The sequence below is a fragment of the Metopolophium dirhodum genome, chromosome 1 (assembly GCF_019925205.1).
Source record: "Metopolophium dirhodum isolate CAU chromosome 1, ASM1992520v1, whole genome shotgun sequence".
Taxonomy (NCBI): Eukaryota; Metazoa; Arthropoda; class Insecta; order Hemiptera; family Aphididae; genus Metopolophium; species Metopolophium dirhodum.
In genome coordinates this window covers 14069495-14130442 of record NC_083560.1, presented here as the reverse complement: position 1 = coordinate 14130442, position 60948 = coordinate 14069495, and the positions used below count along the sequence as shown (strand labels likewise).

Here is a 60948-nt window from a genome sequence, read left to right as displayed (position 1 = left end):
TCATCAGATATTTTTTGTATTTTTTTATTTCATTCAAATAAAGTTCAACACTTCATTCTTCACATGAAAGTGGAAATTATGTCATTAACTTAAAATATTAAAATGTTATATTTCAACATAACATCAATTTGAACGAGCGTTGCGTTTATTTATTTCATCAATAATTAGCAAGCAATTAGTGTGAACTTGCATGACTAATTTTGCAATTTGTACGATATCAGTGTCCTCGGAAATGCAAAAATCTAAAGGTGGTGCTAACAAAATTATTCGCCAGCACCACTACACCAAAAAAAAAAAATATTTATAATTTTACATATCCTTCATTTACCACGCATTTAGCATGAATTTGCACGACTATCGTCGAAATCCGCACGATCGTAATTTCCGTGAAATGTCGTCCCTAATAATTTGCGCGTTTATGACTCGTTATACGTTAACGTGCTATCCACTCCGTAATTCATAACCCTAATTAATATTGAATAGCATTATTATATTATTTTATAAGATTATTGCCACTATTCAGTAGGCTGTATCAAAAATTCGACGTCAGTTAAAACCAGGGTTGGTAATATACGCGTATAAAACGGTTTATACGTTACACATATAATACTCTACGTTTAAAACGTATAAAATGACTAAAACGTATATGTTTTGATTTTGAAATTAACTCTAAAACAATTAAAAGTAACCTTACTCTTCCTATTCTAGATATTAAGTTAGGTTTTTAATTTTTATAATTTGTAAAAAATAAAAATATCAAATATATTAGGTAGGTAAAAATGGTAATATAAAAATAAAAGTTATAAAATAATTAATAAATATTATAATATATTATTACATTTATATTACAAAATATTAAAATACAAAGTAAACTTTGAAATTTAAATGTTGCCAGTATAGAATATTTGTATTTTGTATTTTGTGTACATATAAAATAAAAGTTTTTTTTTACTTACTTTGATATTGATATTCTTTATTAAATAAAACATATTAAGTAAAAACAAAATTAACTGTGTACTATGACTTAAAACTTAAACTGAAATATTAATATTATGAACTATTGTTCCACAATTGAACCACTGTGTATTGGACGACCATTCATTTTTGTTTGTTAAGTTAAAAATTAAAATTGTTCGTAACAAATTAAATTTCGAAATATTGTGTCTGTGTATTTCGTACAAACGCGATGAGAACAAGGCACACACTATTGACTATACCAATTACTTAATGTCTTGTGATAAATTTAAACAATTAACGGTCCACAAATAATAAATATTAAGTGTTATAAATATCACAGGTACAAGGAATTTAATATTTATTAATTGTATTATAAATATTACATAAATACGTTCTCGATAAGATAACGATAATCGTTAATAAATAATAATAGATTAATATTTAATAGTGCCACAATTGTCTATTTATAATTTATATTTCCTTATTTAATTGTAAGTTTAAATTTAAAGCTTAAACTTTAAATTACAAATGTATATTAAATTATTAAATATTAATTATTTATTACTTGTTTATTAGGGATTTAATTTTTATACGGTATAAAACGTTTATAATTTCGTGTATTATACTATACAATTTATACGTTTTATACGTGTTTTATACTATACCGTATTATACGTTTCAACCCTGGTTAAAACACATTGTTTTGGGTCTGGTCATACAGATGGTCCAGTGGCGCAATCGGTTAGCGCACGGTACTTATAAGACAGTAGATGTGAGCAATGCCGGGGTTGTGAGTTCGAGCCTCACCTGGACCATAATTTTTGTTGAATTTTTCCGTAGGCATACATAATCGGCCACCCTTCGTTCGACTGCGTTATACATACAAGTAAAACCACGTGACACGGAATTAATGAGCGTCTTTGATATTAATAATAACACTGTTCATTTTCATTACAGTTAATATTATTATAGAATTATGTTTGTTAGACTTTATTGAACTGAAAAAATCATCAATTATTCAACAAATTATATTATTATTATTATTATTAATATTTTTAATAAGTACCTATACTATAATATTTTGATTAACTATGTCATAATATTTGTATAGTTAATACTTTGGAAAATTAACCATTCGGTACATTTAGACTACTTATAAAAGATTTTTTGTGGAGCTAATGTATGAATTTTACAATGATTTGTGTTTTTTCTGTCAGCAACATTTTGGTAGTAAAAATGCTTTGATAATAAAACAAAGCATTTTCAACTAAATCTTTTTTGATAGAAAATTGAATCTAGTTAGTACTTTCGGTAGGTCAACTTTCAAAATTCCAAGTAATTTTACAGAGCGTAAAAAAAATTTGAAAAAGTGGTAATTTTTATGCAAAACCTATTTTTGAAAGATTCAATTCAATTTTTTTTTGCTGTAACTCAAAAATAATAACCGTAGACTTTTGATATTTTCACTAAATATTTGTATTAGTATTTTTTATAAATGTTAACATTTATTAATACTTTTTTAACAATTTTTTGAATTTTGTAAACAATTGGTATCTTATTACATGTAAACTAAACACAAAACACAACATGTTTTAACTAAAATTGGTTTACAGTTGGCTGTTTTCAAATTTATTTTATAATTTGGTATTTTTGTAATCAGAATAAATATAATTAGGTACAATACTACATTTTCGCATTATGTTAATATTAAATACGTTCAATTAATAACTTGTATCATTTTTGTTCTTATGAGTTATCAATTCCATGTTGTCACTTAGTATATATAATTTAAAATTTTTATTGTATTCAATTCTGTCAAACTATTCTGTGAATGGGACGTTTCGGCGCATGACTGTTTCGGCGATATGGCAATAATTTACTTATCTGTAACATTGTCTCGCCGTATGGCTTGTGGTATAGAAATGTTATCTTTATTACTATAAGTTATTGTTATTATTACTATACGATAAGGTGGTCACGATTATCAATATGGATGATCTGATAATTTTAAATAAGACCTTCATTGCGAATCTCAAAAAAATTCAAGCCGTGCGTGACACGTACTATGAAAATCTTGTGTCGGGAAATAGTCCTCCAAGGAAGTTGAAAAAATTTCAAGACACAGATAAAAGATTAGTTAATAATTATGATAGGCAAAATAAAATGATATTTCTAAGAGGCAGTGCCTACAATTGCGTGTAGTACGACACACTTTGTGTAGTACGAAAAGTGTATAGTGTGTAATACGAAATTGAAAAGTGTTTTATTCTAATTAAACCTTAATAATATTATAATGTAAAGTTTTATATCTTCACATTTTTTTATATTTTAATGGTTTTTTACCAAACCAAATTTTGATTATTATCTACTACACAGACACACAGTAAACAATATTTTGTGTTGTTACGAATTATACTCTTATTATAGTTATTATTATGACGAAATAACTATTAAATAATTATTTCGTCATGGTTATTAATATTCATGCTTAGGTATTAAGAGTAGCTATTTTTATTACTATCAGCTTAGTAGTGAACGGTGGTATATACATATTATACTAGTGTTTATCTAGAAATAATTTAGATTTTACCGATTTGGGACTATTATGTGTGTAGTACGGAAATTTGAATATTTTAGGGACTGCTAATAGGTATAGTAAATAATATTGCTTTAAAATAAAATTGTAAATAATTTTTTTATTTATATTCTCTAAATTATAATGTTATACCTATATGTTTAACTGTATTAACTAGGTATAAATAATTATTATTATTTTGATTTATTTATTTACGATTCAAAGGGACTGTGGTATACATATAATATATACATTTTACTATATTCAATTATAATATATAACTATAAAGATTTTTATTTATTTATTTATTTATGATTTAAAGTGACTGTGGTATTTATATATTTTTAACTGTATTACCTATAAATAATTATAATTATTTTGACTAATTTAGGATTTAAAATTACTTAATTTTTTTTTTTACTATTAATTTTCGCCGAAACGGATATCGTCAAAACGTCTGCGCCGAATCACCCGCGCCGAAACGTCCTAGATCCTACTATTCTATATGTCCGTTTTCACAATATCTCGTTTCTCGTTTCTTAAAATGTAAACATAAACTATTTTTTTTCTTCTATTTTATTATTCAGCAATAAATTAATTAATTATCATTTTGTTAGAATTTATTAAATTCAATTTAATTATCTACTTCACCACAAGCTATTAGCTTAATGGAATACATTTATATAATTGCATTTATTATATTTGTCATAAATGTATTATAAATAAATGAAATCATTCAATCAAAAAAAAAAAAAAAATAATAAATAAATAGTGTTAATTCAATTTAAAAACAATTAACTTAATTTAAACTTGAAAATTTATATTGATGCATTAATACGGTTGTAGTGAGTCAGCTGTACACCATATTTGTATAATTGTCATTCTTATTATTATTGTCTTTTGCTACTATTTATTATTATTGTTCTACTACTAACACCTTAAAGTAAGCCATTTATATATGTAAGATATTTATTTACAGTATTCATTGCAAAATATTATTATTTATTTTATTAAATTTGTTAGCGTTGTTATTATTATAATCATCTTTCTCTGTACCTCACAGTGACGCCATCAACGATAAAATTATATTTATCGCATGGCCAACAATTTCATTATTTATTAACTTGGTACGCATCAGTTAAAGCGTTTTCATTATTAAAATTAGTATAATTTTCTACTCAAAATTCCATATTAAATTTGTCCATATTACTATGAAAATTTAAATTATCCAATTTATTATTTAACGTTGTACATTCAGACTCCATCCCGGTATCCATAGTCTCCATGTCTATTTCTAAGAGGCGATGCCTAAACTTGTGTGTAGTACGAAAAGTGTATAGTGTGTAGTACGAAATTGAAAAGTGTGTTATTCTAATTAAACCTTAATAATAATAATAATAAATAAAGTGTAACTCACCAAATACCTGGTTCGAGTTTTAGCTGAACGATTTCCGGCGAATTGAACGTATGGCCTGAAACACGAAAATAATTGTTTACTTAAAATCAACTTACGAACTAATGACCACCGATGTTTCCCACACTACTATAACATCAGCAGCAAAAACGTTTGTGAAACACATAATATAATAATATAGTGATTATTAATGCGATGAGTAAATATTGTTTACTGAAATTTGATGGTCGGTGCACTTCCTGTTAGCCGGGAATCTAGGACAAAATATCCTATACTAAAATATCCAAGTCAAAATATCCAAGGTTAAAATATCCAACGGATAAAATATCCAGGGATAAAATAATCAATGTATAGGACAAAATATCCAAATAAAAGAAAATCATAAAAACGTATAAATCTGTACTTACATGATTTTTTAAAAATTTTTTCTGTATTTATTCTTTAGATAAATATTCATTTTTAAATCATTAATAATACTTCATTATATAGTAATAAAACAATAATAGTAAAAATAATATGTTACATTGTATAAGATAATATCTATACTCTATTAGGTATAATAACGATAGGCTTTAGTTATCGGTGTTACATAGCAATTACGTACATCATACCTGTAATCTATATCGTAGTGGACATAATAAATTAGTACAAGATGACAATCTTATCTAAAGTTATCTGCTTTCATCGGTGTAGAAGCAAAGTATTGATTGCAATTATTGCAGTTTACCGTTAACTATCGTAGAATTATTTTGTGCAGTGTGTCAGTGTGACTTTTATAATATTTATTGTGCTATAATACTTGTTAAGTCATATTTATAGTTAATATTTTATTTAATTTATTTTGTATTATGGAATTAATTAATTCAAATAAAGGGGGATTAAAGGCATATTTAAATGGCTATATGTACGTTATAAAATATAAAGGAAAAGAAAAAATATCATGGCAATGTGTGAAGTCAAATAGCTTAAAATGTCCAGCTATTTGTCAAACCACATTAGATTACAGTAACCTACGTATAGCAAAACAACATTTGATGGTATGTAAAAGTAATCAGAATGATGTAGATGTCACAAAATGTTTAGATATTATGCTAAAAACCATTAAAACGAATGAAATAAAACCAGCTGAAGTATTTGCCAGAGAAGTTGCAAATTTACCACGAGAAGTTCAAGCACGAATACCGCCGGGGTTTGTATCAACGAATTGTTTTTCTCAAAAATGGATAGTAACTGTTCATTTGGTCCTGCCGATCAATACCACTCATAAATTTATTATAATTTGCAATCGGTTCTGGTTTTAGTTTTTCCTGACCCTTTTTATTTTTTGCAAGTATCAAATTATTTTTGAATTCGGTAGAAATATACATAAAATCCCGTTTGTCCTTCTATTTACCAACTAATACACCATAAGAGTACATTGCTTTTGTTTCCCCAGGTTTTAATTTTGATTTTACTACGGCCTCAGGAATACGTTTTCGGTTAGATCTTAATGTGCCCGTACAGTATGTCTTTTTTTGTAATCATTGTTCAGCTAAATCGATGCTATTATAAAAATTGTCCATATACATTGAATGACCATTATTTAATTTTTCGGACATCAGATGTAGTACTACGTTTGCAGCATGACCTTTACCTCCTAAGTCATCTAAAACACCCGTATATACAGCGAATTTTATAATATGTCCATTTGGTTCGGTAAGCATATACAATTTAACACCATATTTATGGCGTTTATTTTGTATATACTGTCGAAAAATAAGGCGGCCTCTCCACAATACCATTTATTTACCATTTATTTATACTCATCGAGTGAAAGCTCTTTATTTGGGTAATAAATATTATTCATTTTGGTATTGAAATAATTTATAAGAGGGTGAATTTTGAAAAGTCTATCAATAGGAGTATTTTCAGAATGGTCGGTAGGATTCTGGGCGAAATGAAAACATCTCAAAAGTAATATAAAGCGATCGCGACTCATATAATTCGAAAAACATGTAAAATTAAATAAATGATGTGTTTTCCAGTAATCGTTTAATCGATTTAGTCTGATTGTGCCAGTGTGAATAACTAAACAAATAAAAGTTATAATTTCATCGCGGTCCGTAGGTTTCCATTGAGATATACGAGAACGCTCTGCAGCACCAACTCGTAAAAATTCAGACTCGGCATAGTTATTTGTTTCTGTAATTAAAAGTTCAAAAAAATCCTCATCAAACAGCATGAAAAAAAAATCTATAGGTTTTCCGTTTTCGGGTATTGGAACGAGTAATCCTGGGTGTTTATCAAACGTAAAATTAAAAAGATTAATTTCGTTTTTTGTCCAAGTGTTATTAGTTGTTATTGTATTGGGAAATCGAAATTTGGTTCAGTAGACATTTCATTATTTACGATATCCGAAGTCGACGAAGAATCGGAATCACTTGCACCCAAATAATCACTGCCAGAATCAGAATAATCAAAATTTTCGTCATCAGATTCAAAAAGAAGTCTTTCAATTTCATTTTGAGTAGAACGGAGATCAATATTTGTACTAAGTCTTTTGGGTCGAGACGAATCAGCATTATCAGAATTATTCATATTTATTTCAGTAAAATAACAGCATAAAAAAAACAATGAAAAATAAAATTTATATACGTCAAATCGATTTATAACAAACGTAGTTACGTAGGTATCGTATAATAACAAAGATAACACTACTCACTTTATTGGTACACGTCTATATTGGCTGAATAACCAAAGAGAAATAAACTAAATAATATAAATTTACTGAATGCATACGATCGATATCACGATCGATACTAAAAATAATATGTCTATACTCTATAACATACAAACATAATTGTGCTATGACGATTACGGGTCGTCATCAACTGGGTATGCCTGAATAACATAATAAAAGTAGGTAATAGGGAATATTATTGAATAGTACGTAAATACTTAACAAATGGTTATTTTTAGAAACGGTTTTCAAAATGTTTAAAAATGTTTGTAGATAACGCTGACAAAAAATTAGTGCACAGGTTCTAACGCTGACCGGAATATAAGCACATAATAATCGGTATATCAGATGACGCCAATTGGCGTCGACCGCACATAGAGAGTGACGCTACTGACGCCAATTGGCGTTGTACGCAGCGAACGTGTTAACGTTGTACATTCAGACTCCATCTCGGTATACATAGTCTCCATGTCCATTTTTATGTAGAAACGTATGGTAAAAATTATTTAGTAATATTGTCTAATCATTAGAGACCACGAGGCTCTAATGGATCCGTTCTTTTTTCCATGTATTTTTTGACTGATTAACGAAAATGCAAAACGATATAATGTTATAATACGTGGTTGTCGTATGATACAATAAAATTATCTTAATCGTTACTTAACTATCGCGGCTCAGGTAAGTATTAAGACTAATAAAATATTAATTACCTAGTTAAAGTAATTTAATTTAATAATACGTTTTGGTTTAATACTTATTATAATATTTATAGGTTTTTAGTGATTCGATGACTAAAGGTATCGGATTTTATCGAGACCATGAAGGCATTGATTCATTAAAAGATAGCCATGTAACACAACAATTTGTAGACATTTTTAATAAAACATTTGATGCACTCAATCGCAAATACCCAGCTGAAAGAATCAGAATTATTAACAGTCATGATTTTAATGTTTGTTTATTTATATACAATTTAAAATTTAAAAATGTGTACATAACTGCATGATTATTCATAGGTATTAAATGAAACATACACTTGGATAAATGTATGGGAAAGTAATGTTAAGAATAAATTAATTTCAGAAGAGGAATATCTTACAAAAAATACAGCTGAGGGATTAAGAGTTACAATAAGATCTACCATAGAGTTATCTACATATATTTTAAAAGAATGTGGATTTAAATACGTTTTATCCTATAGATTTATTTTACCCATATCAGTTTTCTTGGAATGACACGTCAAGCAACAGGACCGAATGACCATCCAACAGTTCCTACATTTTTGCAAGTCTATAAAATGCTTTCTCTATATTCAATTTTAAAATTCCCAAATACTGCAAACTGCAAAATTTTAGAATAAAAAACCAACAATTACAATGGATGATATAAAAAGTATTTTTGTTGAAGATAGTGTTAATAAATCTGAGAAAATATTAAAATTACAAAATAAGCTGGATAGTATACTAACAGTTGAAGAGTTGGAAGTTGAAGATGTTTTTGAAAATGATATACAGAATTATTGCACTCCATATAAAGCTCAAGTCTCAGATTCTGTAATATATTACATCAGTGGTTTTGTGTTTAAACATATTTTTAAACATACAAAATGTGTTGTATGTATAAATGCAATTAAAGGTTAGTAGACATTATCGCAATTGTTTATTATCTAACTTAAAATAATTCAAAGTAAAAATGTATTATTCCTTTTTTGTATATTAATTAGTTAATAAAAAAATTTCTAGGAAAAACGTATTGAAGTAAATCTGAAGAAGCTTTTACAAATATAAAATCAAAGGGAAAATTAATTTATCCCAATGAACATTCCTATCGACTAATTTTGGCTACAACACGTTTGGGTGTCTTATCCCAAATTGCGACACGTTTGGGCACTAAAATGTAAAATGTATATTGCTTTGTTTAAAAAGTATATAAGATATGTACATACATACATAATATATATATACAAATATACATATATATCAAAATAATATAGGTAACATATAAAGCTAAGTATATACTGTATATTTGTATATACCTTTAATCCAGCGCGACGGTAGTGGCGCGAAGCTAAGTAAAAGAAAATAGCGGAGCGGTCACTACCGTAGTACATTACACGAGCACGATAATAATAACCACATTCGGGACTTCCTACGATAGTAAATATTATAGTAGAAAGCTATAAAAAGCGTAATCACGTTATTGAAAATATCGAAAATCTATTTATCTGTATTAATAGTGTAACAAAATGCAATTGGTGCCTATCCATATTTATTTCACCATAAGTCCATATCAGACAATTAGTCCGTAGTCGCTTGTCGAGAACACAAGTACACAAGTGCTAAAGTAAATATTCCTACCATGAACTCCATAGATGATATATTTGTAACAAAACGAGGAAGACGATGTGTTCTGATACAAGGATATAAGCTAAGTGAGAATAAACAATTTAAGAACCGAGCTTTTCACTTCAGATGTACAAATCGTAAATGTAACGTAACAGCAATCATTTGTGAGAAACTTGATTTAATAATTTCACAAAAAAATGATCACAATCATCCAGCCACTTCTGAAAATATTTTAAATCGACAAAAAATAATTTCTACACTTAAACGAAAGGCCATTAATGATGTGTTTACTAAACCAAATAAAATAATCAGAAAAGTACTTAAAGATCAAACTATTGTTAATATAAGTCATTCAGATGTGCGTTTATTTAGGAAATCTATGTATGAAGCTAGGCGAAAACTAATATTACCTAACTATTCCTAAATCAATAGACGAGGCTAAGCATCAACTGTTTTCAAATCAAAACTAATAATAACGAACAATTTCGTTTTATGAAAAATAATGAAAGCATACCAATATTCACTTGTTATACAAATTTAGTTATGTTGTGTGAAGTATGTGAAATTTTTGCTGATGGTACTTTTACATATTGTCCGTCATATTTGTATCAACTATATACAATCCTCATATTACAAAACAATTATTATCTGCCTATGATTTATTGTTTTTTAAATTAGAAATCAACTGATAAATATAAGGAAATGTGGACATTAATTAAAGAAATTTGTAAAAAATTAATTAACAAAGAAATACAAATTAACAAAATATATTTGGATTTTAAAAAAAATTGCACATATTGCAATCGAAGAATCGTTTCCAACTGTATACATTATTGCGTGCCAATTTCATTTGGGTCAAAGCTGGTATCGTAAAATCCAATCAAATAATTATTTACTTAATCAGTATAAAAATAATACATAATAGGGTTATGGCTAAAATATTTTTTTTGGTTTAGAATTCTTACCACCTCAATAAGTTGATGATGGTTTTGTTGAGCTCATTTCTATAGCTCCTACAGATAACCATACGTTTACTGATTATATTTTAGAAAATTATATTAATAAAGAGTATCAATTTCCACCAAATATTTGGGCAGAAACTCCCATAAATAATACTAGGACAACCAATGGACCCAAAGCTTTCCATAAACATTTCAATGCACAACTTTACCATCCGCATCCAAACACACATCATGTATTAGACGTTCTAACTAACATTCAGGCAGAAACTGCATTAAAAATAAAAAGTATAAAAAAAAATCAATTCAGTTACTCTAGAAAAGAGGCTGAACTTAAAAGGAAATTTTTGATTGATAGTTTGAATGCTTATGACAAAGGAGACATAACACTAATTGAATACTTAAAAATTATGGGAATTCGTTATCAAGGAAATTAAATATAGATATTATAATTTACATAAAATATTTTTTTTTTTTTATAAAACTTGATGCCTTCATTATTTTGATTAATATAATATTACTATTTTTATTTAACACGAGTATAAATAACTTACGTATTTTATAACACTTTGTAGCTACATTATTATTTATTTTATTGGTACTTATATTATTTTGATTATTTTACAAAGTAAATAGTAACTTACACTTTATAAAACTTGTTACCTATATTATTTTGATATACATAAAGGTATATATATTTTACATTTTAGTGCCCAAACATGGTATTTTTTTAGGGATATAGAGTGCCCAAACGTTGCTAGGTGCATTGTAGTATGAAAATATATAAAAAATCGTACCTGTTTTCTATATAAACCTAGTTGTTTAGTGAAAAAACCCATGGCGATTACATTACAAATAGTATGAGAAACATCATGTTGGAAATACCATATACATTTTATAAGAATTGCCAGATATAGACCTAATATCTGCAACTAACCTAGATGATATGCATTTGACTTGCTTAGGTATATGAATTTTATTTATTAACTGCAATGACTAAACATAGATACATAGTACATACATAAGATATTTAAAAAAAAATACATAATTTTTATGAGATTGGTATTTAAAATAGTATATTTCTCAAGGCATTTCAGTATTTTAATTTACCTTACTAAAAAACAGAGCTTTTATAGTTTAAAACCTTTTAACTTATAAATATATATATATGTATTATATATATAATAAATATATATATTTATATTAAATATCTATGTTTAACAGACATAGATTATAGGCTGATCCGATACTTATATTATTATAATTATTATTATTAAATAGCTTCTATAGTATATTATTATAAAAAGTCTTTCATTGTGTTTAGGAGTAATGAAGAAACTAATTACTTTATGGATGCATAAAGGAACACTGAATGTCCGTTACCAAGCTTGGTAATAAAACAACTATCATGACTTTTACTATTGTTACGTTAGGTATATCCTTGCGAGTTTGCCCGAAAACCAAAATCTTTGAATGAATTATCAAGGTTTGAAGCTACAGAGTTAAGGAAGTTATTTATTTACACTGGAAAAGTAGTGTTTAAGCCATTTTTAAGTGAAGATTGTTTCAATCGTTTTATGACTCTAATTATTGCCATGGTTATTTTATTAAGTACGAATATGAATGAATATATAAACTATGCTAGAAGTCTCTTACAGTATTCCGTTAAATTTTTTAAATTATTTGGTATTTATGGTAAACATTTAGTTATTACAATGTGCACGGTCGACTTCATATTGCTGGTGATTATAATGAATGTTCTAAAACACATTGCTTTCCAAACACTAAGTTCATTTTCATACATCAAGTAATTTAAAAATGTAACTTTTATTTTGCATTTTTTTTTACATTTTTAGTTGCATTTTTATGTTTTTAAGTCATTTTTATATAGAAAATGCGTTGCGGTTTATTTATTTCATCAATAATTAGCAAGCAATTAGTGTGAACTTGCATGGACTAATTTTGCAATTTGTACGATATCAGAGTCCTCGGAAATGCAAAAATCTAAAGGTGGTGCTAACAAAAGATTATTCGCCAGCACCACATACACCAAAAAAAAAAAAATATTTATAATTTTACATATCCTTCATTTACCACGCATTTAGCATGAATGTGCACGACTATCGTCGAAATCCGCACGATCGTAATTTCCCGTGAAATGTCGTCCCTAATAATTTGCGCGTTTATGACTCGTTATACGTTAAACGTGCTATCCACTCCGTAATTCATAACCCTAATTAATATTGAATAGCATTATTATATTATTTTATAAGATTATTGCCACTATTCAGTAGGCTGTATCAAAAATTCGACGTCAGTTAAAACCAGGGTTGGTAATATACGCGTATATAAACGGTTTTATACGTTACAACATATAATACTCTACGTTTAAAACGTATAAAATGACTAAAACGTATATGTTTTGATTTTGAAATTAACTCTAAAAACAATTAAAGTAACCTTACTCTTCCTATTCTAGATATTAAGTTAGGTTTTTAATTTTTATAAATTTGTAAAAAATAAAAATATCAAATATATTAGGTAGGTAAAAATGGTAATCATAAAAATAAAAGTTATAAAAATAATTAATAAATATTATAATATATTATTACATTTATATTACAAAATATTAAATACAAAGTAAACTTTGAAATTTAAATGTTGCCAGTATAGAATATTTGTATTTTGTATTTTGTGTACATATAAAATAAAAGTTTTTTTTTACTTACTTTGATATTGATATTCTTTATTAAATAAAACATATTAAGTAAAAACAAAATTAACTGTGTACTATGACTTAAAACTTAAACTGAAATATTAATATTATGAACTATTGTTCCACAATTGAACCACTGTGTATTGGACGACCATTCATTTTTGTTTGTTAAGTTAAAAATTAAAATTGTTCGTAACAAATTAAATTTCGAAATATTGTGTCTGTGTATTTCGTACAAACGCGATGAGAACAAGGCACACACTATTGACTATACCAATTACTTAATGTCTTGTGATAAATTTAAACAATTAACGGTCCACAAATAATAAATATTAAGTGTTATAAATATCACAGGTACAAGGATTTAATATTTTATTAATTGTATTATAAATATTACATAAATACGTTCTCGATAAGATAACGATAATCGTTAATAAATAATAATAGATTAATATTTAATAGTGCCACAATTGTCTATTTATAATTTATATTTCCTTATTTAATTGTAAGTTTAAATTTAAAGCTTAAACTTTAAATTACAAATGTATATTAAATTATTAAATATTAATTATTTATTACTTGTTTATTAGGGATTTAATTTTTATACGGTATAAAACGTTTATAATTTCGTGTATTATACTATACAATTTATACGTTTTATACGTGTTTTATACTATACCGTATTATACGTTTCAACCCTGGTTAAAACACATTGTTTTGGGTCTGGTCATACAGATGGTCCAGTGGCGCAATCGGTTAGCGCACGGTACTTATAAGACAGTAGATGTGAGCAATGCCGGGGTTGTGAGTTCGAGCCTCACCTGGACCATAATTTTTGTTGAATTTTTCCGTAGGCATACATAATCGGCCACCCTTCGTTCGACTGCGTTATACATACAAGTAAAACCACGTGACACGGAATTAATGAGCGTCTTTGATATTAATAATAACACTGTTCATTTTCATTACAGTTAATATTATTATAGAATTATGTTTGTTAGACTTTATTGAACTGAAAAAATCATCAATTATTCAACAAATTATATTATTATTATTATTATTAATATTTTTAATAAGTACCTATACTATAATATTTTGATTAACTATGTCATAATATTTGTATAGTTAATACTTTGGAAAATTAACCATTCGGTACATTTAGACTACTTATAAAAGATTTTTTGTGGAGCTAATGTATGAATTTTACAATGATTTGTGTTTTTTCTGTCAGCAACATTTTGGTAGTAAAAATGCTTTGATAATAAAACAAAGCATTTTCAACTAAATCTTTTTTGATAGAAAATTGAATCTAGTTAGTACTTTCGGTAGGTCAACTTTCAAAATTCCAAGTAATTTTACAGAGCGTAAAAAAAATTTGAAAAAGTGGTAATTTTTATGCAAAACCTATTTTTGAAAGATTCAATTCAATTTTTTTTTGCTGTAACTCAAAAATAATAACCGTAGACTTTTGATATTTTCACTAAATATTTGTATTAGTATTTTTTATAAATGTTAACATTTATTAATACTTTTTTAACAATTTTTTGAATTTTGTAAACAATTGGTATCTTATTACATGTAAACTAAACACAAAACACAACATGTTTTAACTAAAATTGGTTTACAGTTGGCTGTTTTCAAATTTATTTTATAATTTGGTATTTTTGTAATCAGAATAAATATAATTAGGTACAATACTACATTTTCGCATTATGTTAATATTAAATACGTTCAATTAATAACTTGTATCATTTTTGTTCTTATGAGTTATCAATTCCATGTTGTCACTTAGTATATATAATTTAAAATTTTTATTGTATTCAATTCTGTCAAACTATTCTGTGAATGGGACGTTTCGGCGCATGACTGTTTCGGCGATATGGCAATAATTTACTTATCTGTAACATTGTCTCGCCGTATGGCTTGTGGTATAGAAATGTTATCTTTATTACTATAAGTTATTGTTATTATTACTATACGATAAGGTGGTCACGATTATCAATATGGATGATCTGATAATTTTAAATAAGACCTTCATTGCGAATCTCAAAAAAATTCAAGCCGTGCGTGACACGTACTATGAAAATCTTGTGTCGGGAAATAGTCCTCCAAGGAAGTTGAAAAAATTTCAAGACACAGATAAAAGATTAGTTAATAATTATGATAGGCAAAATAAAATGATATTTCTAAGAGGCAGTGCCTACAATTGCGTGTAGTACGACACACTTTGTGTAGTACGAAAAGTGTATAGTGTGTAATACGAAATTGAAAAGTGTTTTATTCTAATTAAACCTTAATAATATTATAATGTAAAGTTTTATATCTTCACATTTTTTTATATTTTAATGGTTTTTTACCAAACCAAATTTTGATTATTATCTACTACACAGACACACAGTAAACAATATTTTGTGTTGTTACGAATTATACTCTTATTATAGTTATTATTATGACGAAATAACTATTAAATAATTATTTCGTCATGGTTATTAATATTCATGCTTAGGTATTAAGAGTAGCTATTTTTATTACTATCAGCTTAGTAGTGAACGGTGGTATATACATATTATACTAGTGTTTATCTAGAAATAATTTAGATTTTACCGATTTGGGACTATTATGTGTGTAGTACGGAAATTTGAATATTTTAGGGACTGCTAATAGGTATAGTAAATAATATTGCTTTAAAATAAAATTGTAAATAATTTTTTTATTTATATTCTCTAAATTATAATGTTATACCTATATGTTTAACTGTATTAACTAGGTATAAATAATTATTATTATTTTGATTTATTTATTTACGATTCAAAGGGACTGTGGTATACATATAATATATACATTTTACTATATTCAATTATAATATATAACTATAAAGATTTTTATTTATTTATTTATTTATGATTTAAAGTGACTGTGGTATTTATATATTTTTAACTGTATTACCTATAAATAATTATAATTATTTTGACTAATTTAGGATTTAAAATTACTTAATTTTTTTTTTTACTATTAATTTTCGCCGAAACGGATATCGTCAAAACGTCTGCGCCGAATCACCCGCGCCGAAACGTCCTAGATCCTACTATTCTATATGTCCGTTTTCACAATATCTCGTTTCTCGTTTCTTAAAATGTAAACATAAACTATTTTTTTTCTTCTATTTTATTATTCAGCAATAAATTAATTAATTATCATTTTGTTAGAATTTATTAAATTCAATTTAATTATCTACTTCACCACAAGCTATTAGCTTAATGGAATACATTTATATAATTGCATTTATTATATTTGTCATAAATGTATTATAAATAAATGAAATCATTCAATCAAAAAAAAAAAAAAAATAATAAATAAATAGTGTTAATTCAATTTAAAAACAATTAACTTAATTTAAACTTGAAAATTTATATTGATGCATTAATACGGTTGTAGTGAGTCAGCTGTACACCATATTTGTATAATTGTCATTCTTATTATTATTGTCTTTTGCTACTATTTATTATTATTGTTCTACTACTAACACCTTAAAGTAAGCCATTTATATATGTAAGATATTTATTTACAGTATTCATTGCAAAATATTATTATTTATTTTATTAAAATTTGTTAGCGTTGTTATTATTATAATCATCTTTCTCTGTACCTCACAGTGACGCCATCAACGATAAAATTATATTTATCGCATGGCCAACAATTTCATTATTTATTAACTTGGTACGCATCAGTTAAAGCGTTTTCATTATTAAAATTAGTATAATTTTCTACTCAAAATTCCATATTAAATTTGTCCATATTACTATGAAAATTTAAATTATCCAATTTATTATTTAACGTTGTACATTCAGACTCCATCCCGGTATCCATAGTCTCCATGTCTATTTCTAAGAGGCGATGCCTAAACTTGTGTGTAGTACGAAAAGTGTATAGTGTGTAGTACGAAATTGAAAAGTGTGTTATTCTAATTAAACCTTAATAATAATAATAATAAATAAAGTGTAACTCACCAAATACCTGGTTCGAGTTTTAGCTGAACGATTTCCGGCGAATTGAACGTATGGCCTGAAACACGAAAATAATTGTTTACTTAAAATCAACTTACGAACTAATGACCACCGATGTTTCCCACACTACTATAACATCAGCAGCAAAAACGTTTGTGAAACACATAATATAATAATATAGTGATTATTAATGCGATGAGTAAATATTGTTTACTGAAATTTGATGGTCGGTGCACTTCCTGTTAGCCGGGAATCTAGGACAAAATATCCTATACTAAAATATCCAAGTCAAAATATCCAAGGTTAAAATATCCAACGGATAAAATATCCAGGGATAAAATAATCAATGTATAGGACAAAATATCCAAATAAAAGAAAATCATAAAAACGTATAAATCTGTACTTACATGATTTTTTAAAAATTTTTTCTGTATTTATTCTTTAGATAAATATTCATTTTTAAATCATTAATAATACTTCATTATATAGTAATAAAACAATAATAGTAAAAATAATATGTTACATTGTATAAGATAATATCTATACTCTATTAGGTATAATAACGATAGGCTTTAGTTATCGGTGTTACATAGCAATTACGTACATCATACCTGTAATCTATATCGTAGTGGACATAATAAATTAGTACAAGATGACAATCTTATCTAAAGTTATCTGCTTTCATCGGTGTAGAAGCAAAGTATTGATTGCAATTATTGCAGTTTACCGTTAACTATCGTAGAATTATTTTGTGCAGTGTGTCAGTGTGACTTTTATAATATTTATTGTGCTATAATACTTGTTAAGTCATATTTATAGTTAATATTTTATTTAATTTATTTTGTATTATGGAATTAATTAATTCAAATAAAGGGGGATTAAAGGCATATTTAAATGGCTATATGTACGTTATAAAATATAAAGGAAAAGAAAAAATATCATGGCAATGTGTGAAGTCAAATAGCTTAAAATGTCCAGCTATTTGTCAAACCACATTAGATTACAGTAACCTACGTATAGCAAAACAACATTTGATGGTATGTAAAAGTAATCAGAATGATGTAGATGTCACAAAATGTTTAGATATTATGCTAAAAACCATTAAAACGAATGAAATAAAACCAGCTGAAGTATTTGCCAGAGAAGTTGCAAATTTACCACGAGAAGTTCAAGCACGAATACCGCCGGGGTTTGTATCAACGAATTGTTTTTCTCAAAAATGGATAGTAACTGTTCATTTGGTCCTGCCGATCAATACCACTCATAAATTTATTATAATTTGCAATCGGTTCTGGTTTTAGTTTTTCCTGACCCTTTTTATTTTTTGCAAGTATCAAATTATTTTTGAATTCGGTAGAAATATACATAAAATCCCGTTTGTCCTTCTATTTACCAACTAATACACCATAAGAGTACATTGCTTTTGTTTCCCCAGGTTTTAATTTTGATTTTACTACGGCCTCAGGAATACGTTTTCGGTTAGATCTTAATGTGCCCGTACAGTATGTCTTTTTTTGTAATCATTGTTCAGCTAAATCGATGCTATTATAAAAATTGTCCATATACATTGAATGACCATTATTTAATTTTTCGGACATCAGATGTAGTACTACGTTTGCAGCATGACCTTTACCTCCTAAGTCATCTAAAACACCCGTATATACAGCGAATTTTATAATATGTCCATTTGGTTCGGTAAGCATATACAATTTAACACCATATTTATGGCGTTTATTTTGTATATACTGTCGAAAAATAAGGCGGCCTCTCCACAATACCATTTATTTACCATTTATTTATACTCATCGAGTGAAAGCTCTTTATTTGGGTAATAAATATTATTCATTTTGGTATTGAAATAATTTATAAGAGGGTGAATTTTGAAAAGTCTATCAATAGGAGTATTTTCAGAATGGTCGGTAGGATTCTGGGCGAAATGAAAACATCTCAAAAGTAATATAAAGCGATCGCGACTCATATAATTCGAAAAACATGTAAAATTAAATAAATGATGTGTTTTCCAGTAATCGTTTAATCGATTTAGTCTGATTGTGCCAGTGTGAATAACTAAACAAATAAAAGTTATAATTTCATCGCGGTCCGTAGGTTTCCATTGAGATATACGAGAACGCTCTGCAGCACCAACTCGTAAAAATTCAGACTCGGCATAGTTATTTGTTTCTCTAATTAAAAGTTCAAAAAAATCCTCATCAAACAGCATGAAAAAAAAATCTATAGGTTTTCCGTTTTCGGGTATTGGAACGAGTAATCCTGGGTGTTTATCAAACGTAAAATTAAAAAGATTAATTTCGTTTTTTGTCCAAGTGTTATTAGTTGTTATTGTATTGGGAAATCGAAATTTGGTTCAGTAGACATTTCATTATTTACGATATCCGAAGTCGACGAAGAATCGGAATCACTTGCACCCAAATAATCACTGCCAGAATCAGAATAATCAAAATTTTCGTCATCAGATTCAAAAAGAAGTCTTTCAATTTCATTTTGAGTAGAACGGAGATCAATATTTGTACTAAGTCTTTTGGGTCGAGACGAATCAGCATTATCAGAATTATTCATATTTATTTCAGTAAAATAACAGCATAAAAAAAACAATGAAAAATAAAATTTATATACGTCAAATCGATTTATAACAAACGTAGTTACGTAGGTATCGTATAATAACAAAGATAACACTACTCACTTTATTGGTACACGTCTATATTGGCTGAATAACCAAAGAGAAATAAACTAAATAATATAAATTTACTGAATGCATACGATCGATATCACGATCGATACTAAAAATAATATGTCTATACTCTATAACATACAAACATAATTGTGCTATGACGATTACGGGTCGTCATCAACTGGGTATGCCTGAATAACATAATAAAAGTAGGTAATAGGGAATATTATTGAATAGTACGTAAATACTTAACAAATGGTTATTTTTAGAAACGGTTTTCAAAATGTTTAAAAATGTTTGTAGATAACGCTGACAAAAAATTAGTGCACAGGTTCTAACGCTGACCGGAATATAAGCACATAATAATCGGTATATCAGATGACGCCAATTGGCGTCGACCGCACATAGAGAGTGACGCTACTGACGCCAATTGGCGTTGTACGCAGCGAACGTGTTAACGTTGTACATTCAGACTCCATCTCGGTATACATAGTCTCCATGTCCATTTTTATGTAGAAACGTATGGTAAAAATTATTTAGTAATATTGTCTAATCATTAGAGACCACGAGGCTCTAATGGATCCGTTCTTTTTTCCATGTATTTTTTGACTGATTAACGAAAATGCAAAACGATATAATGTTATAATACGTGGTTGTCGTATGATACAATAAAATTATCTTAATCGTTACTTAACTATCGCGGCTCAGGTAAGTATTAAGACTAATAAAATATTAATTACCTAGTTAAAGTAATTTAATTTAATAATACGTTTTGGTTTAATACTTATTATAATATTTATAGGTTTTTAGTGATTCGATGACTAAAGGTATCGGATTTTATCGAGACCATGAAGGCATTGATTCATTAAAAGATAGCCATGTAACACAACAATTTGTAGACATTTTTAATAAAACATTTGATGCACTCAATCGCAAATACCCAGCTGAAAGAATCAGAATTATTAACAGTCATGATTTTAATGTTTGTTTATTTATATACAATTTAAAATTTAAAAATGTGTACATAACTGCATGATTATTCATAGGTATTAAATGAAACATACACTTGGATAAATGTATGGGAAAGTAATGTTAAGAATAAATTAATTTCAGAAGAGGAATATCTTACAAAAAATACAGCTGAGGGATTAAGAGTTACAATAAGATCTACCATAGAGTTATCTACATATATTTTAAAAGAATGTGGATTTAAATACGTTTTATCCTATAGATTTATTTTACCCATATCAGTTTTCTTGGAATGACACGTCAAGCAACAGGACCGAATGACCATCCAACAGTTCCTACATTTTTGCAAGTCTATAAAATGCTTTCTCTATATTCAATTTTAAAATTCCCAAATACTGCAAACTGCAAAATTTTAGAATAAAAAACCAACAATTACAATGGATGATATAAAAAGTATTTTTGTTGAAGATAGTGTTAATAAATCTGAGAAAATATTAAAATTACAAAATAAGCTGGATAGTATACTAACAGTTGAAGAGTTGGAAGTTGAAGATGTTTTTGAAAATGATATACAGAATTATTGCACTCCATATAAAGCTCAAGTCTCAGATTCTGTAATATATTACATCAGTGGTTTTGTGTTTAAACATATTTTTAAACATACAAAATGTGTTGTATGTATAAATGCAATTAAAGGTTAGTAGACATTATCGCAATTGTTTATTATCTAACTTAAAATAATTCAAAGTAAAAATGTATTATTCCTTTTTTGTATATTAATTAGTTAATAAAAAAATTTCTAGGAAAAACGTATTGAAGTAAATCTGAAGAAGCTTTTACAAATATAAAATCAAAGGGAAAATTAATTTATCCCAATGAACATTCCTATCGACTAATTTTGGCTACAACACGTTTGGGTGTCTTATCCCAAATTGCGACACGTTTGGGCACTAAAATGTAAAATGTATATTGCTTTGTTTAAAAAGTATATAAGATATGTACATACATACATAATATATATATACAAATATACATATATATCAAAATAATATAGGTAACATATAAAGCTAAGTATATACTGTATATTTGTATATACCTTTAATCCAGCGCGACGGTAGTGGCGCGAAGCTAAGTAAAAGAAAATAGCGGAGCGGTCACTACCGTAGTACATTACACGAGCACGATAATAATAACCACATTCGGGACTTCCTACGATAGTAAATATTATAGTAGAAAGCTATAAAAAGCGTAATCACGTTATTGAAAATATCGAAAATCTATTTATCTGTATTAATAGTGTAACAAAATGCAATTGGTGCCTATCCATATTTATTTCACCATAAGTCCATATCAGACAATTAGTCCGTAGTCGCTTGTCGAGAACACAAGTACACAAGTGCTAAAGTAAATATTCCTACCATGAACTCCATAGATGATATATTTGTAACAAAACGAGGAAGACGATGTGTTCTGATACAAGGATATAAGCTAAGTGAGAATAAACAATTTAAGAACCGAGCTTTTCACTTCAGATGTACAAATCGTAAATGTAACGTAACAGCAATCATTTGTGGGAAACTTGATTTAATAATTTCACAAAAAAATGATCACAATCATCCAGCCACTTCTGAAAATATTTTAAATCGACAAAAAATAATTTCTACACTTAAACGAAAGGCCATTAATGATGTGTTTACTAAACCAAATAAAATAATCAGAAAAGTACTTAAAGATCAAACTATTGTTAATATAAGTCATTCAGATGTGCGTTTATTTAGGAAATCTATGTATGAAGCTAGGCGAAAACTAATATTACCTAACTATTCCTAAATCAATAGACGAGGCTAAGCATCAACTGTTTTCAAATCAAAACTAATAATAACGAACAATTTCGTTTTATGAAAAATAATGAAAGCATACCAATATTCACTTGTTATACAAATTTAGTTATGTTGTGTGAAGTATGTGAAATTTTTGCTGATGGTACTTTTACATATTGTCCGTCATATTTGTATCAACTATATACAATCCTCATATTACAAAACAATTATTATCTGCCTATGATTTATTGTTTTTTAAATTAGAAATCAACTGATAAATATAAGGAAATGTGGACATTAATTAAAGAAATTTGTAAAAAATTAATTAACAAAGAAATACAAATTAACAAAATATATTTGGATTTTAAAAAAAATTGCACATATTGCAATCGAAGAATCGTTTCCAACTGTATACATTATTGCGTGCCAATTTCATTTGGGTCAAAGCTGGTATCGTAAAATCCAATCAAATAATTATTTACTTAATCAGTATAAAAATAATACATAATAGGGTTATGGCTAAAATATTTTTTTTGGTTTAGAATTCTTACCACCTCAATAAGTTGATGATGGTTTTGTTGAGCTCATTTCTATAGCTCCTACAGATAACCATACGTTTACTGATTATATTTTAGAAAATTATATTAATAAAGAGTATCAATTTCCACCAAATATTTGGGCAGAAACTCCCATAAATAATACTAGGACAACCAATGGACCCAAAGCTTTCCATAAACATTTCAATGCACAACTTTACCATCCGCATCCAAACACACATCATGTATTAGACGTTCTAACTAACATTCAGGCAGAAACTGCATTAAAAATAAAAAGTATAAAAAAAAATCAATTCAGTTACTCTAGAAAAGAGGCTGAACTTAAAAGGAAATTTTTGATTGATAGTTTGAATGCTTATGACAAAGGAGACATAACACTAATTGAATACTTAAAAATTATGGGAATTCGTTATCAAGGAAATTAAATATAGATATTATAATTTACATAAAATATTTTTTTTTTTTTATAAAACTTGATGCCTTCATTATTTTGATTAATATAATATTACTATTTTTATTTAACACGAGTATAAATAACTTACGTATTTTATAACACTTTGTAGCTACATTATTATTTATTTTATTGGTACTTATATTATTTTGATTATTTTACAAAGTAAATAGTAACTTACACTTTATAAAACTTGTTACCTATATTATTTTGATATACATAAAGGTATATATATTTTACATTTTAGTGCCCAAACATGGTATTTTTTTAGGGATATAGAGTGCCCAAACGTTGCTAGGTGCATTGTAGTATGAAAATATATAAAAAATCGTACCTGTTTTCTATATAAACCTAGTTGTTTAGTGAAAAAACCCATGGCGATTACATTACAAATAGTATGAGAAACATCATGTTGGAAATACCATATACATTTTATAAGAATTGCCAGATATAGACCTAATATCTGCAACTAACCTAGATGATATGCATTTGACTTGCTTAGGTATATGAATTTTATTTATTAACTGCAATGACTAAACATAGATACATAGTACATACATAAGATATTTAAAAAAAAATACATAATTTTTATGAGATTGGTATTTAAAATAGTATATTTCTCAAGGCATTTCAGTATTTTAATTTACCTTACTAAAAAACAGAGCTTTTATAGTTTAAAACCTTTTAACTTATAAATATATATATATGTATTATATATATAATAAATATATATATTTATATTAAATATCTATGTTTAACAGACATAGATTATAGGCTGATCCGATACTTATATTATTATAATTATTATTATTAAATAGCTTCTATAGTATATTATTATAAAAAGTCTTTCATTGTGTTTAGGAGTAATGAAGAAACTAATTACTTTATGGATGCATAAAGGAACACTGAATGTCCGTTACCAAGCTTGGTAATAAAACAACTATCATGACTTTTACTATTGTTACGTTAGGTATATCCTTGCGAGTTTGCCCGAAAACCAAAATCTTTGAATGAATTATCAAGGTTTGAAGCTACAGAGTTAAGGAAGTTATTTATTTACACTGGAAAAGTAGTGTTTAAGCCATTTTTAAGTGAAGATTGTTTCAATCGTTTTATGACTCTAATTATTGCCATGGTTATTTTATTAAGTACGAATATGAATGAATATATAAACTATGCTAGAAGTCTCTTACAGTATTCCGTTAAATTTTTTAAATTATTTGGTATTTATGGTAAACATTTAGTTATTACAATGTGCACGGTCGACTTCATATTGCTGGTGATTATAAAAACTTTTTTCTGAATGTTCTAAAACATTGCTTTCCAAACACTAAGTTCATTTCATACATCAAGTAATTTAAAAATGTAACTTTTATTTTGCATTTTTTTTTACATTTTTAGTGCATTTTTATGTTTTTAAGTCATTTTTATATAGAAATGCGTTGCGTTTATTTATTTCATCAATAATTAGCAAGCAATTAGTGTGAACTTGCATGACTAATTTTGCAATTTGTACGATATCAGTGTCCTCGGAAATGCAAAAATCTAAAGGTGGTGCTAACAAAATTATTCGCCAGCACCACTACACCAAAAAAAAAAAATATTTATAATTTTACATATCCTTCATTTACCACGCATTTAGCATGAATTTGCACGACTATCGTCGAAATCCGCACGATCGTAATTTCCGTGAAATGTCGTCCCTAATAATTTGCGCGTTTATGACTCGTTATACGTTAACGTGCTATCCACTCCGTAATTCATAACCCTAATTAATATTGAATAGCATTATTATATTATTTTATAAGATTATTGCCACTATTCAGTAGGCTGTATCAAAAATTCGACGTCAGTTAAAACCAGGGTTGGTAATATACGCGTATAAAACGGTTTATACGTTACACATATAATACTCTACGTTTAAAACGTATAAAATGACTAAAACGTATATGTTTTGATTTTGAAATTAACTCTAAAACAATTAAAAGTAACCTTACTCTTCCTATTCTAGATATTAAGTTAGGTTTTTAATTTTTATAATTTGTAAAAAATAAAAATATCAAATATATTAGGTAGGTAAAAATGGTAATATAAAAATAAAAGTTATAAAATAATTAATAAATATTATAATATATTATTACATTTATATTACAAAATATTAAAATACAAAGTAAACTTTGAAATTTAAATGTTGCCAGTATAGAATATTTGTATTTTGTATTTTGTGTACATATAAAATAAAAGTTTTTTTTTACTTACTTTGATATTGATATTCTTTATTAAATAAAACATATTAAGTAAAAACAAAATTAACTGTGTACTATGACTTAAAACTTAAACTGAAATATTAATATTATGAACTATTGTTCCACAATTGAACCACTGTGTATTGGACGACCATTCATTTTTGTTTGTTAAGTTAAAAATTAAAATTGTTCGTAACAAATTAAATTTCGAAATATTGTGTCTGTGTATTTCGTACAAACGCGATGAGAACAAGGCACACACTATTGACTATACCAATTACTTAATGTCTTGTGATAAATTTAAACAATTAACGGTCCACAAATAATAAATATTAAGTGTTATAAATATCACAGGTACAAGGAATTTAATATTTATTAATTGTATTATAAATATTACATAAATACGTTCTCGATAAGATAACGATAATCGTTAATAAATAATAATAGATTAATATTTAATAGTGCCACAATTGTCTATTTATAATTTATATTTCCTTATTTAATTGTAAGTTTAAATTTAAAGCTTAAACTTTAAATTACAAATGTATATTAAATTATTAAATATTAATTATTTATTACTTGTTTATTAGGGATTTAATTTTTATACGGTATAAAACGTTTATAATTTCGTGTATTATACTATACAATTTATACGTTTTATACGTGTTTTATACTATACCGTATTATACGTTTCAACCCTGGTTAAAACACATTGTTTTGGGTCTGGTCATACAGATGGTCCAGTGGCGCAATCGGTTAGCGCACGGTACTTATAAGACAGTAGATGTGAGCAATGCCGGGGTTGTGAGTTCGAGCCTCACCTGGACCATAATTTTTGTTGAATTTTTCCGTAGGCATACATAATCGGCCACCCTTCGTTCGACTGCGTTATACATACAAGTAAAACCACGTGACACGGAATTAATGAGCGTCTTTGATATTAATAATAACACTGTTCATTTTCATTACAGTTAATATTATTATAGAATTATGTTTGTTAGACTTTATTGAACTGAAAAAATCATCAATTATTCAACAAATTATATTATTATTATTATTATTAATATTTTTAATAAGTACCTATACTATAATATTTTGATTAACTATGTCATAATATTTGTATAGTTAATACTTTGGAAAATTAACCATTCGGTACATTTAGACTACTTATAAAAGATTTTTTGTGGAGCTAATGTATGAATTTTACAATGATTTGTGTTTTTTCTGTCAGCAACATTTTGGTAGTAAAAATGCTTTGATAATAAAACAAAGCATTTTCAACTAAATCTTTTTTGATAGAAAATTGAATCTAGTTAGTACTTTCGGTAGGTCAACTTTCAAAATTCCAAGTAATTTTACAGAGCGTAAAAAAAATTTGAAAAAGTGGTAATTTTTATGCAAAACCTATTTTTGAAAGATTCAATTCAATTTTTTTTTGCTGTAACTCAAAAATAATAACCGTAGACTTTTGATATTTTCACTAAATATTTGTATTAGTATTTTTTATAAATGTTAACATTTATTAATACTTTTTTAACAATTTTTTGAATTTTGTAAACAATTGGTATCTTATTACATGTAAACTAAACACAAAACACAACATGTTTTAACTAAAATTGGTTTACAGTTGGCTGTTTTCAAATTTATTTTATAATTTGGTATTTTTGTAATCAGAATAAATATAATTAGGTACAATACTACATTTTCGCATTATGTTAATATTAAATACGTTCAATTAATAACTTGTATCATTTTTGTTCTTATGAGTTATCAATTCCATGTTGTCACTTAGTATATATAATTTAAAATTTTTATTGTATTCAATTCTGTCAAACTATTCTGTGAATGGGACGTTTCGGCGCATGACTGTTTCGGCGATATGGCAATAATTTACTTATCTGTAACATTGTCTCGCCGTATGGCTTGTGGTATAGAAATGTTATCTTTATTACTATAAGTTATTGTTATTATTACTATACGATAAGGTGGTCACGATTATCAATATGGATGATCTGATAATTTTAAATAAGACCTTCATTGCGAATCTCAAAAAAATTCAAGCCGTGCGTGACACGTACTATGAAAATCTTGTGTCGGGAAATAGTCCTCCAAGGAAGTTGAAAAAATTTCAAGACACAGATAAAAGATTAGTTAATAATTATGATAGGCAAAATAAAATGATATTTCTAAGAGGCAGTGCCTACAATTGCGTGTAGTACGACACACTTTGTGTAGTACGAAAAGTGTATAGTGTGTAATACGAAATTGAAAAGTGTTTTATTCTAATTAAACCTTAATAATATTATAATGTAAAGTTTTATATCTTCACATTTTTTTATATTTTAATGGTTTTTTACCAAACCAAATTTTGATTATTATCTACTACACAGACACACAGTAAACAATATTTTGTGTTGTTACGAATTATACTCTTATTATAGTTATTATTATGACGAAATAACTATTAAATAATTATTTCGTCATGGTTATTAATATTCATGCTTAGGTATTAAGAGTAGCTATTTTTATTACTATCAGCTTAGTAGTGAACGGTGGTATATACATATTATACTAGTGTTTATCTAGAAATAATTTAGATTTTACCGATTTGGGACTATTATGTGTGTAGTACGGAAATTTGAATATTTTAGGGACTGCTAATAGGTATAGTAAATAATATTGCTTTAAAATAAAATTGTAAATAATTTTTTTATTTATATTCTCTAAATTATAATGTTATACCTATATGTTTAACTGTATTAACTAGGTATAAATAATTATTATTATTTTGATTTATTTATTTACGATTCAAAGGGACTGTGGTATACATATAATATATACATTTTACTATATTCAATTATAATATATAACTATAAAGATTTTTATTTATTTATTTATTTATGATTTAAAGTGACTGTGGTATTTATATATTTTTAACTGTATTACCTATAAATAATTATAATTATTTTGACTAATTTAGGATTTAAAATTACTTAATTTTTTTTTTTACTATTAATTTTCGCCGAAACGGATATCGTCAAAACGTCTGCGCCGAATCACCCGCGCCGAAACGTCCTAGATCCTACTATTCTATATGTCCGTTTTCACAATATCTCGTTTCTCGTTTCTTAAAATGTAAACATAAACTATTTTTTTTCTTCTATTTTATTATTCAGCAATAAATTAATTAATTATCATTTTGTTAGAATTTATTAAATTCAATTTAATTATCTACTTCACCACAAGCTATTAGCTTAATGGAATACATTTATATAATTGCATTTATTATATTTGTCATAAATGTATTATAAATAAATGAAATCATTCAATCAAAAAAAAAAAAAAAATAATAAATAAATAGTGTTAATTCAATTTAAAAACAATTAACTTAATTTAAACTTGAAAATTTATATTGATGCATTAATACGGTTGTAGTGAGTCAGCTGTACACCATATTTGTATAATTGTCATTCTTATTATTATTGTCTTTTGCTACTATTTATTATTATTGTTCTACTACTAACACCTTAAAGTAAGCCATTTATATATGTAAGATATTTATTTACAGTATTCATTGCAAAATATTATTATTTATTTTATTAAATTTGTTAGCGTTGTTATTATTATAATCATCTTTCTCTGTACCTCACAGTGACGCCATCAACGATAAAATTATATTTATCGCATGGCCAACAATTTCATTATTTATTAACTTGGTACGCATCAGTTAAAGCGTTTTCATTATTAAAATTAGTATAATTTTCTACTCAAAATTCCATATTAAATTTGTCCATATTACTATGAAAATTTAAATTATCCAATTTATTATTTAACGTTGTACATTCAGACTCCATCCCGGTATCCATAGTCTCCATGTCTATTTCTAAGAGGCGATGCCTAAACTTGTGTGTAGTACGAAAAGTGTATAGTGTGTAGTACGAAATTGAAAAGTGTGTTATTCTAATTAAACCTTAATAATAATAATAATAAATAAAGTGTAACTCACCAAATACCTGGTTCGAGTTTTAGCTGAACGATTTCCGGCGAATTGAACGTATGGCCTGAAACACGAAAATAATTGTTTACTTAAAATCAACTTACGAACTAATGACCACCGATGTTTCCCACACTACTATAACATCAGCAGCAAAAACGTTTGTGAAACACATAATATAATAATATAGTGATTATTAATGCGATGAGTAAATATTGTTTACTGAAATTTGATGGTCGGTGCACTTCCTGTTAGCCGGGAATCTAGGACAAAATATCCTATACTAAAATATCCAAGTCAAAATATCCAAGGTTAAAATATCCAACGGATAAAATATCCAGGGATAAAATAATCAATGTATAGGACAAAATATCCAAATAAAAGAAAATCATAAAAACGTATAAATCTGTACTTACATGATTTTTTAAAAATTTTTTCTGTATTTATTCTTTAGATAAATATTCATTTTTAAATCATTAATAATACTTCATTATATAGTAATAAAACAATAATAGTAAAAATAATATGTTACATTGTATAAGATAATATCTATACTCTATTAGGTATAATAACGATAGGCTTTAGTTATCGGTGTTACATAGCAATTACGTACATCATACCTGTAATCTATATCGTAGTGGACATAATAAATTAGTACAAGATGACAATCTTATCTAAAGTTATCTGCTTTCATCGGTGTAGAAGCAAAGTATTGATTGCAATTATTGCAGTTTACCGTTAACTATCGTAGAATTATTTTGTGCAGTGTGTCAGTGTGACTTTTATAATATTTATTGTGCTATAATACTTGTTAAGTCATATTTATAGTTAATATTTTATTTAATTTATTTTGTATTATGGAATTAATTAATTCAAATAAAGGGGGATTAAAGGCATATTTAAATGGCTATATGTACGTTATAAAATATAAAGGAAAAGAAAAAATATCATGGCAATGTGTGAAGTCAAATAGCTTAAAATGTCCAGCTATTTGTCAAACCACATTAGATTACAGTAACCTACGTATAGCAAAACAACATTTGATGGTATGTAAAAGTAATCAGAATGATGTAGATGTCACAAAATGTTTAGATATTATGCTAAAAACCATTAAAACGAATGAAATAAAACCAGCTGAAGTATTTGCCAGAGAAGTTGCAAATTTACCACGAGAAGTTCAAGCACGAATACCGCCGGGGTTTGTATCAACGAATTGTTTTTCTCAAAAATGGATAGTAACTGTTCATTTGGTCCTGCCGATCAATACCACTCATAAATTTATTATAATTTGCAATCGGTTCTGGTTTTAGTTTTTCCTGACCCTTTTTATTTTTTGCAAGTATCAAATTATTTTTGAATTCGGTAGAAATATACATAAAATCCCGTTTGTCCTTCTATTTACCAACTAATACACCATAAGAGTACATTGCTTTTGTTTCCCCAGGTTTTAATTTTGATTTTACTACGGCCTCAGGAATACGTTTTCGGTTAGATCTTAATGTGCCCGTACAGTATGTCTTTTTTTGTAATCATTGTTCAGCTAAATCGATGCTATTATAAAAATTGTCCATATACATTGAATGACCATTATTTAATTTTTCGGACATCAGATGTAGTACTACGTTTGCAGCATGACCTTTACCTCCTAAGTCATCTAAAACACCCGTATATACAGCGAATTTTATAATATGTCCATTTGGTTCGGTAAGCATATACAATTTAACACCATATTTATGGCGTTTATTTTGTATATACTGTCGAAAAATAAGGCGGCCTCTCCACAATACCATTTATTTACCATTTATTTATACTCATCGAGTGAAAGCTCTTTATTTGGGTAATAAATATTATTCATTTTGGTATTGAAATAATTTATAAGAGGGTGAATTTTGAAAAGTCTATCAATAGGAGTATTTTCAGAATGGTCGGTAGGATTCTGGGCGAAATGAAAACATCTCAAAAGTAATATAAAGCGATCGCGACTCATATAATTCGAAAAACATGTAAAATTAAATAAATGATGTGTTTTCCAGTAATCGTTTAATCGATTTAGTCTGATTGTGCCAGTGTGAATAACTAAACAAATAAAAGTTATAATTTCATCGCGGTCCGTAGGTTTCCATTGAGATATACGAGAACGCTCTGCAGCACCAACTCGTAAAAATTCAGACTCGGCATAGTTATTTGTTTCTGTAATTAAAAGTTCAAAAAAATCCTCATCAAACAGCATGAAAAAAAAATCTATAGGTTTTCCGTTTTCGGGTATTGGAACGAGTAATCCTGGGTGTTTATCAAACGTAAAATTAAAAAGATTAATTTCGTTTTTTGTCCAAGTGTTATTAGTTGTTATTGTATTGGGAAATCGAAATTTGGTTCAGTAGACATTTCATTATTTACGATATCCGAAGTCGACGAAGAATCGGAATCACTTGCACCCAAATAATCACTGCCAGAATCAGAATAATCAAAATTTTCGTCATCAGATTCAAAAAGAAGTCTTTCAATTTCATTTTGAGTAGAACGGAGATCAATATTTGTACTAAGTCTTTTGGGTCGAGACGAATCAGCATTATCAGAATTATTCATATTTATTTCAGTAAAATAACAGCATAAAAAAAACAATGAAAAATAAAATTTATATACGTCAAATCGATTTATAACAAACGTAGTTACGTAGGTATCGTATAATAACAAAGATAACACTACTCACTTTATTGGTACACGTCTATATTGGCTGAATAACCAAAGAGAAATAAACTAAATAATATAAATTTACTGAATGCATACGATCGATATCACGATCGATACTAAAAATAATATGTCTATACTCTATAACATACAAACATAATTGTGCTATGACGATTACGGGTCGTCATCAACTGGGTATGCCTGAATAACATAATAAAAGTAGGTAATAGGGAATATTATTGAATAGTACGTAAATACTTAACAAATGGTTATTTTTAGAAACGGTTTTCAAAATGTTTAAAAATGTTTGTAGATAACGCTGACAAAAAATTAGTGCACAGGTTCTAACGCTGACCGGAATATAAGCACATAATAATCGGTATATCAGATGACGCCAATTGGCGTCGACCGCACATAGAGAGTGACGCTACTGACGCCAATTGGCGTTGTACGCAGCGAACGTGTTAACGTTGTACATTCAGACTCCATCTCGGTATACATAGTCTCCATGTCCATTTTTATGTAGAAACGTATGGTAAAAATTATTTAGTAATATTGTCTAATCATTAGAGACCACGAGGCTCTAATGGATCCGTTCTTTTTTCCATGTATTTTTTGACTGATTAACGAAAATGCAAAACGATATAATGTTATAATACGTGGTTGTCGTATGATACAATAAAATTATCTTAATCGTTACTTAACTATCGCGGCTCAGGTAAGTATTAAGACTAATAAAATATTAATTACCTAGTTAAAGTAATTTAATTTAATAATACGTTTTGGTTTAATACTTATTATAATATTTATAGGTTTTTAGTGATTCGATGACTAAAGGTATCGGATTTTATCGAGACCATGAAGGCATTGATTCATTAAAAGATAGCCATGTAACACAACAATTTGTAGACATTTTTAATAAAACATTTGATGCACTCAATCGCAAATACCCAGCTGAAAGAATCAGAATTATTAACAGTCATGATTTTAATGTTTGTTTATTTATATACAATTTAAAATTTAAAAATGTGTACATAACTGCATGATTATTCATAGGTATTAAATGAAACATACACTTGGATAAATGTATGGGAAAGTAATGTTAAGAATAAATTAATTTCAGAAGAGGAATATCTTACAAAAAATACAGCTGAGGGATTAAGAGTTACAATAAGATCTACCATAGAGTTATCTACATATATTTTAAAAGAATGTGGATTTAAATACGTTTTATCCTATAGATTTATTTTACCCATATCAGTTTTCTTGGAATGACACGTCAAGCAACAGGACCGAATGACCATCCAACAGTTCCTACATTTTTGCAAGTCTATAAAATGCTTTCTCTATATTCAATTTTAAAATTCCCAAATACTGCAAACTGCAAAATTTTAGAATAAAAAACCAACAATTACAATGGATGATATAAAAAGTATTTTTGTTGAAGATAGTGTTAATAAATCTGAGAAAATATTAAAATTACAAAATAAGCTGGATAGTATACTAACAGTTGAAGAGTTGGAAGTTGAAGATGTTTTTGAAAATGATATACAGAATTATTGCACTCCATATAAAGCTCAAGTCTCAGATTCTGTAATATATTACATCAGTGGTTTTGTGTTTAAACATATTTTTAAACATACAAAATGTGTTGTATGTATAAATGCAATTAAAGGTTAGTAGACATTATCGCAATTGTTTATTATCTAACTTAAAATAATTCAAAGTAAAAATGTATTATTCCTTTTTTGTATATTAATTAGTTAATAAAAAAATTTCTAGGAAAAACGTATTGAAGTAAATCTGAAGAAGCTTTTACAAATATAAAATCAAAGGGAAAATTAATTTATCCCAATGAACATTCCTATCGACTAATTTTGGCTACAACACGTTTGGGTGTCTTATCCCAAATTGCGACACGTTTGGGCACTAAAATGTAAAATGTATATTGCTTTGTTTAAAAAGTATATAAGATATGTACATACATACATAATATATATATACAAATATACATATATATCAAAATAATATAGGTAACATATAAAGCTAAGTATATACTGTATATTTGTATATACCTTTAATCCAGCGCGACGGTAGTGGCGCGAAGCTAAGTAAAAGAAAATAGCGGAGCGGTCACTACCGTAGTACATTACACGAGCACGATAATAATAACCACATTCGGGACTTCCTACGATAGTAAATATTATAGTAGAAAGCTATAAAAAGCGTAATCACGTTATTGAAAATATCGAAAATCTATTTATCTGTATTAATAGTGTAACAAAATGCAATTGGTGCCTATCCATATTTATTTCACCATAAGTCCATATCAGACAATTAGTCCGTAGTCGCTTGTCGAGAACACAAGTACACAAGTGCTAAAGTAAATATTCCTACCATGAACTCCATAGATGATATATTTGTAACAAAACGAGGAAGACGATGTGTTCTGATACAAGGATATAAGCTAAGTGAGAATAAACAATTTAAGAACCGAGCTTTTCACTTCAGATGTACAAATCGTAAATGTAACGTAACAGCAATCATTTGTGAGAAACTTGATTTAATAATTTCACAAAAAAATGATCACAATCATCCAGCCACTTCTGAAAATATTTTAAATCGACAAAAAATAATTTCTACACTTAAACGAAAGGCCATTAATGATGTGTTTACTAAACCAAATAAAATAATCAGAAAAGTACTTAAAGATCAAACTATTGTTAATATAAGTCATTCAGATGTGCGTTTATTTAGGAAATCTATGTATGAAGCTAGGCGAAAACTAATATTACCTAACTATTCCTAAATCAATAGACGAGGCTAAGCATCAACTGTTTTCAAATCAAAACTAATAATAACGAACAATTTCGTTTTATGAAAAATAATGAAAGCATACCAATATTCACTTGTTATACAAATTTAGTTATGTTGTGTGAAGTATGTGAAATTTTTGCTGATGGTACTTTTACATATTGTCCGTCATATTTGTATCAACTATATACAATCCTCATATTACAAAACAATTATTATCTGCCTATGATTTATTGTTTTTTAAATTAGAAATCAACTGATAAATATAAGGAAATGTGGACATTAATTAAAGAAATTTGTAAAAAATTAATTAACAAAGAAATACAAATTAACAAAATATATTTGGATTTTAAAAAAAATTGCACATATTGCAATCGAAGAATCGTTTCCAACTGTATACATTATTGCGTGCCAATTTCATTTGGGTCAAAGCTGGTATCGTAAAATCCAATCAAATAATTATTTACTTAATCAGTATAAAAATAATACATAATAGGGTTATGGCTAAAATATTTTTTTTGGTTTAGAATTCTTACCACCTCAATAAGTTGATGATGGTTTTGTTGAGCTCATTTCTATAGCTCCTACAGATAACCATACGTTTACTGATTATATTTTAGAAAATTATATTAATAAAGAGTATCAATTTCCACCAAATATTTGGGCAGAAACTCCCATAAATAATACTAGGACAACCAATGGACCCAAAGCTTTCCATAAACATTTCAATGCACAACTTTACCATCCGCATCCAAACACACATCATGTATTAGACGTTCTAACTAACATTCAGGCAGAAACTGCATTAAAAATAAAAAGTATAAAAAAAAATCAATTCAGTTACTCTAGAAAAGAGGCTGAACTTAAAAGGAAATTTTTGATTGATAGTTTGAATGCTTATGACAAAGGAGACATAACACTAATTGAATACTTAAAAATTATGGGAATTCGTTATCAAGGAAATTAAATATAGATATTATAATTTACATAAAATATTTTTTTTTTTTTATAAAACTTGATGCCTTCATTATTTTGATTAATATAATATTACTATTTTTATTTAACACGAGTATAAATAACTTACGTATTTTATAACACTTTGTAGCTACATTATTATTTATTTTATTGGTACTTATATTATTTTGATTATTTTACAAAGTAAATAGTAACTTACACTTTATAAAACTTGTTACCTATATTATTTTGATATACATAAAGGTATATATATTTTACATTTTAGTGCCCAAACATGGTATTTTTTTAGGGATATAGAGTGCCCAAACGTTGCTAGGTGCATTGTAGTATGAAAATATATAAAAAATCGTACCTGTTTTCTATATAAACCTAGTTGTTTAGTGAAAAAACCCATGGCGATTACATTACAAATAGTATGAGAAACATCATGTTGGAAATACCATATACATTTTATAAGAATTGCCAGATATAGACCTAATATCTGCAACTAACCTAGATGATATGCATTTGACTTGCTTAGGTATATGAATTTTATTTATTAACTGCAATGACTAAACATAGATACATAGTACATACATAAGATATTTAAAAAAAAATACATAATTTTTATGAGATTGGTATTTAAAATAGTATATTTCTCAAGGCATTTCAGTATTTTAATTTACCTTACTAAAAAACAGAGCTTTTATAGTTTAAAACCTTTTAACTTATAAATATATATATATGTATTATATATATAATAAATATATATATTTATATTAAATATCTATGTTTAACAGACATAGATTATAGGCTGATCCGATACTTATATTATTATAATTATTATTATTAAATAGCTTCTATAGTATATTATTATAAAAAGTCTTTCATTGTGTTTAGGAGTAATGAAGAAACTAATTACTTTATGGATGCATAAAGGAACACTGAATGTCCGTTACCAAGCTTGGTAATAAAACAACTATCATGACTTTTACTATTGTTACGTTAGGTATATCCTTGCGAGTTTGCCCGAAAACCAAAATCTTTGAATGAATTATCAAGGTTTGAAGCTACAGAGTTAAGGAAGTTATTTATTTACACTGGAAAAGTAGTGTTTAAGCCATTTTTAAGTGAAGATTGTTTCAATCGTTTTATGACTCTAATTATTGCCATGGTTATTTTATTAAGTACGAATATGAATGAATATATAAACTATGCTAGAAGTCTCTTACAGTATTCCGTTAAATTTTTTAAATTATTTGGTATTTATGGTAAACATTTAGTTATTACAATGTGCACGGTCGACTTCATATTGCTGGTGATTATAAAAACTTTTTTCTGAATGTTCTAAAACATTGCTTTCCAAACACTAAGTTCATTTCATACATCAAGTAATTTAAAAATGTAACTTTTATTTTGCATTTTTTTTTTACATTTTTAGTGCATTTTTATGTTTTTAAGTCATTTTTATATAGAAATGGATAAAATTCGATAAAAATGTATGAACATTCATTCTAAAAAAAATAAAAATAAATATTTATTATGTTACAAAATTACGAAATAATTGTTAACATGTGTATAATGAATACCTATTAATTTTTTGGAAATAATTTTTGGGGTAAAAAGATGGGCAGAAGATAATTGAGAAGACAAGGGCAGGTTTTATTGTATTTAAATATTTTTTATAAGATAATTTTTTTAAAATAATGTGTTTTTTTTATAAGTTTGAAATTCAAAATTGGGTTTTTATTGATTTATACATTTTTAAAAATTTTTAGGGCATTTTTTTATATTAAAGCATTTTTCTAAGGCATTAAGTAGTGTTTTTTTAGGACATTTTTCTTCTTTTTTATGGCATTAAAGTCCGTTCCCTAGTGATGACTATGCTCCACTTAGTGAGCAATGCAACAGTTAGAGATATTCAAATTTAAAATCAAGTACTTATAAATGTATACAAATAACTAATACATAATTAACACCTTATCATACAATCATTTTCACTTCCTTCTGGATCAAAAATAATTTGTAATTATCTCATTAAGTAACTAGGTATAAGTAATAGTTTAAATAATATAATTTAATTTAAATATAAAACAATTATATGATTACTTATTATTAATACAATAACATTTTCTATATTAAACTCATGCACAGTTAAATTTGCAAAGAAACGTACAATTTGAAGTAAAGTAAATATATAAAATGTTATACATATACATCTAAATTATGAAATATATATTAAATACAAATAGCTTTTATAATTAAATAAACAATTATAATAACATGGGTTTAAATGTTGTACTTAAATAAATTAAATGCATTTTTAACTACAATAAATTATAGTTATCAAATTTTCCTGATATTCAAATGCTTTAACCACTTAAAAAAACCCTTATTTTATTAAATTTTCAAAAAGTTGAAATCTATAAATAGCTAAAAAAAGCAAAATAATTTTTGAATTTAAAATCTTTTACAATGCCAACATATAATTAATATGTGATCAACATTTCAAACCAGTGTTTAGTTATTCATTTTTGAATTACAATAAAAACAAAATTGTTTTAGTAAAGAACTTTTACCAGTTTTTCATAATTTTATTCATTTTTAACTGATTATTTTGAAAATTACTTAGAAATTTCTACTTTTGATCTACAAAATACAAACCAGATGAAATTATTATAATTTACTTCCTTATTGAATTTTGTAATTTAAAAAGTCTTCTAACCAATATTTGACATAATTGTAAAAACCAATACAATATATTCTTAGTAATATTTGAATAGTTATTACATTTTATCTAATAAAATGTTTTTTTTTTTACTTTTACTTTATTAGTTATGATGATGAAGTTTGAGTTGATAACTAATAATTACCCTTGTGATAATAATTATGTTACCAGCTTTAGACCTATACTTATATATTTATTATTTTCTTTTTTTGTAGATGCTATCAGAAATATAAAATAGTTTAAAGATATACCATCTTTAATAATCGACCCATTTAAAGACTATTTAGCCAGAGCAAAATTCCGTGACTTGAAAAAAAAAATGAAGATAACAAATACCTTTTAAATTAAATCATAATTCTATTTTTTTTTTTTTACTACTATGTTATTAATTGATTGACATGGGATGCCTTAAACTAGGTCAAATATGATATAAGAAACTTTACCCAGTTGCATTTTTCATATGGAGATTAATCCTAAACAATGTACATTTTATAAAGTATTTAGTCTAAGAAAATGGTTTGTAAATAATTGTTGAAATGTTTTGTAAATAAATATTTATTTTTTTTACTAAAGAGTTTTTTCTTTATCCTAACCTATTCTAACTTAATATCTATCTACAATATCAACAGGAGTACCTTACAAAATAAAAAGAAATAATATACCTGTAGATATTTTACAAAAATTAATTTACTACAAAGATATTTTACAATTCAATATCTATTTTAAAATAAAAACTATCCATTCAGCTTGGTTCTAGAAGTTGTATTAATTCAGCTTACTCTAGTGTATCAGCTTCTCTATAAAATTCAAAAATATTATAAGTTAAATAAATATAAATACAAAATTATTTTTGACTCACTCTGACTGTGAGCCAGGGTATGTACTTTATCCTCAAGTATAACCCTCTTGTTATCGAAACTATTATAAGTTACTTTGTTTGATTTAATGGTCTTTAATCGATGTTTGAATGAACGGATAGAGACATTTTCTGTCTTGGTATCCAAGGTTGCAACTCCAAACAAACATCGACAATGATTATTGAAGTTCATGTGGTTCTTCACTACATGCCCTCGGATTCTTTTCGCCCTGATATTCTCCTTGCCATTGATCTTATAAACAATAGGACTTTGCGCGGAGTGCACAAAACCCTGTCATAACCTCTGCCTTAGTTTCGTCGGAAAATAGTCTTGATATTTTCTTTGGTTCGACAATTGTAACACGGATGGTCTTGTGGTATGTCTAATGTGTCTATTCGATCGAGTAAATTGGAATTATTCTCTTGGTCTTTGTAAAATTCGTTGGTTTGGATATAGTACACCAGTCAATCTAAAATAACGTTATAAATTAATAAATATAAAAATTAGATTAGTTTGAAATCATTTACCTGTATCAGTGTACATGAGCTCAAATTTATCTCCATAATGACTTGCATAACGTTGTAATGGTAATCGTACATGATGGTTTTAGAAATTTCCAACACTGCTAAAATCTGTTTAAAATTAAAAAATATTAAAATATAGCTGCTATAAGAAAATTAAGAATATATTTACCTATATAATTAGGCTTTCAAAAATCAATGATTTTATTTTCTAATGATACCACATTGAGAGTTACATCATATGTAATGCAGTGTTTGAAAGTTGAACGGTTTATACGTTTCTGTAAACGTTTTTTCACCACAAACCAGTTCCATTTAATAGCTTGTTGCAGGTTACGATGATGGATTACGTATTTTTTTCTTTGAATGAAGTGTTGCCATATGTTTTATTAACTTTTGAACCAGGTGGAATACCATTTGTCGGTAGAAATGGTAAGTAATTATGCTTGTCATGAAGTTCTTTTGGATATGATATATCGACCTCGTATATACGCCCGATTGGTAATATGTCGTCCAAATAATAACCTCTTATTGGTGAGTCGGAGTCATACAAATTAATTAATTATATATTAATATTTAGTTGAACAAGAAAAAATGAACGCTAAAATAATACCTAATAAACAAGTATAGAATAAAAGAGAAGGAAAAAAAGGTAGAGGTTATGTGATTTTTGTATGCAAGAAAGATAGGTATAGGATAATAGGAAACAAGTAGAAAATAAAGTTATATCGTATGAATTTTTTAGCCATATTCTTATAAGAAGTTTGAATTTTGAGTGTGAATGACAGTTTAAAATATGAGGAGAAACGTTATTTAAATGTTTAAGGCCTACTTTATCAAAGTATCTACTGAATTTTAAAGTTTTGACTGTAAGAATAGTTATTTTATCATTTTCGCGAGTTGTCCGCGTGATATGTTTAGTTTATATGTAAAATATAATGCATTTTTATAAAATAATTGTTTTACGTTGAAGACATTTATATCTTTAAATAGTTTTTCTGAAGAGTAGGTTTTTGGTTTATTAAGAATTATTTTTATAATGTTTTTTTGTGCAGTTAATAATTTGTTATGCGCCACTATTCCAAGTCCGCCCCAGGCGGTAATGCCACATTGTAATAATGATTGGGTCATTGCAAAATAAACTATACGTAACATAGGTTTATCGAGTACTTTTTAGGGTTTACATAGAATTGATTAATATTAATAAAAATAATATAATAATATAATTAAAAATATTAATAATTTTATTATTCAATTTTGAATTTGAATGTCCCATTTCATATAATGGTCGAATATGACGCCTAGATATTTAATATTATCAGTTTTTTTAATTATATCGCACAAATAAATTTAGTCTTAGTTTTACAGTTTGGATTATGCATTTTAGTTTCATTTATTAACGGTTGGGTTCTTTTGTCCTGTGTAAAGGTTACAAATTTGGTTTTGTTAAAATTTAGTCTCAAATTGTGCTTATAAAACCATTTGTTGTTGGTAAACATGTCAGACTCAGCATATTGATAAGCCTTTTCCAAATAACTTTTGGATATTATCAGAGCCGTGTACTCAGCATAATATGAAAAGAGTTTACTGTGTATGCTTGCATTTAAATTGCCTACGTATACCTATTTATTTTGTACTTGTTGTTTTATATTTTTTAAACAGGATTCAAAAAGTCTGTAAGGTTTGTTGACTATAACTATTGATTGTAGGGTACTTAACACTTTATCGTGTGAGATGCTGTCCAATGCTTTACTCAGGTCCATGAATATTCCTAAAGATTTGTTTATTAGTTCTAAATTGGTATATAAGTCTTTGGAGAGTTGGTCTAGTGCATATTCAGTACTTAAATTTTCTCAAAAACCATATTGGGATTTAGGTAGATTAAGGTTCTCCTCTAGATATGTTAAAGTTTCTATAAGGGTCTATAATTAGTTATATAGGAATTATCTACACCTTTCCGTATGCGTGTAGTTAAAGCTATTTTGAATGAATTCGGTATACTGCATTCCACTAAGATTGTATTAAATATATGTTCTAGGATATGTGATATAGATTCTATAATATGTTTTAAAATGTTTATAGTAATTCCGTCTTTACCCATGGCCGAGTCCCCTTTCATGTTATTAATAGTGTAGTTAATTATTCTAAGGAAAATTAATTGAGTAGAATTGTTATAGACAGAAGGGTACTTCTTTTTACTAGAAATGACGTTATTTGGATTTCCCATTGAGATGAAGTATGATTTGAATGTGTTTGCAATTAAGGTAGCGTCTAAGTTAGAGTAATTAATTGTATTGTTCATGTTAATGTTATAATTAGGTGTTTTATGTTGAGTATGTGTTGTTACATCTAGCTTTTTTATGTTTTTGCTGTTTTTTAAGATTGTTCCCCTATAGTAATTTTGTTTTTGTTTCATAATTATATCTGAAAGCTTATTCCTATATTTTTTATAATTATCAATTAGAGCTGTGTTGAATGGCTGTTGTCTAGTTCAAGTATGTAGTTTGTATTTTTTTTTTTATTGATTGTATAATGTCAGTAGTGATCCAATGTTTTAGTCGGTTTTTATTTTTGGGTCTTACAGAAGTACAGTTTTTTATGTTATTTTGAATTATTAATGTAAGTAGTGTTATTTTGTCTTCTGCTGTTTAAGCTAAATGTTAAATGTTTCCAATAATTTTCTCTTAACCGAACATGTCTCTATTCTAAGTGTTTGATATCTTAATTTTTATACACATAAATTTTAAATACTAAATCCTCCCAATATTGCACTCCTGATGTATATTACCATACTAAACTTTTACATAACAAATATAAGTTCCAGGAAGCATGACGGTGATCGCATTTTAACTTAAACGTATATTCAACAAATTTACGAAAAACATATTCAAAGTCGTAATTAAAGGCCGAAAATCCAAAACGTGGTATTGCCAAAAATTTGAAAATCGATTCTTATGTAAGAGAACACGAGGAATTCAAATCCGGTGAAAAAATCTTTCTAAATCGATTATATCTATGAAAAAAATCGATTTAAAAATCGTCATTCAATTCAAAACGTGTTATTGCCTCTATTTGTATCAAGTCAAAACGTGATATTGCATTGTTCAAACCAAAATGCAGTATATCCCTTGCTTTTTCTATAGGACTACATTTTATATTAAAACAAGACGTTGTATTGTCATTCTATAATAATGTGCTTATGTACCCATTACAGTCAACTTTTATGATTTATCATAATATTTTTGTGTTTATGATAATTCAAATTTATAAAAATAGAATATAGGCCTTAATTCATATTGTTAATAAAGATAACTTGGTTATGTGTTATCAATCTGTTGTATAATATTATTATTAATAGATTAATATAATAAATTGTGCAAGTTATATAAATCTATAAGATAATATTTAATTAATTTTAATTAATTTTTCAAACTCTGAACAAAGTCCAGAAAATTGTCACCTTTATACTTGGTTTAATATTCATAACTTTAAGAGTTTCAAGATGTATAAAAAATATATAAATAATGCTCTGTTTCAATAATCTATACTTTAATTTAGAAACCAATTAATATTATTTTTCACTGTTAATAGTTAAATTTGTGTTAAAATTAATTACTATTATCAAATAATTCTATTTAATCTTCTAATTATACCAGTATATTATAATCCACAGAATATTCTATCTTAACATTTTATTTACTTACGATTATATATATATATATATATCATATAGGCTATAGCCTTTATAATGCAACTACTAATTATTCTTTATCCTTTCTTTTATTGTCTTTCTTGTGCATACTCTACCTATTTATTTTGTTCTATTTTTTGCTTTATTAATTGTCAATAACGATCATAATCAATAATATCTAAATCTGTATCACAACTCCCTCTTTTCAGCACAAGCTCAGCTTTTGAAAAGAGAACCAATGTATTTTAATGTAATTTTTTGTTTTGTTTTGTTACTCATAAATTGTTTGTAATTGTTATAATTTGGTGACAATAAATATTATTATTACTATTATTATTATTAAATCAAAAATTATTTAGAAATAGAATGTATTATATGAAGCATCCACTTAGGCGTCTAGAGTAAAATGACCAACAAGTAGGGTGATCATCAGTTTTATTTGTGTAAGACTAGGAATTTTCACCTACTAATTAGCATCATAAATGTCGTACCTGTAATCGAGCTATTTCACACGCAATGCACTAAAGTGATCATACCGGTGAAGATCCTCATAACTGTGGTAACAATGCATTATTTGAGGGTAAGGGGATGCGGTGGCCGATAGTACAAAAAGGACAAAAAGTAGCTACAAAATTGGCGAAACACAGTTTAGTTAAAATATAGGAAACTACAATGATCGAGAGGGGGGGGGGGGGGCATGTGCCTATTAACCGTAAATACAATTTAACAAGACATATAAACCAGAATTTCGGAACTTTACAGACCAACTATGCCCCATGCCGGTCGGATTAGGAATGGTAAGGAGGAACGGTCCACAATGAAACGAAACAATAGTAAGAAAATTCTACGCCAGATGAACACACCAGAAGGTTTCCGAAGCCGCTTGAGAAAATCCAATGAAAGCGACGTTAGCTATTCATAGTCAATCCATGTGTAATTGATGGATGTATCATAGTTTATTATTATTACATGGTTTTTTCTAATTTTAATTGCGTCTCATTGTCTCAGACTGCTAATTTGCTAATTTCAATTACACTTGATATGTATCCTCAACATATATTGTTGGCCGAATGCTAAACAAATGTCCTTAAAGAGTTGTATAAAAATGCAATAACTAACAGAGTTGATAATGAAACGATAAGTTGTGAATGCATGGGATTAATATAAATTTAGTGCTCAGTAGACAGAAATATTTTATTATTTTTTCTTTTAAAAAAAATCATTTTTTACATATATAGAATATACAATGTATGTGATACGTTAAGTATTAATTATTTTTTCTATATTAAAATTTATTTTAATTATTCAAAAATATTAACTATCTTATTAAACAGATTGATGATGTTCATAAGGCTTGGTTCTATGTCATGTTTTGATGCACATTGAAATTAAGTTATAAGACGTAATTAGATGAACTAATATATATATTTTTTTATTTTGAAATCAGATCGTTACATTTATACTATGTTTTTGATTTTTTGTTATCAATTATGTTTATGTAGTTTTACAGTATTTTAAGTAATTTATTATAATATAACCCGTAGTTAGTACCTACTATTAATTCATTCTTGAGGGTTATTTAAACGAACATTCTAAAATACCATTTTCTCATTATACAATTTCCATAGGTCAAATCCAAATTCTGACGACATTAGTGCTACTAAAATAGAATAATTAGCTTGCAAGCATTTCGGCCAAGCCAGAGGCTAATTTATTTATTTTAGTAAGCGTTAAATGTAGAATGCAGACGCAACTATCCTGGTCTCATGGATATGAGGGCTTTTTAAAGCACATTGTGTCTTGTCGTATATGGGGCAATAACCATAATGATGAATGATAACTTTTGGCGATATTCTATCTAGAGATGCACTGCATAAGGCGTAGGTACTAACAACAAGTAAAAATATGAAATAGATAAAATGTAATTTCATAATTTAAATGTTTAATTCTTTTATATATTTATTTATATTTTAAATGGTAACTTTACTAAATATATATTTTTTTTTTTATTGATCAAGAAAACGCTTCAACAACAATGGTTATTAGCGTGTGTAGTTACATTTTTTTTTCTAAATATATTAATTTTCATGTAAAGTCCATTTTTTAAACTAGTATAAATGTAACACATCTCATTTCAATGTCATTATATAAGTCTCAACAGTTAGATTAATATACCTTCGACTTCGATATAGCTCATAACATAAGAATCATCAGAAATTGTATAGGTAATACCTAAGTATGTTTAAAATTATACTAAACATTTTACTAGATCATAATTCATCATATGGAAATAACATAATTAATAATTGTTGAATTCGACAGAAACTTAAATATTCAAATAGTATCATTAAAATACTGCTATTCAATCAAAATTGATCTTAATTTTTAAAAGAAAAGAAACGGCATTGTATGAGTTTATCATATAATATAATGAACACTTCAAAATATGTTCACCTCACGCATTCACAAACCATATCAGCTATCATTGGGGCTTAAAATTGATGAGTGATAACCCAATCACAGTTAGCAAGAATTATAAACATGTTGTATTTTTAGTTTTTACGATACTTGGAGAATGAATAGTTAATGTGGGTGGATAAGCATTTCCCGAGCATCCACCGGATGCGGTAGACTAAAAAAAACAGAATTAGTTCCGAGTAATTCTCGAGAAAGTTATCTAAAGAAAAGAGTTTTGTAAGTTTACCACACATTTTAATGAGGTGGAAAGATGTCCAAAAGATGACCTATATAAGGGTAGAAGATGCATATGTAATATGCCCAATACTATTGCAATTGATTTTTACGAAACATTAATGATATGCAATATGGTAGGGTGGATCGTGCCTGTGTGTCACATAACACGAGACGCCACTGATTGGATTTTGAAAGCATATCGAAACAATTATCTAATGAAGGAGACGTTGACTTTCAATTGTCAATTATTGAGAATAAGCTTCCTTCATCTATGCCCAAACTATATAAAAACAAAATAATACAATAATACAATGTATATAATTATTATGATGTATCAATTTAATATATTTATTAGTGGGTACTGGTAATTAGTTTTATGACTATAGCATAATATACAAAATATTATATAGTACATAAATTATGTATGCACCAACATACTATTATATAATATAAAATATGATAACTATTGTATTTTTTATTTTAAATGTTAACGCGGACATTTAATTACCTACGTAATGATTTGTAATTACACGAAACTCATTGTAATTAAGTGGCATTTATATTTGAAAAGTAATTTATTCATTTTTGTATTATTAAGTTGTTAAAATAATATAGCACTTTAAAATAATTCTTCCAGTGTATAAGCTAATAACGATTCCTGAATTTAATCTATTACAATATTTCAAATAAATGTTTATTGTTCAATTTTTTGATTGAGAGATTTGTAAGTGTCACACTCTATACTTCTCAATGACTATATATTTTAGTAACATTTTATAATCGTATAGACCCGAGGTCAACAGTGATAATTTTTAAGGACCACATTTGATGATTTTGATGCATGCGGTACATGGATAACGAACACCAGCATGCCGGTTTGCATGTTTTGTTTAATTGTATTTACGGTTAATAGGCATTTCCCCCCTCCCCAATCAATGTAGTTTCCCTATATCTTAACTAAACTGTGCTTAGCCAAATTTGTAGTTAATTTTTGTACTTTTATTTTATTGTTAGAGTTGTTTTTTGCATTTGAAGAATGCAAACATTCTTTACTATGTTTAAAAATTGAATTTTATAATTTGTTTAATTTAATCATGTTTAACTGAATTATAAGTATTAGTTTTAAGATAAGCAATCGCCTATTTACAAATGTATACAATTAAAAAACAATATTCAAATTATTTTGAAATGTAAATTGTTATCATCGACAAAGAACGTGTCTTAAATAATGGCTCCCCAATTGAAAAATATAATGTATAGCCGGTTTGATCGCCACGGTGTATTATAGTTCTTTATAAATATTATAGTAATTAATAATTACATTGGTTAAAAAAACTAAAAATATTAATCTATGTACAATTTTAGTTAAACAAACAATATTTTTATGATTTACAATATTTTTTAGTGATTATGTTATTATATAATATTCGGATGCATAATGAAGTTTATCGGAGTATTAAATTGTATATAATGGATGTTAATCCCTGAATATTACCATTAAAAAAATAAGCATTGAAGATATTACCGACAGTAGGACAATGAAATAAATAAAACCTGTCCGGGCATATTGAGTAAGCCGAATGAACGGAAAACGGACGGTAAAATCCAACTGAACCCAGCGGGACCATGACTAAACGGCGATCGATCTGGGCCGGCAATTATGACGGACGCCAATAACAGAACGTTGCGCCATTTTACACAACACTGTTTGCAAATTATTGCGGACGGTCCGACGAGACGACGTGTAACGATTAGGTGAACTGAGAACGAAACTACGCGACGAGTACTAACTGTCGTTTACGAAATAATCGGAGAGCACATGTGACCGGTCACCGGATTCTCGACGGACGGCCGCCGCCCCGCATCCCTCTCCGCAACACGTCAAGGACCACCCCCCACAAAACGCCGTCACTACTTCCGCCACACGGTGTACCAACGACTTACTGTTCCAGTAACGAGTATATTTTAAATGTTTGCTAAGATATTAGCTTATTTCACATTTCCTAATATTATTTTTATTCAAGTTGAGATGGAATTGTCTATGTACCTACTGCATTCTATCAGCACGTCTTTGTGTTTATCACAATATAATAATATGTAATACTATTCTTACTTATCTTTCCAGTCAATACGATGATTATACATTTAATAATATTCGATTATTATATTAAAAACAGCCGGCCATAAATGAATGGGTTTAAAATACTGTCATTTAAATTATATAGATAGGTAATAATATCTATATAGGTAGCGACGTTTGATAGTGGTGTAGCGTATCGTATTTAGACGTACGAATATAAAATAAATATATATATGTTACGGGTAAAGTATAAAATACGGGTAGTGTACTATCTGTACCTATTGGATAAAGTAAAAATACTATTTATAAGACGTTTATTTCGTACATTACTCGGGTATTTTACACATTATCTACGACTGAGAGGGTAAAGTACTTTGATAAAATGTATACGATAAAATAACGATTATAGATAATTGTTTTTGAAGAACCACATGGAAAAATATTTAGTACAGAAAATTGGTTTGTCATCTTTACTACCAGCTGGAGCAGTGGAAAAATTAACTACTGAACAAGAATTGGAAGAAATAAATAGTAAAATAGTTCAAATATGATATAATTAATAGTTTAAAAGTAATAATGATAAACGTTATTATTTTTTTTGATTAAGTAGTATAATTTAGATTTTGCTACTAGAAAGACTGTATAATTGAACCATTTTAAGTGTTTGATTCGTTGGTCATGTTGTACCGACGTTATCAGTTTACGATTATTATAGCTATACGAATACTTTAACCACAGCATACCGGATAATGTATAATATTGATTAGATAATACATATTTAAGGTGGGAAATGTATACATTACATTATTCATATGGATAAAGTTCACATTATCCGGGTATTAACCGTTTTTGGACCTTACCCGTAACGCATATACTATATTATACAATATGCATGTTACATAGGCATACATAAATTATTAATAATAATATAATGATTTTTATCAGGAGAAATTACACATTTCCACATTGATTACAAGTAGAATAATACGTCATATATAACTAGGTACATGTTCTCGTTGTAGTCACTTACCAGTGACAGATGACAACGATAATTGGGACTCTTAGGACATTATGAGCAGTGTTGTTAAGTATTTGAGTAAAAGTATTCAAATAATTTTTTTTTTTATTCTTTTAGTGCTTAATTTGTTTCTATTTATAATCCTTGTTAAATAAAAAAACCCTTCGTTGTGTTTAACCTTCAACGTTATAACAATATAATGTTATATTTTTATAATTTATGGACTATTCGATATCGGTTTACGTCGATTAATGGCTTATTTAAATGTTTTTTCTCCAACTACTTTATTTCTTCGACGATTACGGTACGTCGGTCCCAGAATAAGCTTGTTAAGTCATTTACAAAATATATATTATGCAATAAGCTTTTGCTTAACAGCTGTTATACTTTATAATTTATTTAACGATACAAAAATATTATTACTAATTATTATTAGTACTACATATTTACCAATAAAATGGTTATCAATAATATAATTTTCGTTTACCGTCGACGTTTAGTGTTGAAAAGTATTTGAGTAAAAGTATTAAAATTATTTTTTCCGTATTGAATACTTTTTTAAATACTTTTTATTTTTAAGTATTTGATTGGTATTTTAAATACTTTTTTTACTATTGAATACTTTTTTTCATTCTCTTAACTCTTTATTTGTGTCTATTTATAATTATTCTTGTTAAATATAAATATCATGCCGTCGTTTTTTTGCTTTAGCATTATAACAACATAATATTATTTATTTATCATTTATGCCTTACAAACAATTTGGCACCTATCGGTTTTCGTCGATAGATCCAGGTCTGACCGTCATATCGTTTTTTTTCCGAGGAAATTGTCCCGTTTACGGAGAAACGTCCAAATAGATAATGAATTCCTAGATTCCGTTTAACCTGATACATCACAGGTGGACACACCGCTATAGACATAATAACATTCAGAAGGGAATTAATTAGTGCGACCTGGCTATCACCCCCCACTTTTCACCATTGACAGTTTTGTGAATTGATTAGTTTCATTTTTTTTTATAGTTCTATGGTTTTTAGCAGGCACGGCAATGTTTAGATATTGATAGGTTTTTGTGATTGTTAAACTACTTTAGAGTGTAACAAGCTGTGGAAGCAATGTCTTTATTAGTGTAGGTAAATTATGTTATATTTTAATTTAGGTAAAGCTATCCCGACTGGAAATGTCCTTGAGATTCGCTTATAATTATGTAAAAAGTTTATTATCAGGAAAGCAATCTACTTGCAGTAGATCACAAACCTCTATAATTTACCTCTAAAGTATCAAATAATGCATAAACTTTGTTCAATGAAACCATGGTTCGAACTCGATACATTCTGTACTAAAATACACAGGCTTACCGTATTAATAATAATAATTATTATTTATTATTATTATTATTATTATTAAAACCACTAGTAACCATATTTATAAACAAAAGTTTCCATCGTAAATCTCAACATCCCTCTTCGGTTTAGACCTCTTAAATACGGTTTTTTCGATCAAATTTAGCCTATCCTTTTCCCCAAGGTCTATTTTATTTCTGAACAAAATGTCCATGCAATCGGATGAACGGTTTAGGAATGCATAAAAGACATAGCTAGGTAGAAAAAAATTTTGGTGTTTATAATATACTTTTATATAGACTTATGGTGTTTAAGACTTTATAATAGTTGTATGACTTACAAACAATGCGTTTTACAGACAACTATCATTCAACTATTAATATAATTATAATGTGGTATAATTATTGTATTACTTTATTGTGTCGCGTGTAAGAACTAAGAACTATCAAATATTACTACAGTTAGGATTAGTTGAGAGTCGGACAATGATGATCTTTACAATGCACATTATAACAATTAAAAACATTGTTGAGCGTGGTTACACTAAAACCGTAATTTTTATATCAAAATAATAAAGGTTAACATCTAGTTATTATATATGATGTGTTTACATATTATATATATATATGTATATGACTTACGCAATCACACAGACCATAATAATATTATAGTATTATTTACCACCTTTTAACAGTAGAGGTCACCTATCAACCATAACGAATATGAAATATTATATTTGGTGATACAATACAATGCCGTAACGTGCCACAAATTTTAAAAAGTGGCCCTAAGACTTAAAAACCCGTAATACCGTGATGGAATGGATAATAATTTTATTATAATAATGGAACACGGAACATTGTAAATACAAGTAGTTTATTGTAAATTTGTGAATATCACAATGAATCGTAATGTAAATATTCTTTTCTCATGTGATAATATATAATATATAATAATTAATAATATTTATACTAACTATACCATAATAATGAAAATTAATTCAAAAAAAGTATCGACGAAAATTGAAAGTAAGAAATAAATAACACGATCAGAAATAGCAAAAAAAAATATTAGTGTTTTGAATAATAATTCTAGGATTAAATAAAATAAAATACCAAGACATAAATTATAGTAGGTATGTTTAAACAAGTACAAATATATTAACCATTAATACCTACTTTAAGAAAAAAATTTATTTATTTAAAAAATATTATATGTATTTTTAAAAATATAACACTTATTTTTAATTAACCTATTCGTAGATTGAATAAAAATTAATTTTTTTTTAATTTTTAATGTGCGCAAATTATCTAGTTATACCACCAACGATATAGTACACAAAATCTGCACATTTATTGAACCGTTCATCCTGTAATATTAGTAAAATATATACTTAATAGTAACTCTATATAGTTTATATCAAACGTTGTATATTATACATATGATATAAAGTATAATCATGATCTATAATTAATAATATTACATAGGTAAATTATAACGTTGAACGCTTTATAGTATACTATTCAAATAGTAAATATATCGATCGTTCAATGTAGTTTCATCCTCGTTATTAAATTTCCATGGCACAGTTTTTTTTCTGTAGTTAATAGGTACTTATTGAGTCTCAAATTCAAAATATATTCTTAACGTCGAATTATATTACGGACTGATGCAGATACCGTCCCTGTACGGACCTTTTTCAGGAACTTTATTATATTTCAGTATATTATATTATTATAATATATTATGTATGGACGTGACATAAATGCCTTGTAATCTCTCTTTTGTTAAATCCCACCTACCACCGGCAGCCACGCATTAATTCAATAGTGTACGCAGCTGTTATCCTGTAATTAATATCAATCTTTATAGACTTTGAACCAACACATATAATAAAGATAAATTTTGAATATGCACTCATAAAAGAGAATCACGTCTGTATTCACATCCCTCTCTTTTTCGTAGATATTTTTAAAATATACACAATATTTGTTGTTTTTCAACGTATTTTTCTAGCACTATATAAATCAAGTCTTTTTTTTAAGTTCACGGAAACCGAGCACTGATATCACTTAGCTGATACCAGTCATTTTCTAAACTAGATAAAACAATATATAGCCAGATGATATATTGTTTTAGGAATGCATAAAGGGCATAAATAGGTAAAAAAAATGTTTGCATTTATGTACTTATTATATATTATAAACTTATGGTATTTAAGACTTTATAATAGTTGTATAGACTTACAGGCAATGCGTCATACTGACATAATGTGGCATAATACAATTAATGTTGTACTTTATTGTGTCTCGTGTAAGAACTATCAAGCATTACTATATTTTGGATTTTTTTTTTATCAAAATGGTTATCATAATTATAAAGCTAATCATCTAGTTATTAGGTATAATAATATATGACTAGTGTATAATACTGCCGTCATAAGCGAAAGCGCCATAGGTCACCGGTGAATGATTTTGAGAAAAACGCGTTTTTGTATTTTGTATTTTCATAAAATCATAAAACCTTGTACATTTTAATTAGGTATTTAAATATGATATATGTGTTTTCCTATGTAATTTTACCGAATAGATGCAAAGAAACAATAATAAATATTATTAAATTATTTTTTAACAAGATATTTTACTTTTCACGTTGTACCTTAGTATTGGTATAACCTTTTTATACTTTTTTCAAAAACAAGAATGCCGTAACTCGTAGATAAGTAAGAATTTCTAATATGATAAAATTATTTATTAAAAATTTAAAGCCTATTACATTTGAACGCGGCAACGATACAATGTAAACTAAACTGCACCGTAGAAAAATAACGAAATATCGAATAAATTTATTATAAATAAATTATTCCGATAGTCGAATTGCTTTGAGATACGTAAAATGGTGTCAATTATAATTTGTACCATGAAGATAAAATGCCGTATCTCCAACAATACTTACGGCGTTAGTGATTAGTATAGTGTATTTGCGGCGTTGTTACTTAGTAACCAACAATTTTTTTACGATTTAGGGCCTTTGAGTTATTTAATTATTGCTTGTATTATACTCTTGGAGAAATATTTTAGACATATTCATCTACACAAGTTAAATTATTGTACAATAATATTATTTTTTTTGGAACTTACGGCATTTTTGCTTATGACTAAGTGATATAATATGATATAAACAGGGTGTCCCACGAGGATTTATGCATTAAGGTATCTCCTGAGATAATACATTTATCATAAATCTATTTTTTGTATTAGACTTACAGAGAAAGTACTACTTATATTTATTTTTTTAATTCAATTACATTTTTTTTGGTATAAAAGTTAAAAAATTTGTATTTTTATTTTTGAAACAGTTTAAGATAACAATTTTATTAAGTTTAATTTTCTGAAAATGTTGACCTTTCAACATTTTATTTTAATTAAGTCATGGTTTTTAATATTTTTTTTATTAATAGGTAGAACGGCAAAAACCCGGTTTTTGTCCGAGGCGAGTCTCCCACTACGGCTAATGGGTATATTCTCACGGTACACTCAGTATATATGTGTATGTGACATTGACACAACCCGATTGATAATTATATTTTAATACGGTAAACTAAGTAATTCATAAATAGTTTAATCGTCAACAAATACGGAAGTTCTAAGAATTTTCATCGTTTTGGCCGAGAACGAAACAATATTAGTTCGTTCGAAGGTACCACAAATACTTCATTTCGCACTATAATAATATAATAATATGGCGGGACGGAGTGGCCGAGTAGACTAAGGCGTCGCGGCAGTCACGGTGTCTGGAGAGAGAGGCCAGCATCCCCCACCCGGGCATGGCAAATATCTACGAGTACCCACTTGAAAATTTTGCCAAACTAAAACACACGTGTTTACAAAACCTACAGGTGGTTTTGAAATTAGAGTGAATTGAATTATTATTTATTTATTAATTAATTAACGCCAGTCAGCATTTACATAGTTTGTAATATATATATATATATAGGTAATCAAAAATGATAATATAAATGTAAAAAATATTGGTAATAAAGATAATAATATTAAATTTGATATACTTATAATTTAATAATAATCATAAAAGAGAAATTAAAAACTAAGAAAAAAACAGCATCCTAATTCTGACTGTGGCAATAAAACTAAGATAAGAAGAAATATTATAAAGTAAAAAATAAGAAATGTAGTTTTAGGTGGTGTTAAGGTTATTATCAAACTTTTAGATTAGAACATTGTCTGTGTTTAAGCGTTGGCGATTTTGCAATATTTTAATTATGAGCATTTTAAAATAAATCAGATACCTATATTTCGCTTGAAAATTAAAACATTGAAAAATCGACAACGCTTAAACACAGATAATGTTCTTACCTAAAAGTTTGACAATAGGTCAATTCACTCTAATATCAAAATCAACAGCACAATATTGATACTAGTGAATGGAAATTTGCAATGTCGTAAGTGTGTAAGACGAAGACAACAAATTCACGGGTAGCGTCTTAAGTATATGCACAGCTGGTTGTAATTAAAAAACATGTACATTTAAGTTTTAATTATTATTTGCCGTAATTATTATTTCTAATGAGGTATATATTAGTTTATAATATTATAGGTGCCGTACAATGACATATAATTAGGTAACCACATTGAAAATTGTAAAATTTAGTTCTGAATGATTAAAACATATTATTATAGGTAGGTACAACTAACCTTCCAACACGAGAACAATTCAGGCATTCCAGTCAATTTGTCTGCAGCTAATTGTCTCTACTCCATGGTACATCACAAATAACAATTTCCACAAATACCTAAATATTCCAACGCTCTCTCAACTAACCAAGTCTCACTACGTCTCCTTCCACTCGAGTGCCCTCCCAATATCTGTTATAGTCTCGCTAGTTATATTATCTTTAATCAAAATTATTTATTGTACCATAGATTGTATAGATTGTAATTATGTATTTTTAATAAAAAAAAAAAAAAAGGTACAACTAGTGAAAAGATAATTATTATTTAAATTAAAATCAACAACCGTTTTTATTTTAGTCCATTATTAACTCAAATACGTTTGGGAAGTCCCCATTCTAATGGTATGTTATTATTCTACGTTATTTTACAACATATACCTATAGCCTATAACGTATAAAATATAAAATATTATATCTTATTTTAAATTGTATGTATAATGAGAATACCGAATACCTATACATACAAACCAGCGTTTATTTTATAAAAACGTTGTTCTTATTTGTGTATAGTCACGTCATATTTGATCCTATAGTTTATCAGGATAAGGATAAAATTAATGCAATAAATACCAGCCGTAGGCGTGTTTACGGTGGAAACTAGGGTGCCTGAGCTGCCCCTGAAATTTTTGAAAGGCACCGGTCAACCTAGTTTTAATTTAGAAAAGTTATAACTTTTGTTTAAAAAAAAATAATATTTTATGTGGGTGTAGTTATAATTACTACTTACTCAGATTATTAAATGTAAATAAATAATTCAGGCTTTTTTTTTAATTATATAAATATTTCAATGGTGAGGGGTGGGGGGGGGGGGGGCTTTAAGACTATCGACTTGGGTGTTTAGAGCTTTTTTCGGTTCATTATTAAGGTAGCGACGGTTATTAGCTATGCTGCCGCTGCGGATGAACTCTAGTCACGCAAATGATAGCAGCCATACTAAAACTATATTGTACTAGGTAGTTTAATTTTTCGTAAAATCTGGATAGGTTGGTTAATAGGACCACGTAACTATACACACATAGTCAAAACTGGTATGGTAAGCACTTTGTACTCGTTTAATAACCAGTACATACAACTATTTTCCTAACCTAACCGGCGACGGAGTGGTGTAAATTCTGCTCACGGTAAGCCGGTAGCTTTGTGTTGTTGCAGGAGAGGGTGCCACCCACAGAAACCACACAACACAATTTAAAGTGAAAAGTCCACTAGAGACGTTTATTCGGGCTCATAACAATAACGACAATATACCACCGACGGTGGTAGTATGGCCCGTTCAGAAGCGTTGTTCACGTGGTGATCGAGAGCTTAACTTCCGTGATCGGACGAGAGCCGGCGTATTCGACGTAGTATGGTCAATGGGAATCGTGGTAAAAAAGTCCTAAGAAAAATAGTCTGGGTAAAAAAGTTTGAGGAATAAAAAGTCCGCCGTAGATAAGTTCTAAGTCTAAAAAGTCCGAGAAAAATAAGTCAGGTATATTAAATTATATTTATAACAATATTTAAAATAATTCATTAAAACAATAAGTCAATGATTATAATTATGTACTTAGTATCATTACTTAGGTATATAAAAAAATCGAAATAATATATTAAAGTGAGTATTAATTATACTGACAAAAATTACAACTGTTCAGTTACCTATGTACGATATGTACACAGTGGACATACCCACCACCTATAGATAATAAATATCTCTATCTTTTAAGTCCAAAAAGTAGTTATTGGTACATACAAGATTATTTATTAATTTTGTCAGGTTAATAATTTAGTTCCAATTTATATTTATACTTATTAGAAGTTTGATTCAGCATCACACAGTATTTTTCCTTTTACCTAATTATTTGTATACTATACTACATAATAACCTTCAGAGGTGAATTAATTAGTGCGACCTAGCTATCGCCTCCCCTCCACACTCTTCACCATTGACAGTTTTGTTAGTAGATTAATTTCATAATTTTTATAGTATTATGATTTATTTATGGTGGTTAAGACTTTATAATAGTTGTATATTTTTAGACTTACAGGCGATGCGTTTTACCAACAACTATCATTATTCAATACTGTGGTATAATTATTGTTGTACTTTATTTTGTTGCGTGTTAGAACTATTAAATATTACTATAGTCAGGATTAATTGTGTTTTGGCACCGTCGGGCTCCTACGGAACCAACGGTCAGCCGAGTGATTTGGATGACGAGAATGTAGGGATTGACGTAACACCGTTAGAACTAATACATTATATAGAAGTGAATATCACTGAACACTGGATATCTGTATGTAGTTTTTAGAACAGGTGCATGCAGCACTATAATATAATATCAAAACTTTGAGAATATAACAACAAATGAGCTGGCGGAGACGTCTCCCCAATAATAATAATTGATTAGCTCACACTAGAGCGTAACAATGGTAATAATGCTAGTACAATAATAAATAATAATAAAAACGAACGATACCTAACGACGACGACGGTGGTTGCGCGGAGGTGGGTGGCGGCTGCAGTGCCTGTGAAGTTGTCCGTATGCGGTGACCTTGACCGACAGTTGGTCTATTCACGTCGACGGTGGCTGTATACAAGTACGGCGGCCTTGGCCAGTAGACCGATCTATCAAAGGCCGGCAGCGGAAACGGCGGCGCGCTATAATCACGAGCCCAAACGCACGGCAGTGGACAACGGCACACACACCAAGTTAAAATCCGACTATAAGACCATACACCGCACGGACATAAAATATCACACTCGACTAGCAGTCTAACGCACAGAACTCTACAAAAGACAGGCGAGCGGATACGAGGACAAAGGCCTTGACCAACGGCAAGTGGCCCGCAACAAGCAAGATGCCATCCGCTCGCTCCGCGAAGCACTGTTGTATCAGACCGGTTGTGCGAGCGCGCAGCTGACGTTCAACGGCGGCAGTTCTTATCGGCATTTGTACGCCAACGGCGCGCGCACCCGGTACGGCTGGGTAGGCTGGGTCTGCGCGTAACGGCGCCGAGTTTCGAACAAGTTGAGAGTCGGACAATGATGATTTTTTACAATGCACTTTCATTATAATAATTAAAAACATTATCGATCGTGGTCAAACTCAAACCGTAATTTTTATATCAAAATAATAAAGGTTAACATCTAGTTATTATACATGACTTGTATACATATATTATATTTGTGACATACATAATCATACAGAATATAACTATATAGTATTATTTATCAGAAGAAGTCACTTATCAACCCAACCCAAAACGAATTCGAAATTTTATAATAGGTTGTACAATACATATACAGTGGCGTAACAGGGGCGCCAAACAAAAAAACAGTTAATTTTGCATATTTTGAGAATATTTATCTTATTTGGTATATTTAGGAATATTTTGGAAACAGTAAGAAAAAAAATTAATTCAATATTAGTTCTAATATTATCGTACCTGAATGAAATGTTTTTACATTTTAGATTTTTAGCGAAATGATGAACGTATTGACTTTACAATAATATGTGTTTTTTTAAATTTTTGTGTCTCTCATCACAGTTTGGGCCAGTAAAACTGCTTCAATTTTCTTTACAGTATCTTGTTTGATAGGAAAGTGAATCTAGTTGGTGCATTCGGGAGGTCAACATTTCCCAATAGTTTCAAAAGCGCATGGAAAAACAACATAAAAATTAAGGAAAAACGGGAAAATTGGTTTTAGACAAAATCGATTTTGGTTTTGGCGTAACTCTAAGACAAATGACCGTAGGTACTTGAAATTTTCACTGGTTATTTATATTAGCGTTTATATTTCTATAAACCAAACAATTTTCAAAATATTTTGACTTGGGTTGAGCTGTATATGGACATTTTTTGTTTAGTTTTTTTTTCTATAGGTTTTTCTAGGTTTTTTCGATAAATTCCTAATACAGTTTTATTAAATTAAAAATACATTTATTGACATCATCAGCTGCATTGTACATAGCTGTATTTAATTTGTTTATTATATTATATTTAGCCAGGTATTTTACTTATAAATATAGGTATGCATAATCTTAATTAATCACGTATCAAAATTAAATTTATTTTGTGTAACAGGTACTTACTGGCTACTAATATTGACTATAGTACCTACTACCTACGTATGTAAAAACAATTAATTATTCTGTTTTTACTTTGAGTAGGTACCCCGTATTTTTATTTTATTTCTATGGCCACTAGCTGCTCTAAATAACGCACCTTAACACGAGCATCTACTGCGATTAGTATGTTGAATAATATTATAATGAAAAATAAACAGCAACTTATTTATCACTACCATTGTCTATTGTTTTCAATAAATGCTTTGTAACGGGTGAATTTCCTTCTGCCTTTAAAAATCAATAGTTATTCCTCTTTATAAGACTGGTGATATAAGAAGTTATA

At 27.6% G+C, this 60948-nt stretch overlaps 3 non-coding genes across 3 annotated transcripts; all 3 read left to right on the top strand.

Annotated features, from left to right (window-relative positions):
- Positions 1–1680: 1680 nt before the first annotated feature.
- Positions 1681–1772, top strand: Trnai-uau (transfer RNA isoleucine (anticodon UAU)). Its single transcript is given in 2 exon segments — positions 1681–1718; positions 1737–1772. It is a non-coding gene; the product is annotated as a tRNA-Ile (tRNA).
- Positions 1773–14422: 12650 nt separating this feature from the next.
- Positions 14423–14514, top strand: Trnai-uau (transfer RNA isoleucine (anticodon UAU)). The gene is given in 2 exon segments: positions 14423–14460; positions 14479–14514. It is a non-coding gene; the product is annotated as a tRNA-Ile (tRNA).
- Positions 14515–27158: 12644 nt separating this feature from the next.
- Trnai-uau (transfer RNA isoleucine (anticodon UAU)) lies at positions 27159–27250 on the top strand. Its single transcript is given in 2 exon segments — positions 27159–27196; positions 27215–27250. It is a non-coding gene; the product is annotated as a tRNA-Ile (tRNA).
- Positions 27251–60948: the final 33698 nt, after the last annotated feature.